The sequence below is a fragment of the Choloepus didactylus genome, chromosome X, assembly GCF_015220235.1.
Source record: "Choloepus didactylus isolate mChoDid1 chromosome X, mChoDid1.pri, whole genome shotgun sequence".
NCBI classification, from domain to species: domain Eukaryota; kingdom Metazoa; phylum Chordata; class Mammalia; order Pilosa; family Megalonychidae; genus Choloepus; species Choloepus didactylus.
The window spans coordinates 6,867,733-6,939,821 of record NC_051334.1 but is presented as its reverse complement, the minus strand read 5'-3'; the positions used below and the strand labels follow the sequence as shown (position 1 = coordinate 6,939,821).

Here is a 72,089-nt window from a genome sequence, read left to right as displayed (position 1 = left end):
GCCACCAGCCAACAGCTATGGGAAACGCTGGAGGGGACACAGAGTGTTCTCGAGCTCCGCGAGGGAGCTTGGTCAGGTGAAGCTTCTCTGGAAGGAAGACGTGGGAGCCGAAATCTGCAGGTGAGAAGGAATCACTTATGCAAAAATCTGTGAGAACGCTCTCCAGGCCGCGGACAGGCACAAGCAAAAGCCCTGAGCCAGCCCAGAGCAGGAGAGAAGGCTCTTCAAAATCTCACTCTCAGCTGCACTGAGTTCCTTCTGTTTGCCAGCTCATTTATATGGCTGCGGTGATTTAATTTAGACACACCCTGAATGGGTGGGGCCACACCTCCATGGAAATTATCCAATCAGAGTCATCACCCACAGTTGGGTGGGGCACATCTCCATGGAAACACTCAAAGAATTACAATCTAAGCAGCACTGATAATTCTGCCCACACAAGATTGCATCAAAGATAATGGCATTTCGGGGGACATAAACCATTCAAACCGGCACACCCACTTACCATGTTAGCACGTTCTACTGAGCACCCAAGGTCTGCTGAATGGACCAAACAGGTGTACCAAACATGGGGCCCCCTCCAGAACTTTCTCTCTGACCTGAATCAGTCCGTAGCGGGGAGAGACCCAGACTGGAGCTAATGACTGAAAACAGGGCTTTCTCACAGAATCAGAGAGCCTTTTCAACTCACACCAAGGCATTCTCTCTCCTACATGAATGTTATGAAGCAACATGACCTAATTGGGGTAAAGGAGGAGAAAGTCACACGTTTGCTTCCAGCCATCACTCTGGGGGCACTTGCTCCAGGAATCTGATATTCCCCTCATTCACTGGCAGCCATCGTCTTCTCTCCTGTGCCACTTCGTACCCTCCATCTGACAAGGCCTGAGGGACCCTGAAGCATGCTGCCGAAGTCTCCTTGTCACAAGAGGAATCACGTCATCAAAGTCATATGGTTCACGTACGAACCATTTTAAAACTACATAGGCACTCATGGAGCATTTCATAGCCTTGTAAGAAAGCTGTGGAATGACGATATCAACAGCCATTGCGACCTGGGAGCCGAGGGAACGGCCAAGCTTTCTAGAGGTTCTCAACCGTGTGCTAACAGCATGGGCCACCTACGAGAGGACCCTAAGGAACAGAGCTGGTTTCCTGGTGTGGCTTCCGGGAATCCACCTCCTAACTTCCCGGGCACACTTTGTCCATCACTGTGTATCTTTTTTTTTTTTTTCATTTTTCATTTTTTACTTTACTGAGATATAATTCACATACCATGAAATTTACCCTTGTAAGTGTACAGTTCAGTGGGCTTTCGTTTACTCACAAGGTCGCGCAACCATCACCATTATCTAATACCAGAATTTTCATTACCTAAAGAGAAACCCCATACTCCATAGCAGACACCCCCCATCCTCCCCCTCCCCCAGCCCTGGGCAACCACCAGCCCACTTCCCGTCTCTATGGGTTTGCCCATTCTGGCACTTCATTTAAGTGGAATCATGCAAAATGTGGCCATCTGCGCCTGGCTTCTCCCACTTAGTGTAATGTTTCCAATGGCCATCATGTGGTAGTGTGTCTCAGTACTCTTATGGCCGAACAATATGTCGTTGTGTGGAGATGCCACATTTTATTTATCCGTTCCATTGCTGATGGACATTTGGGTTGTTTCTACTTTTTGGCTATTATGGATAATGAACATTTATGTGCAAGGTTTTGTGTGGATGCATGTTTTCGGTTCTCTTAGGTATAAACCCAGGAGTAGAATTGCTGGGCCATACGGTAACTCTGTTTAAGATTTTCAGGAACTGCCGGACTCTTTTCCAAAGTTTTTGCACCATTTTACAATCCTACCAGAGGCATATGAGGGTTCCAATTTCTCCACCTCCTTGTCAATACTTGTTATTATCTGTCTTTTTTATTTTAGAGCACTGCATATCTTGAACCACTAGGTATTCTCAGTGCAAAGGAATCTTGGGAACAGGGGAAACATTAAGACCAGGCTTAATTATAGTTTTCTGGCAATTGTTTTGGCCTGATGTAATTTAAAACACAAATTTCCTAACCAGATCCTGACTCATAATATAAAAGATCCAGGAATTTGGATCCCTTGAATTCAGCACAGCTCTATGGACTCTGAAATGCTTTCTGTAAGATAGGGAAACTTCCAGTTGGCTGGGGTGAACTTCATAGTGGCTGTAAAATGGATTTGAGCCTCTAAAGGGAAAACAGGACAATGAGATACCAATTGCCTACCCTTAAGAAAATAATAGTGAGGTTGTTTCAAGATGACAGCACAATGGTGTCACAGTGCAAATACCACATAATGAAGGAGGGAATTTGCGAATGTTCCCTGAGAGATGAGACGGCTTGACTGGAAAGTTATCTATTTGTGAAGGGCATTTTGGCCAATGACTGGCCAGCTGCCCCTTCTCCCATCAGTCATTACAGATGAATAACACTTACAAAATCTTATTTGAAACCATGTCAGGAGAGATCCATGAAAGGAGCATCAAAATATTAAAAGCAAGGTATGGTCAGTGCTCTCTCTTTAAGCCCACTCTGCAAATAAACTCTCCACACACCTCCTTATATGAGACATGACTCCCAGGGGTCTAAATCTCCCTGGCAACATGAGACATGACTCCCAGGGATGAGCCTGGCCCTGGCATTGCAGGACTGAGAAAGCCTTCTTGACCAAAAGGGGGGAAAGAAATGAAACAAAATAAAGTTTCACTGCCTGACAGATCTCAAATGGAGCTGAGAAGTCATTCTGGAGGTTATTCTTACATAAGCTTTAGCCAGAAATTGTAAACTACCACAGTATGTCAAGCCCCAACCAACACTATTCCCAAAAACCCTAGGGAGTGCCCTGGGCTCTATCTAAGCCTCTATAAAAATTTTTTCTTAGTAAGTTTGTTTTTTCAGAAATTTAAGGCCTCCAGATTGATCCCACGCCAGATAAGCCCTGAAACCCAGAGGCACCAGTCTCTCCAAGAACACCAACCAGTTCCAAGCCTCTACCCCATAAAGTCAACACCCCTTTCCAGCACGAAGAAGTTAAAATGGTCATTGCCCAGATATCCATGAAGACTGAGAGAACGGTCAAATGAAAGGGAGAAGGTATAACTGAGAAATTTGAATTTAATAAATGACTGCAAATACTGACTCATTATATAGATATTTCTTTTTAGTGTCTGGTGCTTTAGAATAGCCAGAAGAAAATACCTGAAGTTGCTGAACTGTAATCCAGTAGCCTTAATCTTTGATAATGATTGTATAACTATATAGCCAAAAAAAAAAAAAGTTGCCCGTGTTTGTATGAATCTACTTCTGGATGTTTTGTTCTGTTCCACCAACCTATATATCTATCTCTGACAATACTGCACTGTCTTAGTTAACCTACCTCTATTGAAAGTCTTAAAATTGGGTAGAGTTCAATATTAGTAGGTAGGGGTGTGTGCGTGAGGGGTATGGGATGTTTGGGGTCTTCTTTTTTCTTTTTATTTCTGTTTTTGGAGTAATGCCAGGTGATCATGGTGATGAATACACAAGTATGTGATGATACTGTGAACCACTGATTGTATACTTTGGATGGATGGTGTTCTGTGTGAATCTATCTCAATAAAATTACGTTTAAAAAAAAAATTTGGCCAACAACCCGTTGTGAGCGAGTGAAACAAACACCTGCACAGCCAAAGAATAAAAACATAATCAAGAAGGACTGTGAATCTGAACATGCTAGAGAAGGGCCGAGCCTCCACTCACCTGTGACGGGCTCTCCAAGGAGAAGGGCGCCAGTGGAGGAGGGCGGCCGACTCACTGGGCCAGCGGGCGGACGCGGCCCCGGCCCCTCTCGGATGTGTTGCCGGGATCTTCTCCACTGGCTCCAGAGGCAGCCTGGGGTTCTTACCTTTCCCAGCCTTCCGTTCTGGTTCCACCACCCATTGTCATCGCCTTCCACATTCTCGGTTGCCCACGCCGACATCCATGCCTTGGTGACCGTGTGGTCCTTTTCTTCACGTATCCTCATCGTCTTGCTGTCAGCTTTTTCAGGGGGTGTAGGTGTCTGTGTTTGCTAATGGATCATCAGAATCCCCTTTCAAGGGCTCTCTGACCAGTTGAGACTCGCCTCCCAATCACTTTCTCTCCTGTCCCCCCATGTTACCGGGAGGGAATTTTGACCTTTTGCTGCCTTTGCCATATCATTGCCTGCCTGCCTGCCTGCCTGCCTGCCCGCCCGTCCATCTGTCTGTCTGTCTGTCTGCCTATCTATCTATCTATCTGTCTATTTTCTGAACATTTCAGAGCAGGTTGCACACATCATAATCCTCGAACGCATAATAATTCTCTGTACATTTCCTGTGAACAAAGATATTCACTTACGTAACCACCTTAAGTGCAGTTGTGAAGTTCCAAACATTTGACATTGATATAAAGCTTATGTTCTATGTTCCAAGTTTTTCTTATGTCCTAATGTCCTTTTGAGCCCTCTTTCCTCCATTTTCAGATTCCATCCAGGATAATGTGCTGCATCTAACTGTCACCATCTCTTTAGTTTCTCTCTCTCTTATTTTAAATTGTGGAAATATATATACACATAAATCTTCCCATCCGAACCCTCCCAAACACACCACTCAGTAGGATTAATCACATTCACAATGCTGGGGTACCCTCACTTTAACTCAAAGCCAACTGATTATATCAGGCTACTCATACAGTCTCCTTTATGGAAAACTCAAAGACCAACTAGGGTAAGGTCCTTTAGGGAAAAGCTAAAGTATAATGATAGGGTCAGGCCCCCATGATAATCTTCATTTGGGATAATACTCAACTGACAAGTTCAGGCCATCCCAGCATAATCTCCTTTAGTGATAACTCATTGTAAACTGATGACTCTGTCTCACCCAGGATGATCTTATTCATGATAACTCAAAGTCACCTGATAAATTCAGTCCCACCCAGGATAATCTCATTTAGGGTTAACTAAGAGTCAAATGATAAGTTCAGGCAAACCAGGATATTCTTTAGAGATAACTCCAAGTCAACTGATAAGGGCAGGTCCACCCAGGATGATCTTCTTTCAGGATATCTCAAAGTCACCTGACAAGGTCTGGCCCACGGAAGATAATCTGCACTGAAGTTAACTCAAAGTCAACTGATTTGTTCAGGCCCACCCAGGATAATCTCCTTTAGGGATAAGTAGAAGTGAAATAATAAATTCAGACCCAGTCAAGATAATTTCTTTTCGGGTAACTCAAAGCTAACTGATAAGATCAGGCCCACCCAGGATAAACTCCTTTAGGGGTTACTGAAAATCAACTGATAAAGTCAGGGCCACCAGGATAATCTCTTTTAGGGATAACTCAAAGTCAAATGATAAGGTAAGGCCCTACCAGGATAATCTCCTAGGAATAACTGAAAGTCCACTGATAGGGTCAGGCCCAACCATGAAAATTTCCCTTGGGAAAACTCAAAGTCAACTGATAAGATCAGGCCCACCCATTATAGTCTCCTTTAGGGAAAACTTAATGTCTACTGGTAAGTTCAGGCCAACTAGGCAAAGGTCTTTAAGAGAAAAGATAAAGTATATTGATGAGGTCGGGCCTCCCATGATAACCTGCTTTAGGGATAACAGAAAGCAACTGATAAGGTCAAGCCATACCAGCATAACCTCCTTTATGATAATGCATCATTTAACTGATGAGTCTGACCCATCCAGGATGATCTTATTAGGGATAACTCAAAGTCAACTGATAAATTCAGTTTCCCGCCCTGCCACCCAGGATGATCTTTTTTAGGGATAACTTAAAGTAAACTGAAAAGGTCTAGCCCACCCAGGATAATCTGCATTAATGTTAACTTAAAGTCAGCTGATTAGTTCAAGCACATCAGGACAATCTCCTTTAGGGATAACTAAAAGTGAAATAATAAAGTCAGGCCCAGCCAGCATCATTTCTTGACAGATAACTCAGTGTCAACTGATAAGGTCAGGACCACCCAGGATAAACTCCTTTAGGGATAACTTAAAGAGAACTGATAAGCTCAGATTGAGCCATGATCATTCCTTTGAGGGATATCTCAAAATCAGCTGATAAGGTCAGGTCCAGCGAAAACTCAGAGTCCACTAATAAGGTCAAGCTGACACAGGATAATCTTCCTTAGGGATAATTCAAAGTCATCTGATAAGGTCACCTCAATGATGATAAATACCATTAAGGTTAACTCAAAGTCAATTGAGTATGTCAAGCCCACCCAGGATAATCTTCATAAAGGAAAGCTAAAGGTCAACTGATAAGGTCAGCCCACCAAGGCTAGTTTCCTTTAAGGATAACTAAGGTCATCTGATAAGATCAGTTCCACCCAGAATAATTTCGTTCAGGAGTAACGCAAAGTCAATTGATAAAGTCAGGCCCACCCAGGATAATCTCCATTAAGGTGATCTCAAAGTCAGCTGATTAGGTCCTGCCCATCCTGGATAATCTCCTTTAGGGAAAACTCAAAGTCAACTGATAAGGTCAGGCCTACCCAGGGTAGTCTCATTTAGGGATAACTCAAAATCAAAGTAAGGTCAGGCCAAGCCAGGATAGTTTTCTTAAGGATTACTGAAATTCAACTGATAAGGCAAGGCCCACCCAGATTAATCTCCTTTAGGAATAACCCAAAGTCAACTGTTAAGTCCAAAGCCAGCAAGGATAATTTCTTTTAGGGAAGACACCATGTCAACTGATAAGGTCAGGCCCAGCAGGATAATATGCTTTAAGAGAAACTGAAAGACAACTGATAAGATCAGGCCCTACTAGGATAATCTCTTAGGGATCACTCTAGTCCACTTATAAGGTCAGGCACACCCATGATAATCTCCAATAAGGACAACTCCAAGCTGATTAGGTTGGGGCCACCCAAGATAGGCATAAGTAAAAACCAACAGATAAGTTCAGGATCACCCTGTATAAGCTCCATCAAGGTTAACTCAGTCAACTGATTACATGAGCCCACCCATGAGAACCATTTTTTAGGGAAACCTGAAAGTCACCTGATTAGGTCAGGCCCACCCAGGATAAACTCCTTTTAGGGAAAACTCAAAGTCAACCAATAAGGAGAACCCACCCAGGAAATATCCTTTAGGGACAACTCAAAGTCAAAGATAAGGTCAGCAACACCCAGGATTCCTGCTTTTTGGGTCATCTCAAAGCCAATGATTACTTCAGGCCCACCCAGGATAGTCTCTTTTAGGTGAATCACAGTCAAATGATTTGCTCAGGCCAACCCAGTATAATATTCTTCAGGGATAACTTGAAATCATCTCATAAGGTCAGGGCCACCTAAAGTAATCAATTTTAGGATCATCTCAAATCCAACTGACAAGGTCAAGCCCAACAGGATAATTTTCTTTAGGGATAATACAAATCAACTGATAATGTCAGGCTCACCCAGGAACTCTCCTAAGGTTAAACCCAAAGCTAATTGGTTAGGTCAGACCCACTCAGTATAATCTGTTTTTTGACCATGTCAAAGTCAACTGAGAAGGTCTGGTATACTCAGAATAATCTCCTTTAGGGATAACTGTAAGACTAATGAATAGCCAAGGTAATCACCTCTGGGATAACTCAAAATCAACAGATTAGAACAGGCCCACCCAAGATAATCTCTATTAGGGATAACTGAAAATTAATTTATAAGGACAGACTCACAGAGGAGAATCAGATTCAGAGATAACTCAAAGTCCAAAGATTTCATCAGGCCATGACAGTGTCATCTCCATTATGGTCAACTCAAATTCAGCTGATTAGGTCAGATCCACCCAGGATAATCCCTATTTGGGTTATATCAAACCCAACTGATAAGGTCAGGACCACTCAGTATAATCTTGTTAAGGGTTAACCCAAAGCCAACTGATAAGATCAGGCCCAGCCAGGATAATCTCCTTTAGTGAGAAATCAACTGATAATATCAGACCCACCAAGGTAAAAATCCTTTAGGGATAGCTCATTGTCAACTGCTAGGGTAATCTCCTTTAAGGTGAACTGGAAGTCAATTTATTAAATCAGGCTGACATAGGATAATCTCCTTAGGGAAACTCAAAGTCAACTGATAAGGTCAGAGCCCACCCAGGATTATCTCCATTAAGTTGAACTCAAGTCAACTGGTTACATGAGAACTACCCACGATAGTCTTCTTCAGGGCAAACTCAAATTCTGCTGGTAAGTTCAGGCCAACTAGGGCAATCTCCTTTAGAGAAAACTTAAAGTCAAGTAAAAATGTCTGGCCCACTCAGGATCATCTTCTTTAGGGATAACACAAATCAACTGATAAGGTCAGGCTCACCCAGCATTATCTCCTTTAGTGATAGCTCATCATCAACCAATAAGGTCAGGCCCACCAAGGATAATCTACTTTAGAGATTACTTAAAGGCAGCTTATTAGGACTGGCCCACTCAGGATAATCTCCCTTAGTAATAACTTAATAACATTTGATAAGCACAGGCCCACCAAGAATAACCGTTTTTTGTATAATCTCAAAGCCAACTGATTACATCAGGCCCACCCAGGATAGCCTCCTTGAGAGATAATTTAAAGTCAACTGATTTGGTTAGGCCCACCTAAGGTAATCTCTTTTAGTGATAACTCAAAATCAGCTGATTAGGTTAGGCCCACACAGGACAATCTCTTTCTGGATCATCTCAAATCCAGCTCATTGGGTCAGGTCTACCCAGGATAACTACTTTTAGGGGTAACCCAGAGTCATCTGATAAGGTCTAGCCCATCCAGGATAATCTCCTTAGAGAATAATTTAAAGTCAATTGATTATGTCAGTCCCCATCCAGGATATCTCTTTTTGATTCATCTAAAAGCAAACTCATTAGATCAGGTCCACCCAGGGTAATACCTTTAGGAACAGCTCAAAGTTAACTGATTCAGTCAGGCCCATCAGGATAATCTTCTTTAGGGATAACTCAAAGTCAACTGATTAGGTCACACCCACCCAGGATAGAATCCTTAGGGATAGTTCAAAGTCAACTCGTAAGGTCAGACACACCTATGGTAATCTCCTTTAAGGTTAACATAAAATCAACTGATTAATTCAGGCACCCAGGATAATCTCCTGAGGGTTAACACAAAAATTAATTGTGAAGGTCAGGCCCACAAAGGATAATGTTTTTGTGGAGCATTTCAAGGTCTATTGATTAGGTCAGGCCAACCCAGAATAATCTCTGTTTGGAACATCTCAAACCCAACTGATGAGGTCAGGCCCACCCAGGATAATCTCCTTTACATTTAACACACACAGTCAGTGATAAGATCAGACCCACCCAAAATAATCTCTATTAAGTTTAACTCAAAGTCAACTGTTTACACCACAACCACCCATTAGAGTCTCCTTTATGTAGAACTCAAAGTCTACTGATCTGTTCAGGCTGACTAGGATATGGTTCTTTATGGAAAAGATAAAGTCTACTGGTAAGGTCAGGCTCCCTCATGATAATCATCTTTACAGATAACTCAAATCAACTGATCAAATCAGGCCAACCCCTCATAATCTCCTTTTTGATAACTCATTGTAGACTGATAATGTCAGGCCACCGAGGATAGTCCTCTTCAGGGATAACTCAAAGTGAACCAATTAGGACAGTCCCACCCAAGATAAAACCCTTTAGGGATAGCTCAAAGTCGTCATAAGGTCAGAGCCACCCAGGGTAATCTCTGTTAAGATTAACAAAATGTGAACTGATTAAGTCAGGTCCACCAAGGATAATATCCTTCAGGGCTAACTCAAAAGACAAACTGATGAGGTCAGGCCCACCAATGATATTCTCTTTTAGTGATAACTAAAGTTGGCTTATTAGGTCAGGCCCACACAGGGTAGTCTCTTTTTGGATCATCTCAAGATCTATTGATTAGGTCAGGCCAACCCAGAATAATCTCTTTTTGGATCATCTCAAACCTGACTGATAATGTCAGGCCCACCCATGATAATCTCCATCAGGGTTAACCAGAAGTCAACTTAGATGAGGCTTACCAAGGTTAATCTTCTTAGGGATAACTCAAAGTCAACTGATTAGGTCAGATCCACCCAGGATGATCTTTAGGGATAACTCAAAGTCATCTGATCAAGTCAGGCCCACACTGGATAATCTCCTTTAGGGATAACTCAAAGTCAACTGATTAGTTCAGACCCACCCAGGATAATCTCCTTTAGGGAAAACTCAGAGTCTGCTGATAAGGTCAGGCCTACCCAGGATAGTCTCATTTAGGGATAACTCAAAATCAAAGATAAGGTCAGGCCTAGCCAGGAGAATTTTCTTAAGGAAGAAGAATTAACAGAAGGAGGAATAAGAGAATAAGAATTAGAAGAAAAAGGAGGGGTTTGGGGAAAGATGCGAAGAACAAAATCTCTTGAAAACTAAAGAAAACTAGGAATAAAGGAAATGTGATGGTACATTGACATTCCCTTTGTTCCAGTCTGATTCCCATTGGATTTACTATCCTCAAATTATTTAAAATACCTGTATCATCCACCAAAACCACAATATTATTTTATACCCAACAGAATTAAGAAACAATGAAATAATCTCCTTAATATCATCTAGTACATAGGTCATATTTAAATTTTCCCAATTGTCCCCCAAAATAGGTGACTTATAGATGGTCTGTTCAAACCAGAATAAAAAATCAAGGTCATAATAATTTCATATCTCTTACAATCTACAAAAACTCCCATGTCAATTTTGTTTTTAAGTTGCGTGATTCTCTAGAGCCTGTCATGTTTTAGATTTGTCTGATTGTTTCTCATGGTTTGTTAACTTGCCCTCTATCCTCCATATTTCTTGTCACCTAGAAGTTAGTTCTAAATGCTGTGTAGATTTAGTGTAAACATTTTTTCATGAAGCCTTTATTGGGTATTTAATTACATCAAGTGGCCCATGTGTCTGGTTGTCCATCAAGATGATTGACAGCTGGGTTGCTATGCTGGCCATCTGATCTCTCCATTGTAATGTTACATTTTCCCCCTTGTAACCAATAAATAATGTTGTGGGGTGACACTTTAGAATGATACAAATATCTACTTCCCCATAAAATTTTTAAAAATAAACTTTTTAAATTTTAGAAGAGTTTTAAATTTACAGAAAAAATGGCAAAGATAGTAGTGAGAGTTCCCATATACCCCACACCCAATTTCCCTTATTATGATGTCTTGCATTAGTATAGTACATTTATCATAATTAGTGAACCAATATTGATATATTATTATAACTAAAGCCCATACTTTATTCAGATCCCCTTAGATTTTACCTAATGTCCTTTTTCTGTTCCAGGATCCCATTCAGATACCACATTACATTTAGCTGTCATGTCTCTAAGGCTCCTCTTGGCCATGACAGTTTTTAGATTTTCCTTGTTGCTAATGACTCTGGTGGTTTGAAGCTGTATGTACCCCAGAAAAACGTGTTCTTAAATCTATTCCATTTCTGTGGGGTGTGAACCCATTGCAAGTAGGACCTTTTGATGAGGCTAGTTCAGTTGAGGTGTCACCCACCTCGTTCAGGATCTTAATCCTATTACTGGAGCCCTTCTAAGTGGAATGAATAGAGAGAGAGTGGGAGAAAGCCAAGGAAGCAAGAGGCTGAAATCAGTGACACCCCCATATGTCTTGTCATGTGGCAGGGGAGCCAAGGATTGCTAGCAGCTGGTCATTGCCTTGAAGATGCCTTGATTTGGACATTTTCTCAGCCTCAAAACTGTAAGCTAATAAATTCCCATTGCTTAGAACCAACCTAAATTCATGGTATTTGCTTTAAGCGGCCTGGGAAGCTAAAACAATCACCTTGACCATTTTGAAGAGCACTCGGCAGGTGTTGAAGGACGTCTGCTTGTCACTATTTACCCACTACCCTTTCATGATAACACTGTGCTTTGGGAAGGCAGACCACCAGGCCTTCTCATCCCATCATATCAACATGACTCACCACTGTTGATATTATGGTAGTGGTTATCAGGGTTCCACCCTACAAATGTATTCTTTTCCCCGCTCCTTTCCCAACAGTCCTCTTCGGAAGGAAGTCACCACGCACAGCCTAAACTTAAGGAGTAGGGAGTTACGGTTCACCTCTTTGAGGGCAGAGTAACTTCGTAAATTATTTGGAATATATCTGCATGGGAAGATTTGTCTATTCTCACCTTTTATGCATTTATTTAATCTTTATATTTGTATCAGTATGGACTCACAGACATCCAGTACTACTTCATTTATTTTGCTCATTACATCTTTTTTTTTTTTTTTTTTTTTTTTTTTCATTATACAGTACTTTACTATGAACCAGGTGTTATATTAAGAGTTTTATGGAGATTATCTTCTGTCCATATACATACATATCAATGCATATAATGAATATATAAATATAGATATGTTATGTTATATATATATAGGATGTTTTATACATGATGTCTTAAACATAATAAACAACTAAATATTGACATTTAAATTTTTTTTTTTTTTTAATCATCATTTTATTGAGATATATTCACATACCACGCAGTCATACAAAACAAATTGTACTTTCGATTGTTTACAGTACCATTACATAGTTGTACATTCATCACCTAAATCAATCCCTGACACCTTCATTAGCACACACACAAAAATAACAAGAATAATAATTAGAGTGAAAAAGAGCAATTGAAGTAAAAAAGAACACTGGGTACCTTTGTCTGTTTGTTTCCTTCCCCTACTTTTCTACACATCCATCCATAAACTAGACAAAGTGGTGTTTGGTCCTTATGGCTTTCCCAATCCCATTGTCACCCCTCATAAGCTACATTTTTATACAACTGTCTTCGAGATTCATGGGTTCTGGGTTGTAGTTTGATAGTTTCAGGTATCCACCACCAGCTACCCCAATTCTTTAGAACCTAAAAAGGGTTGTCTAAAGTGTGCATAAGAGTGCCCACCAGAGTGACCTCTCGGCTCCTTTTGGAATCTCTCTGCCACTGAAGCTTATTTCATTTCCTTTCACATCCCCCTTTTGGTCAAGAAGATGTTCTCCGTCCCACGGTGCCAGGTCTACATTCCTCCCTGGGAGTCATATTCCACGTTGCCAGGGAGATTCACTTCCCTGGGTGTCTGATCCCACGTAGGGGGGAGGGCAGTGATTTCACCTTTCAAGTTGGCTTAGCCAGAGAGAGAGGGCCACATCTGAGCAACAAAGAGGCATTCAGGAGGAGACTCTTAGGCACAAATACAGGGAGGCCTAGCCTCTCCTTTGCAGCAACCGTCTTCCCAAGGGTAAAACTTATGGTAGAGGGCTCAACCCATCAAACCACCAGTCCCCTATGTCTGTGGTCATGTTAGCAGCTCATTACATCTTATATAATGGACTTAACATCCATTGATCCTTGTTTGATTGGAGTTTTTTTCATTAGGAATTTACAGTAACTCTATCACTCCTTCTCCATTTATTAGTTTGTATTCTTTAGTAAGGAAGAGCTTTCCTTCATTTTGTAGGATGAGCCAGTACCTGGAAATGCATCTCCTCGTGCCAAGGCAGGATACAGTGTCAACTGTAGCCATTGAATCACTAATTTTCAGAGGAAAGAGTCATGTAGTGGCCTACAGTTATCTTATCAATAATGGATTTTTCACAGTTTGATTTATTGAGCAATTATAACATGGAAGGCACTGTACATTATTTCAAATACCCCTCTCGGGAGCCCTGTGAAGAAACTGGGTCCTTGGGAGAGGAAAGCAACTGCCTAAGATTTCCAAGCTCAGAAGTCATAGTGCCATGATGGAAATGTGATCTGTTTGATTCCAGAGCACAGATCCCAACAGCCATGCTATAATGTATCTGAACACGCTGTCCTCACCTTCCCCCTGCCACCCTTTGTCTTTCTCCCTCTCTTATCCTGAAGCTAATGAGGTAGTCTTCCAAGTTCCTGCATAGGTAGCCTCCAAGTTTCTGTAATATTATACTATTTTTCTTCATAAGGCCACCCCGGTTTTCTAAGCTCTAGACTCCATCCAGATCTGCCCCTTCTTACATCTTAAAATATCTGCAGAATGTTGAGTGTTTTATTAAAGAAAATCAATATCTGCTCTTGTCTTTTCTCCCAGCTTTTCCAATTGTAAGGAAAGACTGTCAAGCACCTATCCATCCTTCTCACGTCCCACCATCATTTCTAGCTCCAACACACATTGAAGTAATGTCCCATGAAGAACTGTTTGTGCATCTTCTTGTCTTACACACACACTAGTCTTGTGTGCCTAGCGGAGCTAGTGATGAGATCTTTACTTAGGGTGGCTGTCGCTGCAGACACGGGAGATGTGCATATTATAAAATGGCAAATTGGAGCAGACTGTAGGTCCCCACCATTGTGTGACTGTTCTGTGTTTTGTTATAAAATGGAAGTGAACATAATATTGGCTTGAAGTAGACTTCACTTGCTATCCAGTAAGTGCTCTTTGGGGTGAATTTAGGGATGACATAATAATGCCTTTGAGGAGTTCAAGATGAGAAACATACTAACACAATTTCTTTACACAAGAGAAAAAAGAACGGTGGGAATAATGAGAAAATAGCTATTCTGCTTATTTATAAGCTTGTGCAGATCCTGCAGAGTCTCGATATTAGAAATCCAAAGCAACCACAGGAAGGTTTGCCAGATGACCAGCTTGAGCTGCTGTTTCCATGAGGCAGCCATGTGTCCCTGAAATTGGATTTTCCTGGGGCTTTACCTATTTCCCGGTATATTTGGGAGCCTTTTGATAACAAGTAAATTCACTAAGGCCAGATCAAGAACGAAAGTCTCTTACATTGCTAGAAAAAAAATTTAAATGCCTTCCATTCCTTTTGAAAAACAAAAAAATCCCTTGAGGAGCAAAATGTTAATATTTGTGTTTGGATCTTTCTAGAAGTCCAGGGGAGATATTTAATAGAAGTGATTAGCAGTTAGGAAAAAGGCCAAGGACAACTGAAACTGAGCCTTTTGAATCCGATTGCTTGTAAAGGACTGTTTTATTGACTCATATTTTCTTCTTCTTTTTTTTTTTTTATAGGTTCTTTCCTCTTCATCTTTGAAATGATGAAGAAAACTGTTTGCTGTGCATGCCAGTTAGTAGGGTGGTGAGTGCTGCATTGAGGAGGCCTTACTGCCAGGTGCAAATAGAGCTTGAAATTTCCTGCCACCTCTGTGCTCAAGGTGCCAGTACCATCAGGGCAACAGGGAGCCCGTTGGAAATGCAGAACCTCTGGCCCCAAGCAGACCAATTCAATCTCTGTCTGCATTTTAATGAATCTTGGGAGAAATGCATGCACATTAGAGATTGAGAAGCAGTGACTGAGCCCAGCCTTGGCAATTAGAATCACCTGGTAAGTTTTTAAAATGCAGATGCCCGCCCTCCACTGGGAGATATTCTTATTGAAATTGTCTCAGGCAGGTCTTGGGTATCCGTGTTGGTTAAAGCTCCCCAGGGGAGTACTCTACCGTGAAGCCAGATCTGAGAGCCGCTGAGCTAGAGCTTTCTGTAGGTGCCACTTTCTCTGTGCTACACAAAGTGCTGCCCATAAACCAGCTCTGTCAGAATCACCCCCAGAGCTTGTTAGAAATCCACAGTTTGGGTCTCCACCACCCTAGACCTGCTGAATCAGTGTCTGCATTTTAACAAGATCCCGGGTGACTCCTGTCGACATTAAATTTGAGAAGCACAGCCCTAGGACTCATTTCCCTTGTGGGGATCCTTTCTTGAGTCTTTTTCACTCACAGATGTGCATTTGTTTGTGGGAATTATTCCACCTATGCAAGCTTCTACTCTGGGATCCTGAATTCAGACTTGGTATCTTGATTCAAACTTTCTATGTTCCCAGCCTCAATTCTTGCTTTCTGTGCCAGATTTCCAAATCTAAAGCTATGGATTTCTCACCTCATCTGGAAAAGTGAAGCTCATATTTCCTTAGTGGGTGACTTGATTTGGGGGTTTTTAGCCAAGAAATGAACTCCAAGGATCTCTACCCTACTCTAGTAACACAGCTGGAGAGGTGTGAGTTCCCAGACAAAATAATATTCCAGGCAACCTTTTGGAATTATGGAGGTTCTAGGAACATAAATCAGTAAAACATTCTTCAACAGTGATGTCAAGAAAATGGATTAAAGTTGCAACTGGCTTGTGGAGGAGAAAGTAAATGAGAAGGAGCCGTGTCAACTAGCCCTTCCTTTGCTGGTACCATTTGAAGTTTCTTTCCTTTCAGTTCTTTTAGACAGTTTCAGCAGATTAATGCAGCTGGGTTGTTTGCATCAGGTGTAACTGACAACTCATAAAAAATAATCTACCACTGATATACTGAGGTGTAATATATGTGCAATCCCAAAGAATACTCTGCAGAATTGTTTGAATTATCAGGAGATAAGAAAAAGTGGGTAGGGAAGAGATATATAGTCAGAAATGTTTAGGAACTCTGTGATGACAGAGAATTAAACAGTTACTTTTGTATGATTTCTCAGAGTTGTTAATGTTGTTAACACAGTGGAAGGTCCAGTGTGCAGCATTTCCTCAACTCAAATAACCACAGGAATTTTTACTTTTTGTTCCCTAGAGGATGTGCTAAGAAGCACCCTATGGCCACCATGGCAAGAGGGAAACATTTAGGCTATAATCTGCTCGTTTCTTCCTCTATTGTCACAGGTAGAATATTAGGTACCTATTAATTAGCAGATTAGCCAACACTTAGTGGCTTAAAGCAACAGCGTTTATTGTCTCACATTTGTGTGTGTTAGAAATGGGACACGTATTAGCAGGGTCTTCTGCTTCAGGCTTTCCCACAGACTGCAAATGAGGTTGATCGTGGCTGGGGTCTCCTCTGAAGGCTCGAGTGGGGACGGGTCTGCTTCATGCTCACTCAGGTTGTTGTAGAACTCACTTCCCTGAGGGATGGTGGCCTGAGTCTCTCAGCTATTCCTGGGCTGCTGGGGAGGACCCCCTCCATCTCCTGCCACATTGGCCTCTCCATAGGGCTGCTCACAACCTGTCAGCTAGCTGCAGCATGGTGAGACCATGAGAGGAGCAAGGGAGAGCGCTAGCAAAGTGGAAGTCACTGTCTTCTGCCACCTAATCTCAGAACTGATATCCCATCCCATTTTCCGTGTTCTGTTGGTTAGAGGTGAGTCTTGGGTGCTGCCTACACTCTTGGGGAGGGCACAAGCCTCTGAAAACCAGGATGGGGGATGACTGGGAGCCATTTATGCACCGAACCTGAAATATGAAAAGACAAGATATTTTATGTATAAACATGTCTCTAAATCAACTGAACAATTCTTTGCTGATTCTACTGTGTTCTTTTTTAAAGGATGCAAGAAATACACAGATATGATCAAATATGAAATCTGTTATAATGTCTTGTTTAAAAACTACCTTTATTTTAAATAGAATTTTCAGCAGTTACTTAAACCATCCAAAGATAGATGGGATTTAATCATGCAAATAAATAGGAAGCTTTGACCATTGCAATTTTGCCAATTAAGATATGAGGATTTGTAACATTAAGTTGTTTCCTTTATGTATTTATTATTGGGTTCAGCCAAACCCCTTAACCTAAAAGGTATGTCAACACTTGTTATTAACTGACCCCTCTGAGCATGCAGAGATTCTATGGGTTAGGAAAAGAAGAAGGCATCCTTTTAAGAGCCATCTTCTCAATATAAGCCTCCAAGAACAAAGAGAAAAATGCATGTCCTTAAATACTGTGGTTCTTTGCTTGAAAAAAGGCAGTCACAAGAATTTTCCCCCAGGCATCTTGAAATGAAGCAAGGGGAAAGCAAGTGTAAAAAAACATTAAATGTCAAGCCAGCCATAGCTACTTTAGAACATTAAAAAGGGGTATACCCTACATCACAGAAAACCTGTTGAGCATCTGCCCACATATATCATAGTGCCCCAGCCATGTTCTGTAGTTAAGAAGAAGAATTGGCAAAAAGATTATAGTGTCCGAATATGGTTTACTTTTGAGGCTGATACTCTCTAGCATATATGACACTATTTCAACTGTTTTCCTTCAACCTTTCAGTTTTGAGATGACCTTGATCTTGCTGAAGAAATAGTTGTCAATTGTGGAGCTATTCAGGAATAGTTCTACATAGTTTCATTGTATCCTTGTGTGTTTTCACATGCATCTATTTTGTCTGTAAGCTTACTAGGCAAATGTCTTGAGGGAAACAGAGCAGAATGGCCTCAGGGTCTCAATAGCTTGGATTTTATTCTCCCTGACCTGCAGACTGATCTCTCTCTATCCTAAATTACTGAAAATCAAACTGTTGTGGGATTAAGTGAAATGAAACAGATAACGACTTTTAGCTGGGTATCAAGCCCTAAAAAGTATAATTTTTTTCATTCTTAATGCTCCCAAATTTTCACTTATTTTCAAAGTCAGTGACTAGAGAGTGTTTAAGAATTATATTCTCCATAATCCCCCATCGTTGCTGAAATAAGTACTTCTGTGTGCTCAGAAGTAAACTATCAACACTTTGGATATCACGAGCCCCCAGCACAGAGGTTTTCAGTCCTGGCTGCCCACTGAACTCCCTGGGGAGGGCGGGCCGACCCTGAGGCCCAGTCCACGTCCTCCATTCACTGGACTTGTACTTGAGGGGTAGGTCCCAGCCACTGGTTATTCTGGAGGCTCCCAGTGAGTCCAATGGGTGGCCCCAGGTGAGTACTTGTTGCCAGGTCTTTGAGCCTTGCCTGTACTTAAAAATTCCACTACAAGGAGCAACGGGAAGACTCATCCACTGCTGGTGGCAGCCAAGAATGCTGCCACCACTCTGAAATACAGTTTGGCAGTTTTTTTAAAAGTTCGATGTATAGCTATCATATGGCCCAGCCACTCCACTACTAGGTACATACCCAAGAAAAAAGGAAAGACATGCCCACCCAAAGATTTGTACGCAAGTGCTCATGCATCTTTATCTGTAATAGCCCCAAACCAGAAACAACCCAAAAGTCCATCAGGTGAATGGAAAAACAAATTTGGGTACACATCTACAAGGGAATACTACTCAGCAATAAAGAGGAATTAATTGTTGATACACACAGTAACCTGGGTGACTGTCCAAATAATTACACTGGGTAGGAGGCACCAGACTTAAAAATAGTGCATACTGCATAATTCCATTTATTTAAACCTCTAGAAAATGTGCACTATATATAGTGATAGAAAGTAGATTACTGGTTGATTGGGGATGGGGGTGTACAAGGGGTAGGAGAGGGAGGAATTACAAAGGAGTCCAAAGAAACCTTTGGGGAAGATTGATATATTCACTGACTTGACTATAGTAATGGTTTTCATCATATTACACTTTAAATATGTTCAGTTTATATGGATTATGCCTCAATAAAGCTGTTTAAGAAAACACTGTCATACAATAATTTAAAATAGACTCTGTACATGTGAAGAATTGAGATAGATTCCAGTAAAAAGGACACTTATCAGCAAAAACAGAAATATTAATCCTCAGAGTGGAAAGGCCCCTTGGCTCTTAAATCAACAATGAAAATCTAGGATTAAACATAAGCCACTGCTTTGCATTTTTACAGTCATTTTAATTCTATTAAATAAAACAAGAGCTTAATTATCAATAAGCCCATTTTTATGAGATTTAAGAGATGGCCTATAAATGTTAAATAAATCTTTTTCATTTGAGATTGTCAATATTGAACAAGTTAATATAAAAATAAAAATGAAATATTTCACAGGAAAAACCTCACTAACCACAGTAGGAAACTAAGCCTGTTATACCTTGAACTTTGCAATATGTTATGGTCAAATGGTCAGTAATCATAATAATTATATATTCCTGTTACATTTGGGGAGGAAGTTATACTGCCAAGAAAAAACCTAAAATATACCTGTATACATATTAATTTTGAATGAAACTGTGGATAAAATGAAAACCATGTAGGCTTCATTACAATATACTGTTTCAAAGAATATAAAATAGCTAGAATATTCCCACAAAGTATAGCTTATGAATGAGGTTTAATTCTGTTTTGAAGAGGCAAAACATTTGCATAAATATCCATGCTATTTTATTTGCACATTTCCTGTTCTCAATTCTAACACAAGACAAGAAATCCTGAAAATGTTCAGAGGGAGGCGGGCTGAAAATGAAGACACAGCACTTTCACACCTGCAGCTTCCCCCAAAATCTGGCAATACCATAAAATTTCAATTGACTATAGAACTCTAGCATTTTCCCCACAGTCCTGCAAGAAATCACTGTTCTGTTGCTTTCCTCTTCCTTGCACAGCGCGCTCAGGTCCTCAGGTGAAAACGCAGATATTCAGTTAGCGTCCACCCTACCTGAAACCATTATTTACTCCATAATTTAGAGTTGCCTAGTGGAAAACATCTGACCCACTGCACCCACATCTCATGCTGACAAATTGGAACTAAGGCGGGAAAGAAAGCAGCTACCTCCAAGGTGACCCTGGAATTACCCTACAAAGCACAAAGCCAAAAATATGGCTTGATGGAAGTTGTTCAAAAATGATGAAGCCTTCCTAAGTTTAGCTAGCACGTGGCCTCCTTGGGATTCTTGAGCCATGTCCTGCCATCTCATCTTGTTTCTGAGTGCACGGGGCTTCAGAATGGGTGTGTGTGTTCTGCTACGTGCATTTTTGATGGCAGACCTGCTCCTTCAACCTGATGCCTTGGCTTAAGCCAGGTGAGATGTTAGCCAGGATTAAATAGTGACTGTTCCAGTTTGCTAATGCTGCCGTTTTGCAAAACACCAGAAATGGATTGGCTTTTACAAAGGGGGTTTATTTGGTTACACAGTTACAGTCTTTTTTTTTTTTTTTTTCATTTTTATTGAGATTGTTCAGATACCATACAATTATCCAAAGATCCAAAGTGTACAATCACTTGCCCCTGGGTACCCTCATACAGCTGTGCATCCATCACACTTAATTTTTGTTCAATTTTTAGAAACTTTTCATTACTCCAGACAAGAAATAAAGTGAAAGATGAAAAAAAAAAAAAAAAGAAAAGAAAAGGAAACTCTAATCCTCCCCTATCCCTAACCAGCCCCCCTCAATTGTTGACTCCTAGTATTGATATAGTACATTTGTTACTGTTTATGAAAAAATGTTGAAATACTACTAACTGTAGTATATAGTTTGTAATAGGTATATAGTTCTTCCCTATATACCCCTCTATTATTAACTTCTAATTGTATTGTCATACATTTGTTCTGGTTCATGGAAGTGATTTCTAGTATTTGTACAGTTGATCATGGACATTGCCCACCATAGGATTCAGTTTTATACATTCCCATCTTTTGACCTCCAACTTTCCTTCTGGTAACATATATGACTCTGAGCTTCCCCTTTCCACCTCATTCACACACCATTCGGCGCTGTTAGTTATTCTCACATCTTGCTACCAACACCCCTGTTCATTTCCAAACATTTAAGTTCATCCTAATTGAACATTCCGCTCATACTAAGCAACCACTCTCCATTCTTAAGCCTCGTCCTATACCTTGGTACCTTATATTTCATGTCTATGAGTTTACATATTATAGTTAGTTCCTATCAGTGAGACCCTGCAGTAATTGTCCTTATGTGTCTGGCTTATTTCACTCAGTATATTGCCCTTGAGGTTTTGTCATCAACCCATTTTTTTTTTAAATATGGTTTTGTTCACTCACCATACATTCCATCCCAAGTAAATAATCAATGGTTATCTGCATGGTCATACATTTATGTGTTCACCACCTTCACCACTATCTATATAAGAGCATCTACATTTCTTCCACAAGGCAGGAGGGAGAGTCAAAGAAGGTAGAGAGGCAAAAGAAAGAGGAAAAAAAATGACAGCTAGGAAGCAGCAAAAGGAAAAATAACCTTAAATCAAAGTAGAATAAAGAATCAGACAATACCACCAATGTCAAGTGTCTAACATGCCTCCCCTATCCCCCCCTCTTATCTGCATTCACCTTGGTATATCACCTTTGTTACATTAAAGGAAGCATAATACAATGATTCTATTAGTTACAGTCTCTAGTTTATGCTGATTGCATCCCTCCCCCAGTACCTCCCCATTTTTAACACCTTGCAAGGTTGACATTTGCTTGTTCTCCCTCGTAAAAGAACATATTTGTACATTTTATCACAATTGTTGAATACTCTAGATTTCACCAAGTTACACAGTCCCAGTTGTTATCTTTCCTCCTTTCTTGTGGTGTCTCACATGCTCCCCACCTTCCTCTCTCAACCGTATTCATAGTTACCTTTGTTCAGTGTACTTACATTGTTGTGCTACCATCTCCCAAAATTGTGTTCCAAACCATGCACTCCTGTCTTCTATCACCCTGTAGTGCTCCCTTTAGTATTTCCTGTAGGGCAGGTGTCTTGTTCACAAAGTCTCTCATTGTCTGTTTGTCAGAAAATATTTTGAGCTCTCCCTCATATTTGAAGGACAGCTTTGCTGGATATAGGATTCTTGGTTGGCGGTTTTTCTCTTTCAGTATCTTAAATATATCACACCACTTCCTTCTTGCCTCCATGGTTTCTGCTGAGAGATCCGCACATAGTCTTATGAAGCTTCCTTTGTATGTAATGGATCGCTTTTCTCTTGCTGCTTTCAGGATTCTCTCTTTGTCTTTGACATTTGATAATCTGATTATTAAGTGTCTTGGCGTAGGTCTATTCATATCTCTTCTGTTTGGAGTACGCTGTGCTTCTTGGATCTGTAATTTTATGTCTTTCGTAAGAGATGGGAAATTTTCATTAATTATTTCCTCTATTATTGCTTCTGCCCCCTTTCCCTTCTCTTCTCCTTCTGGGACACCAATGATACGTACATTATTGTACTTTGTTTCATCCTTGAGTTTCTGGAGACGTTGCTCATATTTTTTCATTCTTTTCTCCATCTGCTCCTTTGCATGTAGGCTTTCAGGTGTTTTGTTCTCCAGTTCCTGAGTGTTTTCCTCTGCCTCTTGAGATCTGCTGTTGTATGTTTCCATTGTGTCTTTCATCTCTTGTGTTGTGCCTTTCATTTCCATAGATTCTACTAGTTGTTTTTTTGAACTTTTGATTTCTGCCGTATACATGCCCAGTGCTTCCTTTACAGCCTCTATCTCTTTTGCAATATCTTCTCTAAACTTTTTGAATTGATTTAGCATTAGTTGTTTAAATTCCTGTATCTCAGTTGAAGTGTACATTTGTTCCTTTGACTGGGCCATAACTTTGTTTTTCTTAGTGTAGGTTGTAATTTTCTGTTGTCTAGGCATGGTTTCCTTGGTTATCCAAATCAGGTTTTCCCAGACCAGAACAGGCTCAGGTCCCAGAGGGAAGAAATATTCAGTATCTGGTTTCCCTGCGGGTGTGTCTTAGAAAATTGCTCCACCCTTTGATGCCTCGGGTCACTGTGCTTTTCTGCTCAGCAGGTGACGCCTGTTAGCCTATAATTCTTGACTGGTGTGAGGAGGTGTGGCCGTGTTCCCCCAGGCTCTGGGGTCTGGTTCTGAATGGAAAGGGCCCCACCCCTTTCCTCCTAGAGAAGACAGACCCCTCAGGTGGAGGTCATTAGCATTTCAATGGTCTCACTCTCTGCTTGTGCTGTCTCCACCCTTCCCGGAGTCACAGCCCTGGAAACTGAAAATGACTGGGGCTTTCTCCACTGAGCCAAAAAAGAAACAGATAGTCCCCTTCAGACCCAGTCTAAGGTGACCCTCCGGCTCTCCCAGGTCAGTCATCACCCAAAGCCTCTGTCTGTTTTTTGGGGCTGCGTACCTGTAGTGAGCAGTTCACACTCACTACTTAAAACCCCAGTTGGAGCTCAGCTGAGCTACATTCGCTTGCTGGGAGAGAGCTTCTCTGTGGCACCACGAGGCTTTGCAGCTCGGGCTATGGGGGAGGGGTCCCATGACTTGGTTCCGCAGGTTTTACTTACAGATTTTATGCTGTGTTCTCGGGCATTCCTCCCAATTCAGGTTGGTGTATGATGAGTGGATGGTCTCGTTTGTCCCCTGCAGTTATTCTGGATTATTTATTAGTTGTTTCTGGTTTTTTGTAGTTGTTCCAGGGGGACTACTTAGCTTCCACTCTTCTCTATGCCACCATCTTGCCCCTCCTCCCACAGTTACAGTCTTAATGCCATACAGTGTCCAAGGTAAGGCATCAACAATAAGGTACCTTTCCTGGAGGATGGCCGATGGTGTCTGGAAAACCTCTGTTAGCTGGGAAGGCACATGGCTGGCATCTGCTTGCTCCCAGGTTGCATTTCAAAATGGCATTCTCCAAAATGTCAGTATCAGCTTTCAATGGCCATCTTCAAAATGTCTCTCTAAGCTGCAGCACTGAGGTTCTTTTGTTTGTGAGCTCTTTTATAGGACTCCAGTGATTAAATGAAGACCCATCCTGAATGGGAAGAGTTCATATCTCCATGGAAATTATCCAGTCAAACATTTCACTCACAGTTGATTGAGTCACATCACCATGGAAACAATCAAAGTATTCCAACCTAAGCAACATTAATATGTCTGCCCCCACAAGATTGCATTAAAGAACATGGCATTTTGGGGGACATAATACATCCACACTGGCACGTTGGTTTAATAAAAAGCTACATCCCCTACCAGTGAGGGCAGCTCTGTCTTCTGTTTGGGGTAAAAGGGGCATTTGGTGTGGGTCCTATTTAATGACTGTCCTCTGTTCATAATCGCAAAGTAATTTAAATGGTTTTTGCTCTTTTTCTCTACTTCAGAATCAGAGAATAAAGAGATGACTTGTAATATCATAAAAGGATCATGTCATCCCCTTTAACAACATGCATTACCAATGAAGCATTGATTTTTTCCCTTGGATTTCTTATTAATATTCTGAGAGAATACATGAGAATCTCTTAAAAGTGATAATGAGATGGAGGGAGGTGATGGGAGCTAGGGTATTGAGGGACAGGGCCTATTTTATTTTTCATCTCCTTGAACACATGACCTGCTTAAAAATTAAAGATAAAATAAAGTGTATTTTCTTATGTTTTATCTTATACAAATATTTTTTCTGTTCCCTGGATGCTTACTGTTCCCTTTGAGTTTGCAATGATTCTACTTCTCAAACACATGACAATAATGATAATCAGCCAAGTCCTCAGATTTTACCTTGAACACACCTTTGCAGAAGCAGGAGGGACAGGTAGATGCGTGCCCATCTAGCTTCTTTAGCACCTGTAATGACTGATATGCTTTACTGAATAATTAGCTCATCGGTGGTGATTTCTGCCAATCTCTAGCTGAGCCAAAAGAAGCATTTGTTCATACTGTCATAGCTACATGCATCTATTATAGCTCTACTAAGCAATTTGCTAGAACACAGTATTCCAAAAAGCCCTCCAGTCATACACTGTTTCCTAAATAAATATGTAGTAAAATGTGCGTTTCCAATAAAAAGAAAACAAACAAACAAAAAAAATGTAGACTCAATAAAATTTTACTTGCTTCTCAATTTCTGATGGATTAGAAAGGGAACAGAATGGGTTTAATTTACACATGAATTGACATGCCCTTTTATTTTCCTGGCGATTGATTTCATCTTAAGAGTGGAATGCTTTGGATGGAGAAGATAATGGATTATTCCATTTAATGGAAATAGGCAGGATCAGGCAAGCAAAGCCATCTTGTTTGTTTCCACTGCCCTTGCCTTTCCCCAACAATCGACTGTAACCAATTCCCACTGACCGTTTAACTGACTTCTTCATTGGGATGCAAAGGCCAATGTGCCTTTGTTCTGGTGAACTTTCTTCTTCTTGCTCTGGATTTCGCAGGAGAGTCAAGTCCACCTACATCAGCTGTAAAGGTCTAATTTAGGCTGGAATGAAGACGAAATTATCCCACTGAATTGCTCCCAAATCCACTTAGAAATCCTTCATGGCTTTGGGGACTGGCTTGGAGATCAAGAAACCTAGCTCCTCTGGGAAGTCTGAATTTGTCACTCACATCATCTAGCCTCTCTGCTTGTGTAGCCCACCTACGTCTCCCAAGACTGGACCTCATGGGATGTGGGGAGACTATTTATACCAGGCTCAGCTGTGGAGATTCTCAGAGAGGCACGCCTTCCACCGTCTCCCAGTACGAGTGTCATAGAAAACAATCCACTTGTTAAATATTGATTTGGAAACATGAGTCATCATTTGCTGGCTGCTAAACTAATAAAACTGTTGTTCCTTTAATTTAATATCAATAAAGCTATTGCTGTCCTCTCCAGGAATGGAGAAGAGAATTGAGTCACCACCTTAAATATTCACTAACTTGATGATTTAAAACTGAATATAAATTTTTCATATAGTGTATTTGCAAATAATGGGGTTGGGGATGCAAGATGCTAAAATCAATTTCCAGTATTGCTTTACATTGTACTTTCATTAAATGTATAAAATGTGACTTTTGTAGTAACTCGTACTAGTATTAACATTGTATAATACTCCTCATTTTATATAATGCTAGTGTGAGAGGTTGGAGATGGATCAGAAGTGAGAACAAAGATGGTATGAAGTAATTTTCTTAGTAATTGTCTTCAAAGAATCCCTCGATGGTTGAGCAGGGATAATGGAATATTTCCCAGTAGACAAATGAATATTTTTTTGGTTAGATGCAAAATATCCCTTCACAGCTTGTTTTAAGCAAAAACTTAATTATAATTTGCTAACGCAGACATGTTCATAAGAAACCTGGGGGTCTTACCTAGTTTGCAACAGAGCTCCAGTAGAACTTGAGGCTGAATTCACATTTAATCAATCATCAATTTTTCAGTGTATTCTACACCTTACCTTTTAGAACAGTATGAAATTCAGTTTGAATAATTGAATGGATGACATTAATAAAAATAAATGAAGCAAGAACAACATTGTTGAACAAGAGTAGTTCATGTTTGTTCATTTTTCTTGGAAATTCTCAATGCAATAATAGACGGAGGCCTCTCATTTAGAGAATATATGCGTGGAATTGTTTTGTTTTGTTTTTATTTCTGTTCAATTGTTTCCCCTAAATCCTTCTTGATTTTACATAATACATAGCCACTTGGGGTATAAATGGCATAGTATGGATGGAGCATTTGGACTGCAAGGAAGGGTTTATTAATTTTGCACCAATATTTTGGGATCCAAAACGTTTTTCTTTTAATCTGAATTATTTGGTTTAACCATATGCATGATATTACTGTCAAATTTATTTTGTGTTGCCTCAGTCCCTCTCCCTTTGGCTGAGCCACTTGCCTGGACGCTGACCTTTGGCCTCATTAATAAGCCTCTTCCAGCCCTGGGCATAAACTTCCCCAGAGCCTTGCACCTGTGGCCTCCTCCGCCCCAAACCCAGAGCTGCTCCCAAAGGATAAGCTCACTACCCTACTGCCCAAGGACCCCGTCCCTTCCCTCTCCGCGTGCCTTTGCTCTAAGCCAGCCGATCCTTGACTCCCGTGGGAAACCGAGTGACCTCCTGCCCCGCGCGGTGGAGGCGCCGGCCCGGGACCCTCTGGCTCTGCCCGTGCGCCCCCGACCCGCTGGCTGCGCCCTGAGCCGCTGGCGCCTCCCGCCGGCCCCCAGTGCCCACCCCCTCCCTCTGGGACCTAGGGGTAGCAAACTGCCTTTTCTCATGGCTTCTGGCCTCAGTTTGCCATTGTGTCGCTCCTGAACTCCGCCCACACCCAAATTTAATATCCGGCTTCGTGAGTTTGGAACAACGCGCCAGGGTTGACGATGTTAACACACAGGTTTTGTTATGCTGCTACTGGTTTGCTGAATGCACCAGTTACAAACATGAGGAAACTAAATTCATGCAGGGGGAAAGATCTGTGCAAGCTGTGCAGAGAAAATGATATAAAATATGGGAAACTATTATATATGGTATGAGGTACTTCCCCTTTTTTTTTATGATAGAAAGCAATAGACAAATCTGAATGTTTACCATAGAACATTTTCTCAATTAAATATCTACTTATATTCTCTATGAAAAAAATAATAAATTTGTGACATTTTAAGTAATCAAAGTGACAGGAAAGAGAATTATGTGGCAATATTTAAAACATTTGTAACTTATCAAATGGAAAAGAATACAAAATGTTGTATCCTCTGATTAAAAATCTAAAACTCTATTCCAATGAGTGGGTATATATATCAAAATAATAGTAATGATCGTGAATCTTCCCATATAATGTCCAAATTAGCCGCATATGCTTTTCATATTGTAATAATATTAATGTTATCCATAAAAGTGCATTGGGTTAACACCCAGCATTACGTGATCCATTTGCTTAGAAAATTATCTCACTGCTTTCTCTGCATCTCACTTACCTGGACATAGAAGGCTGGTCTAACTCTGTCTGTGCTTATCAACTTCTTTTTGCTGAACAGTGTGTTTTTTATAACTTCCAATTCATCAAGATACAATCAAACAATATATTAAAATGGAACTCATAAAAAATGGACTGAAAAAAGACATTCAAAATACAAGCCCTGATTTTTAAATCTAGTTTCAATTGACATAAAACTACATTTCAGTAATTGAATTCAGATAAATATAACATAGGAAAAAGGATATAAACCGTTTGCATTGTTCTTTGAAAGTCTGCATAGATGGTTGCCAGTGAATGGCCTGTCTTGTCATTTGGCAATCACAAAGTCAAAGTTATGATGGAAATAGTTTTTATCCATATGAAATTGCCTATATGTACCCTGTGGGTATAAATCACCACAAGAAAATATTCAAAATTCTAATATTCCAAATATGCCTGCTTCTTGCTGTTCAAGTCTCTAATCTAGATTGAATAGAGGACAGTGCTACTCAAAGGGGATACTGTTTATCTCAATTGTTTTATTTTAATCATAGGAGATAGACTAGTATTATGGAAATATGTTGCTTGGAATAGAATATGGAATGTTAAAGCAATTTCAGCTGCCTTAGGATATTTATTTTTTAATTTCATCAAAAATGAGGCAAGAGATGCTGTCTTTTCAAAATCCATCTTCAATCTTTAACCAGTAGCCAGTTGCAATGATTTTCCTGTAAAGCTTTAGTTAAATTTAATTATCTTTCCATGAAGGAGTTGATTCTCAATCCATGAACTTCCTATGCCATGCTCTTCTTTTAGTGTCAAATAAAATGGGAAACCCTCTATGAAATTTGTAAGGTTCTTGGTGATAACTGTTATCAGATGTTGAATATTAAGAACATTATCTACTTCTTTGATAATTATCAAATTATAGAATACATCTTAGCATTCTGTAGAAACTCTGTACTTCCAGGGTTCTAATTTCATTTTTACACATCAATCCTATCTAATACAGAAAAACACTCTGAATTCCTTTATGTAAGAGTATTAAGATCATTAAAAATACCAAAGATAGCATACACGTAATTAACTCTCAGTTGCCCGTTTCAAGATAGGAAACTTAGCAGGATGTCTCAGCCTATAAAATTGTATAAAATTTCCTAATGCTTAATCTCAATGTCTATGACAATTCAATATCTGGCACCAGTGAGTCAACAACTTTTTGAGAATCTTCTAGAAATTTTGCAGGTTCCCTATCTTGCAGAAACGCTAAGAGTTTACTCCATAATTTGAACAGTCTCAATAAAAATTTCCCCTAAATTACCATCCTATTTCAGCATTCAATAATAGTTGTTTATGATCATCTTCTCTATTATCACAAGATAAGGAGAATTATCTCAAATTTACACAGTAGCTTTTTTGTATTCACAGTTTTTAATGTGTCAGTAAACACTGTTTAGTAGAACTGATGTTTTGTTTGTTTGTTTGTTTCCATAGCAAGTCTCTCTGGGTAAAGGAAGTGGAGATTTGATTTATACTCTGCATACTTCTTAATCAGATCAACTGTTCCAGAAAGTTGTCCTGGCTTTGCAGCTGCACCATGACAGCCTTTTGCTAGACAAAGCATCAACGCTACATGCCATTGGTAAGCAATGACATCACAATCTTGGTGAGCACAGGGATGTCAGACATTGCAATAAAATGTTCTAATGCTAAATCTCACTGTCTTAAACAGTTTGAGAACTGGCATCAACAGTTTGAGATGCACTACACTCAAAATATCTAGATTTACAGATATCTGCTCTTGACTCTGTTTCCCTAGAGAACCCTAACTAATACACTAACGTTCCCCCAAACTATCCCATCTTTCTTTCTCCCATCCCACTTGAATGCTACTCTCTTTCTCATGGCTCACACATCTATTGAGACCGAAGAGGTGGACACGTTTTGGATGAACTTATAGTTGAATATTTTTGGCTAAGTTTTACTCTTTTCTGGTCCCTGTACTTTGAGCAGGGCTCGAGATCTGCTTCAGTGGTTTACTAATCTGCTACTGCACTTGGATTGCAAATTGTCAGAGGCAAGATAGGAAAACATGGGCTAAAATAGGCCAACAAATAGCTCTCTAAATGTTCATCCTAAAGGGTGGGCATTAATACACCAACAGCAGTAGGGTACATCTTGGGTTTCAGGGTATCCTGCCCCACCATTACTAGCAGCAGGTTGAATGGGAAGACACAAACTAGGATCATAGAGCTTTCATGTGACACAGTACTTAGAGAGATCACCGATATCTCAGCAGACTGAATCAGGACTTACACAGCTTCCTACCAACAAGAATCAAGAGAGACAAGGTCATATGTTCCTCTAGGAAAGCATCAAGGACATGTTCAAAGCCAGTACAAGATGGCCTGAAACCTAGGAAGGAAATGTTCAATCTCAGGGACCTCAGGGACAAAACACAGTGGCAGAGTGGAGATGCTATGTAGAGATTGTCCTGGAGCTGCAGATTGGAGAGGGAAGCAACTGCAGGAGGAATAAAGCTTGAATGTTATAGAAGCAGTGCCAAGTCAAGTTCGCCTCAGAAAAGAAGGGTTATGACTTTGTTTAGAGGCAAAGGCACCTGGAGGCTAGGAGCTTGCAAACAGTGCCAGCCATTTTAGCTCAACGTCAGATGAAGTTAGGATCAGAAACCAGCACTTTGTTAGTCTGCAGACATTTTTATTTCTAGCTCTTTGTGGAGAATTTCACAGTTCCCCTTTGTTTTCAAAAGGTCTGCTTGTACATTTCCAGTCTTGTCTCACATCAACTTGTTGGAATCCAAGAGATATTGACAGACTGGAACTAGGAATCCCATCTTACAGGATGAAGCTTAGAGGGTGTGAAGGCCCCATCCTGTCCTCAGGTGGCCCAAAATGAACTTTAAAACAAAATGGACTGTGGATCTGTAGCAGGGCATGAAGGGCAAACAGTACTGCAATTATCTTAGATAATAAGTAGATTATGAAGTGACTCAAAAAATAGATGATTGGAGCTCAGGCTTCATTCCCAGAGGATAGTGTCTAGAAGGAAGGAGACATGACCCTAATATATCGGAGTGGCTAAATTGGTAATATGGAAGGATCTGAGACTCTTGAGCTTGGAGGAAAAATGGCCTAGAGAGAGATGTGAGTCCACGTACAAACACTCATCAGAGGGGAGAGAATTTGACAACCTGGTGAGGTGGGAAAGAAATCCCCTGTAAGCTTTGCAGTAACAGAGGATTGGGTTTCCTTCCAGCTCTGCTCTTTAGATGCTCTCTGGATCTTTTTCTCATCTGTAAGACTAGAAATGATAATAATGCTCAGTTCCCACAGTCATTGTGAGCACCTATTCAAAATTCATGGCAGTGTCAGACGCACACTCAAAAATGCCAGAACAGCTTTCCATGGTGCCCCATGAAGAAAAACTAAAACTTGTTGAGGGAGTAACAGAAAGCCAGATTTCATACCAATGCAGGCAAGCTTTGGTTAAGAGTCAGTGATATCTGCAGGGGTTGCACTGCCATGGGTGGTAGTGAGTCCTCCTTCCCAGGAAGCATTCAAGCAAAGGGGGAAGAAAATCTGCTTGGAATGAAGTCAAAGGCAAGATCATCAACAGAGAGACTGGACTGGATGATCCTTAAAAGCAATTGCAAATATGGAATTTTAGGACTTTTGTGTTTCACTCTCCTTGAGCCCACAGACTTTTGTATAGATAAACATGTTGATAGAAAACATAAGAATCTACAGAGAGTGGGGGGAAATGGCAAAACTAAAGGGTCTTTTAGATGTGAATTGGCATGGAGTGTTGAAGCCTGCTCACAGTGAAGTTACTCAGCCCCTTGCTTGGCAGGTAAAGGGTGGCTAGGAGGTGGAGAAGGTCTGAGAAGACACCTAGGACATTGCTCTCATCTTGTAGCTGAAGGCTCTGAGGCTCCGTGAGTTTAAGTCACAGAGTTTACTAGTCATCAGGAGACAAGCTCAGGTTTTCTGGCTGCAAATCATCTTGCCAATCAGGCACCCACACCTAGGAAGTCTTGACTTGCTCAGGATCTCAGTGCTGGTTTGTGAAAGAGAAGAGAATTGAAGACAGGTCTCTTGTCTTGTAGAAAAGTATAACTTCTGCCATATCATCATGTCAGGATGCCTATGAAAGACCCAGACAAAGAAAGAGCAGTCTCTTGAAGGGGAAGGTGGTGGGTTGGGGCACACAAGACCACTTCCATGTCCAGTGATTCTGTAGGACTCAGAGGTTGTTACGCTCACACTTGTGGTTTATTATAGTGAAAGGACACAAAGCAAAGTTAGCAAAGAGAAAGGGCACATGGGGCAAAGTTTGGAGGAAACCAGGCACAAGCTTCCAAGAGTTCTCTCCAGGTGGACATTCACAGGACACACTGAAATGCTGCAGCAATGAATTGTAACAACGTGCACAAAGTGGTGTCTACAAGGAAAGCATACTTGAGCCTCAAAATTGTAGGGTTTTATTGAGAATCAGGTACCTGGGGCCTGTGTGGCTGAGCACAGATTCTAAAGCTGCAGACTCCTAGAAGAAAAGCAGATGCTTGCTTACCAGAAATCACATGGCTTGCACAGCTATCTAGACAAGCCTGAACATCCAGCATGCAAAACACTCTTTCTGTTGGAACCTGCCAAGAACTCAATTCCTAGGAGCCAGCCAGGGGTTAGTCAAGAAAACTGAGAATGTGCAAGGTTTGAGGAAACCAGGCCTCCTGAGTTAACTCTTTCCAGCACAGAGGCCAGGCTGCTGAGTCTACTGTGAGATTGTTGTATAAAAACTGGATCCTTGCCCGTGGGCTTCCTTTTGTCTGGCTCATTGTGGGAAAAACAGGAGCATTAGAGTGAGGTTAATTTGAGGTTAAAAACATTTCTCTGTCCTTTATAAGCTGTATCAATTCCAGCAAATCACTAAACCTATTTGAGCAAATTGTTCCACCCAGGATATTTTGGTGAATTTAGAAAAGAAATAACTACCGAGGTTTACAAAGTGTTCCTGGTAAACCATGTGACATGGAGTAGATGCTGTGTAAATATTTGTTTCTTTCTCCATTGGGTTGGGGAGGGTGGGATTTGGGGTGAATAGTTATATTTATGCCATGTTCCACCCCTCTCCCAGCACTTTTCAAAATTTAATGTGCACACAGATCAACTGGGGACCTCATTAAAATGTAGATTATTATTCAGTAGGTTTGCGGACGGGCTCAGTAGTCGATATTTTTAACAAGCTCCTGGGTGATGTTGAGGCTACTGGTTCACAGGCCACATGTTGGCTAAAGATTTACTGTGCTGTGCTCCATCTGTCAGAGGGTGGTAGAGAAAAAAACAGGTCATATGTTGATTACACACTCTTTGTATTTCCACAGCCAAACACCCTTCTACCCACCTCACTCCAATCTGTTAGAACCTAAAATGATGTGGAGCGGTAGTGTTCAAACATTACTGTTCAAAGAATCACCTGGCTTTCCAGTTAAAAATGCATATTTGGGGGTCCCATCCTGCTACGGTTCAGTTTTGAAATGGGGGCTCAGGAATTTACCTTTTTTTTTGAAAGGGAGAACTAAACTGATCTGATGTGAGTTGTGGAGACTCCAGGATTTCCACCTGAAGGAGTTTAGAAGCATCAACCTGATAGAAGTAAAGGTAGGGGGGCTACTTAGAAGTGATGTTTGCATAGCAAGCACCTAGTTTTTTGGTGGCTAAAAACTGTGTATTTGGTGGTGTCTTTGGTGGGGGGCGGTGTGTGTTCTAAAACCCATCTGAGCTACTCCTTGGTGTAGCCGCGGGGGCATGAACCCCAACTGAGGAAGAAGCAAGTGCTTTTGTGCAAGTCACTTACCATTGTTAAGCCTGGTGTGTCTCATTGGCTGCAAGGGAAATAATAAGGCTTACCTTAAAAAGGATTTTATAATCAAAGAGCTTAGAGGAGACACTGCAGAAATTCTATTTGTCTTGTTTATTGGTTCTCATACTTGAATTGAATAGGAACTTTTCAATACTCAGTCTCTTCACGTTATCTCCTTTAAAAATGGCCCATGGAAGGTTCAATGGTGAAAGTGAGGAGAGAATCAAAGGCTCTGGCCTCAAAGATACATCTTGCCTGTAGTGCCCCCTTGAGGAGCCTGTGGAGAATGCAGGGGTATTCGCCTACCCCACCTCCATGGTTGCTAACATGACCACAGACATAGGGGACTGGTGGTTTGATGGGTTGAGCCCTCTACCATAAGTTTTACCCTTGGGAAGACGGTTGCTGCAAAGGAGAGGCTAGGCCTCCCTGTATTTGTGCCTAAGAGTCTCCTCCTGAATGCCTCTTTGTTGCTCAGATGTGGCCCTCTCTCTCTGGCTAAGCCAACTTGAAAGGTGAAATCACTGCCCTCCCCCCTACGTGGGATCAGACACCCAGGGAAGTGAATCTCCCTGGCAACGTGGAATATGACTCCCAGGGAGGAATGTAGACCTGGCACCGTGGGACGGAGAACATCTTCTTGCCCAAAAGGGGGATGTGAAAGGAAATGAAATAAGCTTCAGTGGCAGAGAGATTCCAAAAGGAGCCGAGAGGTCACTCTGGTGGGCACTCTTATGCACACTTTAGACAACCCTTTTTAGGTTCTAAAGAATTGGGGTAGCTGGTGGTGGATACCTGAAACTATCAAACTACAACCCAGAACCCATGAATCTCGAAGACAGTTGTATAAAAATGTAGCTTATGAGGGGTGACAATGGGATTGGGAAAGCCATAAGGACCAAACACCACTTTGTCTAGTTTATGGATGGATGTGTAGAAAAGTAGGGGAAGGAAACAAACAGACAAAGGTACCCAGTGTTCTTTTTTACTTCAATTGCTCTTTTTCACTCTAATTATTATTCTTGTTATTTTTGTGTGTGTGCTAATGAAGGTGTCAGGGATTGATTTAGGTGATGAATGTACAACTATGTAATGGTACTGTAAACAATCGAAAGTACAATTTGTTTTGTATGACTGCATGGTATGTGAATATATCTCAATAAAATGATGAATAAAAAAAAAAAAAAAAAAAAAAAAGATACATCTTGCCTCCTTTTGGCATTTCTGGCATCTCACCCAGCATCTTTCCATCAAAACGAAAGAAAAGCTGACTTCTCCAGTGCCGTGCAAACCCAGGCAGGAAAATTCCTGTTTTGATTTCTAGTTGCAAGGCCCCCTGTACCTGGCCTGTGAAAAGGAGCACGTTAGCACTTGTTTCTGAAATAGAAGGGACCTTGAAGGTCTTTATCCCAGCCCTTCCTTTTCTGGGATAGATGAGGAGACCAAGAGAAGGAGAGGTTGGATGGTGGCCTCCTGCCTCTAAACTCCCACTCACTTGTGCTGGCCGCTGCACCATCCATTCTGCCTCCCTGCAGAAAGGAACAAACTAGCTTCTTCCAAAGTGGTGCACCTGCTGGAAACCAATGTGAAAGTCAATAATATGCATTTGTATTGAATTAAGCAACAGTCAAGCTGATAAAAGGGTCAATGCTAGTTTTTTTCCCTTGACATATTTATTAATAATTTAGGGTATTGGGGAAAAAAGGATGTCTTCTGGAGTTGATAATAGTTACAAAATGCCATAGATCAGGAGGAAAAGAGAAATAAAACCAGTAGGCCATAATATTAGGTTTTGAGATTAAAATAATATTAGATACATCTCAGAATGTGCAAATAATGCAAATTGTGGGTGTAAAGAAATATGCTGTTTTTGTGTGTGATGTAGGTTTACTTTTTATTGTCTAGAAAACAAAAATCCTGCCAGATCCCCTCTGTCCAAATGAATATTACCTTCCAAAGTAGTCAACTTGTAGACCACACACTAATTCCAAAGATGTCGATACTGCTCAAAACCTTTTTAAAATACCTTCTTCAGGGCCTAAGGCATTTTCTTTAAATATTCTTACCCAAAGCAGACTTTTCCATGGTGTGTAGGTTTGATGTGTGGAATGATGAAAAAAAAATCTTATTTAGAGAAAAAGGTGTATTTATATAGGGAGTTGGAAGGTTGAGAAAAATCATTTGTTGTAAAAAGGGAAATGGAGTAGATAACCCAAACTCTGACTAACATCTTCTGAATAAAGGAATGTGTTCTGAAGGTGGACTAATATGGTATGAGGAAGTATTCATGCTAGGTTTTGTCATTATTGGTGCTACATCCTGTCCCGGTGACTTCCCTTAGTTTGAATGCTAAGACACTCTAACGGTGAGCATGCCCTGGGCTGAACTACTCAAACATTTATCCACCACTGAGCAGATGGATCAGAATCTTATATCTCAGTTAAAGATGTGCAGGCAGGAGCCGAGTCCTTCCAATGTCCCTGTGCTGGTCAAACATGGAAAGAGATGGGAGATGTGTGGGACCAACCAGAAGGTGGGCAGGGGGTGCCCATTAACCCATCTCACCCGGTACTCTCATTTTCATTGGATGCAAAGAGGAGAAAAAGGGAAGAGGAAAGTCAAATCAGAGAGTCAGGTAGAGTCCTGGTGAGTTTTCTTTGACTCCATGTGGCCAGAACCCCAACCCTGGTTTTCTATGCTCCACCCAAAGCGGGAGACTATGGGGTTGGGGAAAGGAGACAGAGCAGCAGGTACACTATGAGGGTTAGCCCAGAGGAGAGCATTTTTGAAGCATCTGCTCTTTTCTGATTTGAGAAATTTAACTCTTTGCAGCCCCTGCTGTAAAGCAAGTTCTGCCTCATCCCCACCCCCACCCCAGGACTGAGGGCTGCATCATTTGCATATCATCTCCCATGGAGGCAGGGGCAACCAGCCATCAAGACCCTTTGGGTCATGGCCAGGTTTAAAGAGGACCTGCTTTGGTGGTCTTCATGCAAAATAAGGAGAAAAGGAGAAACCTGAACCACTGCTGAGAGTGCTAAGTATTTTGTTGTCTTTGCATTCATTCATCAGTGACTTCTTCCTAAGGGGGGCATTCATTAAGAAAGGCAGTTGACAAAAGAATCTTGAGTCACTGGAATAAAGTACAAGATAGAAAGAAATTTGAAAGGAAATACTAATATTAAAATACCATTCTTAAAATTTGTAGATGTATTCCAAGTACTTTAAAAGACAGAGGAGCTATAAAACAGATTTGCTTGTTGTTGGTGCAGGCTTTTGGATGGGCTGCCTCCATTTCTATTCTATAAGGCATCTCACTCTCCAGGAAGCTAGACTTGGTTTCTTCACCACATGGTGGTCTCAGAGCTTCAAAGATTATCCCTGATTCACGGCTGTGGAATAAGATACCCTGTCTTTGCGGGAGGAGTGGCAAAATTGGAGGGGACGTGATTCTGCGGAGGCCATTGGGAGGCCATTGGGAAAGCAATCTGGACCATTTCTTTCTGACACGACACTGAGGAGAACATAGCTGCCATCTTTATTCCCAAAATCCATGTCCTAAATCCCTCCAGTGGCTCCATTCATTACACAGTGTATGTCCACTGGAAAAATAAATTTGAGACAAGGGAAAACATAAAGCAAGGACTTCAGAAAACCCTCAGTCTTGACTATATTTTTTACAAAAAGTTATGGGATTTGGTATCCTGCAGCTAAACTTATTTATTTGTTCATTTAAAAAAAAGTAGTTATACTTCAAATAATGGCACAGATGCAAAGGCAGAAAGGGCCTGTAGTGAAAAGTAAGCTTCCTCTCTGCATCATTCCCCTACCACCCAGCACCATTCCCCAGAAACCCCCATGCTGGTCAAACATGGAAAAGATGGGAGAAGTGTGGGACCAACCAGAAGGTGGGCAGGGGGTGCCTGTTGAGATTAAAATAATATGAGATACATCTCAGAATGCACAAATAATGCAAATTGTGGGTGTAAAGAAATATGCTTTACCTAAGTCTGCTCTAAGGATGAAATGTCTGCATTTATATAATTTTATTCTACTCCAACCATCCATTCAAAGGAGAAAGAGATACATGGATTCAGGGAGGGGTGTGGTATTTATTTGCATATGGCACCCTTTGAAGTCTGCAATTGACTGTGCTACTTTCTGCAGATTAGAAATTTAAGTGAAGGAGGGGGAAGAAAACTCGGAAATGTGTACAGATTAGAGTCCAGGAGGCGCCACTACCATCCATCATCCTGGAGGGTGATGAATTATCAGTCTGGTCTCCCAAAGCACTTGAAAGAGGAGTTTTTAAAGAACATGTGAAATATTAATAATGTCCATGGATTATTTAGCTAAAGCAAGATACCAATGTATCATGTCACCAATGGTACTACGTAGACACTTATCTGTAACAAAGCAAAGTAACTGCTGTGACAATAGAAGAGTCAGGAAGAGGAAATGAGCTTTGTTGGGAGGCAGGAAATGTTACTGAGAAATGTATGGCACTGGTGGTTCATTTCAGTAGCGTATTTCTGGCAGAAGTCCGTATTAGGCAAGAAGGAGCAAGTAAAAGACAAGTCTGTTAATACATGTGGCTGTGGAGGAAAGATGTGGCCAGAGGACATCATGTAATCAGAGGAAGGAGGGACTTGTTTTTCCTAATGGGAAAGACTTGAACCTCAGCCTTACCAACCCTACAAGCCATCTTACTGTGGGAATACGGCAAATGTTCTGGGGAGTTACACACACTCCACTCCAACCTCCTTAGACCCCCAACTCCTGCCATTCTAGGGACACCTCAGCCCCCCAACATCTGGGTCAGGCATGACTGAGGAGGAGCTAACAATAATAGCTAGTATTGAATGAATACTTGCTCCGTTCCACACCCTGTTCTTTCTACTTTACACATATAAGGCCAATTGATCTTCCTGTCAAGCCAGTTGCTTACCATTTTACGGAAGAAGAAACTGAGGGTCTAGAAAGGTTAGCTCATTTTCCACAAGTCACACAGCTAGTAAGTTGCAAGGCTGAGAGCAGAGTATGAACAGCCTAATTCCAGACGCTGCCTTGCTGTAATACCACCCCTGCCTGAGTGTCCTACACAAGAACTAGAGGAACGTAAATGAAAATGTTTAGGGATATTTGATCATAGAGACTGACGGTGTTGCTATCTGTAAAGTCCACAAAGGCAAGGCTGGGTGGAAGTGTTGGCCTGTATCTCTCTGGTTCCCTCACATGGACATATTTCATTGTCAGCCCAGCTTTCTTCTCTTCAGATACAGCACTCGAAGAGTCCAACAGTCAGCCAAGAGATGGGACCCCAGAGACTGCAAGCACTAATCCAGTGTTGACCACATATGACTGTTAATGGTGATCAAGAAGGCTGAACACAGAGAAATCTGTTCTTTTCAATGCAAGAGGCACATCTGAGGCTGATGGAGGAGGTGGTTGGTTGGGTCATTTTGAAGAGATGGACCAAATTCATTAAGAGTTCACAGGGTAAAACTCCCATTTCCAACACTGCTTCCTTTCACTTTGACTCTCTCTTGATTTCCTACATCTAGGGCTTCTGTCTGGTTAGGCTCAAAAGTTTTCGCCTTTTATTTCCAATCATTCTCTTTGTTCATTGTTCTCCCCCAGTTCACCATCACCTATTTCTTTATGTCTTCTGGTCTGCTTGCTCTCTTCTCTATTTCATGGCATTTGTATGTTCTCTTAATTATTTCACCACCTCAACCATATTTCTATTTCCTGAAATTTTAACTTTTGATTAAAGCAATAAATGACCAGAAATATAACATTCCTGCATAGAGTCACTGTTTATTGGTCACTTCAATAGATACCTATGATCCTGGAAGTGGACTCATGCTTTGGCTACAATGTTTCATGTGAAGATCATGCCCAGTAAAATTAAATAATTATGCAATTAATACCTGAATGTGATATACATGTTTATATATCTACCACCAATCTCTCAACCATCCAGCCACACATGCATACACATATGTATGATTTGCCTTATTCAATTTTCATTTGCACATTCAGATTCAGAGAGTTCATGTTTACAAATCCAACATAGCTCTGTCATTCCATCGAAGGTCATTCATTCAATAAAAATTAATAGAGGTTTGGAGCCAGAAAAATGTTTTTAAACTGTTAGAAATTTCAGGGTGCAGTCACAGAGGGCACGGAGACCAATCAGCTTTCAGGCAGGAAAGTTTTATCTGAGCAGCAGCAGGGTGGAGGTTGGAAAGAAAAGCGCCATCAGCATGGCAGGGTCTGAAATAAAGCTTCAGCCTGCCCGAGTCAAAGGGAGAGCTGGATTTATGCTTTGCTTTCAGGGGTGTTTAGTCGGTCAAGATGAACAGGGGTTTTGCTGATGGTTTAAGGGATGATTGGACCTGGGGGTCTGTCGGGGTGGGAATTGTGAAGGAATGGCATTGAGCCAATGGAGAAGTGAGTAGTGGGCTTTATGCCCTCCTAAGGATTGGATGTATATAGCTGGGGAAAGGGGGGTTTTGGGCAGGATGCAGTGGCCACAGCCTGTTATTCTGTCCACCAGGAAGTTTTGCACAAAAGGCTTGTCTAATATGCCATTTGTGACAGCCTGCATTTGGAGTGTAATTTTCCAACATAATCAAACATAGTTCCTGAAATTTACACTTTGAAAGCAATGTTTATTTATAATAGCAAAATGATAAACTGTTTTGATCTCTGCAGACATCTTACATTATTTTTCTGCAATATTCCTAAGCTAAGAAAATCTTCTTTGCCTTTTCCTGACCAATTCATCTGTGCATTTTAAGTATCAAATAGAAAACTTAGGTTCCCAAGAGAGACAAGTAGAAAGATAAATGATTTCTTAAAATAATAAATTAGAAAATATACAATAAAATAAAAGCAGAAATCTGTTTCCAAGAGTTTCCCTTTTCTTTTAAAACTTTTTTTAAAAATTGTTTTTTCTTCATTCCCTGTGTTGCCTGAATTTTCTCTGATGTCTTTGCAATGGCATTGCTCTGCAGATGCCTGAATTATGTCATACCTACAGAGCAGATGAGTATGTATCCATAGCAACAGACAGCACAGGTAATGGTTCTGATTTTGTATAGATTCATGAGCCCTTAAAATTTTAACCATTTTAAGGAAAAAGAAAGAAACAGCTCTAATCTTAAGAGTTAAGAATACTGAAAATTTTTATCTGGAACAATTATATGTACGCAATGATAGCTTTGAAATAAATGTAAGAATAAATACATTACAATGAAATTCAATGCAGTTTCTATTTGGAAATGTTAGGAGTGCAAATTCTATATTGAAAGAGAAAATCCATAAACCTCACTACTTCAGATTAGTGGAAAGAGTGGTCTGATTTATATTACATTTTGAAATAATAATTTATTTCTTTAAAAATTTGCACAATACATGAAGAAAAGCTTTGTTTGCAGAGGTAAAAATTCTGTGAGGTGATGTCCAAATCATCACAAATTATCAATTAGTCAGATCAGCATTAATGAGATTTTTTGGCAGAGAGGAATATCTTCACCTAGAGTAAAAGCAGACTTCCCTCTGCCTATGTAATGTTTCCTGATGCTCAGGAAAACTTCTGGTATGATAGATGAAAATTAGGAGGCTCTGATGTAAACTTTTTGGGACATATATTATCTTGCACAATTTCCGAAGTAATATAGAAAACAAAAAATTTGAGTACACTCCATTCTTGCTGTGACCATCTTGCTTTCCTCCTTAGAAATTGTCAACCGATCTCCAAACTAAATGATTTTCATTTTGAAATTCTGCACCAGTTTGATCCTAAACGATTTTCACGATCACCCCCTTTTTCGGTCATCCATTACTCTTAATAGTCAACATTCCATTCTTGCTGCTTCCTCGTTATTCTATATATTTGAGGGACACTCCCCAGATCTTGTACCCCTTAAGTCTTTTCAAAGGGAGTCTTCATCAAGGAAACTCCATCAAACCTCTTTGCGTGTAGTCATCTGGCTTCTTTCCTTTTTGCTTCTCTATTTGTCATTTACAACTTGAGACCTGCTGAAGACAAAGCCCCACGTTCCTTGCAGCTCCTTTGTGGGAAGGTCTAAGGTTGCCGTGTGTTCGTTCCCTATGTGGGGATTCCGTACATGTTGTTCACATAAAGTCTGGCCTCTTGGAGATGACAATGTGTAATGCATTCACATGTTGAGTTTGTTCTATGGACCAGCCATTTCACTAGTAGGATAGATGAAAATTACGAGGTTCTTTGACAATGCGTTTCATATAATTGTCATAAAAGCCCACTTCAAGGGCAGTATTTTTATCATTCCCCATTTTAAAGGTCATGGAGCTGAGGCTCATTGATGTTAGGGGACTGGACAAGGTCCCACAGTGGGAAAATTAGAACTTTATTCTAGCTGATGTCTAACAGTCCTTTCTGCCCTGAAGTTCAATATCTAAATTTTGTCATCAAAATAAAGTAAAACAAATCCCAGTGAAAGAATCAGCTAATGTGGGTAAAGAAAACACTGTCCTTGTGTTCTTAGCTGTCCTTACAGATTAGGCACTCCAGTGAATTTCTGTAAAGGATGGGAGGAATGTTTGAGAAATAACACAGGATTCTTTCCCTGATTTCCAAGCTTCCATGGGGTCAACGTTCCGCCATTAGAGAGTTATTCCATGGCATTAAAACAGACTTTTTTCAAAATGCATGAACCCAAAGCCTTATTTTGACAGGATTCTAATTCTGATGCTTTGCAAATAAATTGTTAATGCTCATATACATTTGGGAGACCTGGATTAAATAACTTGACAAGGGTTTTATTTTTTCTGTATTTGTTTTGTTTGTTTGTTTTAATCATGAGTTCCCCCAGAATTTGGCACACTCACTTTCATCTCTGAGAGCATAACATAAAATGCATCATTTCACACATTTATTGGGCTCCAGAATCTTGCTTTTCTTGAACACCAGATCCTATTAGTAAATCTCAGTGGTGTTTGTCTAGGAAGTACTGGATTAAGGTCTAATGTTTCCAGAATGTTGTGATTAAAATGCAAATCCCCCTAAATGGCTAACAGAATAAGCCAGTGGCCATGTCTTAGCCTGGGTGTCTTAACTTTGGCTGCACACTGGAATCACCAGGGAAACAGTAAAAAATATCATTGCTCGATTTTTATTTAATTGGTCTGGAGGAGACAGTGGGGTGTTTTAAAAGCTGCCCAGATTATTCCAACATTCAGTAGAAGTTGAGAAGCACTGGTCTGGGCCTTAGTACAAAATGGGATTATTGGATTGACTTCCGATAATGCACAGCAGTTGTGGATGGATTCTGAAAAGTGAGACTTGGTAGAAATAAATAGTGTTAACATCACTAGAGGATTTGTCCAGATCCTGGGGAAGTACACAGGAAGGAAAACTTGAGATGCCGAGTGGACTTTGGGGAGTACCTGAGGCTTTTAAGATTGGAGTGAGAAGTGTTATACGATAAGCTTAAAAAAAGATAAGGGCATAAACGTTCTTTCTCCATGTATACTTTTCCTTCCTGCTGGCCCTGGCTACTTGGGGACATGAAGTGAGGTGGATTTTTGCCTTCATTTGTAAACACTCAAGGACAGAACAATGGATTCTGTTTTTGCGTAGTTTATATTGTGCCTATCACATGTCACTATGGATAGACATTCAGCAAAGTAAACATGGACTCCTGATTTTTAAATTCTCAATTAAAACTTGACATAAAGCACATTCATCAAGAATCAGCCATGTGCTAGTCGTGGTAATTGTTGAAACCAATCCCGAATTATAGATTTTTACTCCTAGTGAAGTGGGGTCCCTTTCCCTTAATCCTAAAACATCTGAAAAGCAACAGCGTTGTGTAAACGGCATTAGGCCATGGGGAGGGGGGAGTGAGGCTGGGCCTGTACCAGTTAAAGGAAGCAAAACTTTACTGTTTAGGGGAGGCAAAGCTGCGGTTGCACGCATCAGCCAAGCGTAACTCTTCTAACAATAACTGCTCCAGGTCCAAGTGAAACTTTTTGTAACCCTTTTATAATCAATAGCTGCTCCAGCTCCAAGTGAAACTCTTTGTGAAATTGTTTTTGTGAAATTGTTTTGTATGATCAATAACTGCTCCAGTTCCAAGTGAAACTCTTTGTGTAATTGTTTTTTGTGATTAAGAGCTAAACTGCCAACTCTGCTTCTGTTAGAATAGCTTGCTTGCTTGCGTTTCTAGGATATGGTTTCTGTCTATATAAGGCACCAGCGCACACAGGTGGGGGCTGCTTGCTGAACTCCCTGCGTGGAGTGAGAGACAGCAGCCGCCTGCTAGCTGGCTAATAAAAGGCTCTTTAAATTCTGTTTGGCTGTCTCGTACTTTAACTCGCGGGCACCGTAACACTAGAAAATTGCATATCTCTAGCAGTGTGTGCAAACTACAATAATTTGCTTTCTGTGTGTGCACTGTCACACTCATTAAAATTCATTCACTTTCTCTTTAATTTGTAAACTGAAGCCGACAGTCAATATGTCTCCCTGCAACTTGTTTATTCACTTGCTTTTGTAGATAGTAAGCTGTGCCACCTTGCTATGGAAAATGGATATTTTGTTTCCAATCTTAAATAATTAAGCTAGTGTGATTTTCCACCATCTTCTGGTTATCGGTACATGCACTGATGACAGTCATCCATCTCGTGTTCTGTTGTATCATCTCTGTGCCAGTTTGAATGTATTATGTCCCCCAAACGCCATTATCTTTGATGTAATCTTGTGTAGGCAGACATTATCAGTGTTGATTAAATTGTAATTCTTTGAGTGATTCTTTGGAATGTGCCCCACCCAGCTGTGGGTGATGACTCTGATTGGATAATTTCCATGGAGGTGTTGCTCCGCCCATTCGGGGTGGGTCTGAGTTGATCAGTGGAGCCATACACATGAGGTGACATAACAGAAGGAACTCAGTGCAGCTGTGAGTGATGTTTTGAAGAGGAGCTACAGCTAAGAGGGACACTTTGAAGAAAGCACAGGAGCTGCAGATGAGAGACAGTTTGAAGATGGCCATTGAAAGCAGACTCTTGCTCCAGAGAAGCTGAGAGAGGACAAATATCCCAAGTGCAACTAAGAGTGACATTTTTGAGGAACTGCAGCCTAGAGAGGAACATCCTGGGAGGAAGCCATTTTGAAACCAGAACTTTGGAGCAGATGCCAGCCATCTGCCTTCCCAGCTAACAGAGGTTTTCCAGACACCATTGGCCATCCTCCAGTGAAGGTACCCGATTGCTGATGTGTTACCTTGGACACTTTATGGCCTTAAAACTGTAACTGTGTGACCAAGTAAACCTCCTTTTATAAAAGCCAATCCATTTCTGGTGTTTTGCATTCAAGCAGCATTAGCAAACTAGGACAATCTCCATCCCCAGTTTCCCCATAAGAGAAAATCACAGGCACAAGTACATTTCAAAAAGGTTACAGTGAGGGTCATCTTAAAATCATGTTTGCTTACCAAGGTTTCTTTTGGCTTTTATGCTTCAAATCTAAAAGACATAATTTTTCTTTTGATTTTCATCCTGAAAGCATTTTCTTTTTTACCTGTACAATGCCCAAGAATATGGGGAACTCTAAGGCAGCCAGACAACTTGAGACGTCTATCTGCATCTCCTCAGCCAATCCCAGAGAAGGGCCTCATGGCCATGTCCCCTCCTTTCTGGCTTCTGTGACCTGTAGGACCTCTTTATAAGGCCTCCAATAAACCAGACGAAGGCCCCCATCTTTCAGTTGGGTCACGCCTTAGCTAAAAACGTCTCCAAGAGGTCCCATTCGCCATGAGGTCACATCCTCAAGAAGGCTGGCTAAGGTTAAGTACTTGTTATCTTCTGGGGCCCATTACTCAACCCACCACATTACTTACTCCCTTTTTTTTTTTGACAATTCTAGTAGAAACAATGACTCCCTTCTTTGGATAGAGATTTCTATTTTAAAACCCATAATGTTCACCAAGACCCGTCTCTACCCCTTTGCTCCCCCTAAGGCAAAAACCCAGATTTCATTCATCTTTGCATTCCCAGACGCATAGATCTGAATAGCGAGTATGCTGATGTTGTACATTTGGGTGTCAATTGACATTTTTAAGATACACAGTCTTTATTTAAACATTTGCAGTTTAATGAAACTGTTAAATTCATGAACTCCATTTCATCTATCTGTTGAAACATAATACTCAAAGCGAAAAAAAAGTCTCTTCAAAATATATGCTTATCTAAACATCATGTTTGGGGCCACGATGAAGTGTAAGTAGACTGAAAAAAGATAGCAACTGTGCAAAAATGAGGCTTGGCATTCTTTTCAGCAACTTTAATAGTTACATTTTTCTTAATCCATTCTCTATTTTTTGTTTATGGAGTCATATTTGGCTATTATTAATGTGCTTTTATGTTTATGTAGCGAACCTAAAATTGGGAAAGAAAAGCATGATATTAACAATGTCTATTTCTACAGAAAAAAAGGGAAACTTTTGCTTGTAGAAATTTGATTTGCAGAGCATAAGTTATGCCACTATGAAGAGAGATTTCTCTTGAAACCAAGAGCCCTATCATTTCCTTTGTCATTTGACATCTGCAGGGTAAGAGTAAATATTTCTTAATTTAGATGAAGTTACAGCTATTTCTCATGTGAATCCTTTAAATGAATCTCCTGGAGAAGGTGTTGTTTCCTCCTACACATGTCTACCTTAACTATAGTATCTGCACAGATGAAGCAAATGCAAAAATAGCTTAAGATTTAAATAGGTGATATTGTCTCACATGTAAAAGATGTCTCATTTGTGATATAAAAGCTGTTTCTATCCTTCAGGATTTTCAGTGGCTTTAATTTTTCATACAGTTCCTATTTTTAGAATGTAATTAATGGAAAGGTTTAGCTCAAAAGGTTTTCATTTTCCTGCCAGGCTTGAATTCCTTGCTAATAATGAACTAAATCTATAATTTTAGCTATCCAGTCATCTATTTTCTACTTAATTCATTTATTTGTCTACAGTCTTCCTTGCTCCAGAAGTCTCAAAGGTGGTAACACTTATTAGGAAATTTTATCCTTATCGTACATTATTTGCAATTTTAAAGCTATTGGAACTCTGGCATATGGAGGTTCAATGGTGAAGGGGTGCTTCCACATTGGAAATCTGATTCTTATAATGTATTCAACAAAATGCCCAGTATCCAAAATATCTCAATTAAATATTTCATATTATTATGCACACATACATGCACATACACAGGAGCCTAAATTGGTTCACTCAGATAGACTTACTTGGCCAACTTAGTAAAGATGTCATAACATCTCTGGTCGACTTTGATTTTAGGTGAAATTTTTAATACCACCTTTAGAGGTATCGTCTTTGCCCCTAAAATATAAAGCAATGAATTGCTTAGTGATAAAACATAAAAAATAGAAATGTGATAAACTCTCAAACAAGAAAAATATTCCCTTTGGAAAAGGATCAGAACAAGAGCTCAAAGCAGTGAGCGGGTAGGGCCTGCAGGGCTCCAGTGGGAGGGCTGCCCCACTTAGAAAAGGAAGAGCTCTTCTGAGCACAGCTCAGAGATGAAGTTTATAGGAACTCGAGGTCCTGGGGGAAGGAAGGGGGAAAACAAAAGTTTGCACCAGGAACAGAGTGAAGCTGTCTGCAGATTCAATGAGTGGACTGGTGAGATCTCCTACCATTCTGGACAGCAGCTCTAAGCTGTGAGTATACCATCTTAGAGGGGCACCTTACAACCTCGGAGCTGAGAAGGGTATGAGGACAGAGAAGCCAAGAAATGGAGATGTGTGTGTGTGTGTGTGTGTGTGTGTGTGTGTGTGTGTGTGTGTATGCAAGAAAGAGATGGACAGAGAGACGTCTCATCACCTGCAAATCCAAATTTAAAACCTATGAAAAAATCTAAAACTACAAAGAACAGCTTCCAAGACATTCATTGGACTATAAATTCAATTTTTGAAAAAAAAATACATTCATTAAGATCATTTAGAACAGAGAAGGCAACCTTGAGAGTAGTTGTCACCATCTAACCCTAACCCTACAGAGACTCTAAAGTCTCATAAAACTGCAAGGGTTATGAGAAAAAAAACACAATCACCATGAAAGGGCAAAAAGTTATGAAATGGAAGCTGGCAGAAACCAAATAAGAACAAGTGAGTATGAAAATTGAAAGTTTAGAACTCTAGGGAAGAAAAACATGGGAATACAATATAATAGTATAAAGGCTAGACTCTACAAAATCAATGAGAAAATGAAAGAATATAGTGCTGAGGAAGCAGAGAGAAACAAAGAAAGAAAACATCAAGAGCAGTGAAGTGGAAAGTGTATCGACATGGGTTATGGAAAAGGAGATGGGAGAGAAGAGAATGGCAACAATATTTGAAGAGAAAATGGCTAAGACTATTCCTAAATTAAAGAAAGATAGCAGCCCTCTCAGTGAAAGGATATTCCAAATGCCAAACAGTAGTTCAGCAAATCCACACATTGAGGTAAAACTACAGAATATTATGAAGTGAAAGTGAAGTTCTTCCCCGAGTGAAAAGACAGATTATAAATGAAAGATAAAATCTAAAATTTTAAAAATCTGACCTGGCTGTAGATTTCAAATCAACATCAAAAGAGGCGAAAGGTGCTGGGGAAGGAGCTTAGAATTGCTGAGGAAAATAAATGTCAATCTAAAATTCAATACTCTGAAAACTATTGTTCAATTAAACAAACACATTTGCAGACATAGGGAGACTAGGAGTTTACCACCCGTATATCTTCAATGAATAAATTAACAAGGGAAGTACTTCAACAAGAATAAAGGAATAAAAGAGAAACAATTTGGAAGAAAAATTGGGACTCTTGGATACTGTTAAACATTGGTAAATTTAATCAACTGTTGTCTAAAAGCAAATAATGATTGCATGTATTTTTTGGATTGTTGTTTATTAAAGAAGTTGTAGATTTACAGAAGAATCATACAGAAAATACAGGGTTCCCATATACCCCCTTCATGCACAGAGTTTTCCTGATTATTAACACTTTGTATTCATGTAGAACCTTTGTTAGAATTGATGAAACAATATTATTATAATTATACAATTAACTGTATATCCACAGTTGATATCAAGATTCACTGTTTGTAAATTGTACAGTCCTATGGTTTTCCTAGACTTTTTATTCTAGTAACATATGTAGAACTAAAATCCATGCCCCTTTTTTAATTAAAGAAGTTGTGGGTTTACAAAAAATCATGCATAAAATTCAGAGTTCCCATATATCACCCTATTGTTAACACCTTATGTTGGCATGGTACATGAAAGAACATTTTTATAATTGTACTATTTTATAGTCCATCATTTATAATAGGGCTCACTGTGTTGGACAGTCCTATGTTTTTTGTCTTTGTTAATTTTTATTCTAGTAACATACATAAAACCTAAAATTTCCCCCTTTTGACCACATTCAAATAATATAACTCAGTGGAGCCATTACATTCATCACATTGTGTTGCCATCACCAACATCCCTTCCCAAAGATTTTTTATACGGTAAAACCAATTAAAATGGGCAGAGGGGTGGTTTTCAAAGAATAGTAAAAACATGCTGAACTTTGACCTGGGAGCCCTTGCACCTGCTTCCTCCCTGACTTATAACTGGCTCAAGATTGCATGTCATTGGACTTTGTTTCTGGAAGGGATCTCAAAGAGCATCTAATCAAAACCTTTCATTTCAAAACATAGAAAAGTCCAAGCCCAGAACATGTGTATCATCTGCCCAGGTCACACATATGACTGGAACGCCACTTTCTGATTCCTTGTCCAGTTTTCCTGCTAGAGAAATAATCTCCTCTTATGCATTATTTCCACTTGCTGCCCTGTTGGCACGTCATCCTCTCCTTTACTGTTTTATGATATTTTCTCTGTACCAATTTACTTTGCTTCATCGATGACTGCTTTAGACAACTAGATAAAATGATAAAAAAAGGAAGGCGGGGCAAGATGGCGGAGTGGTGAGGAGCAGAATCTCGTCTCTCCCCTAGAGCAGCTGGCAATTACCCAAGAACTATATGAAACAGTGTTTTCGGGGTCTCCAGTAACCAGTCACACATTGGACACAAGTTTGGAATTGGAGGAAAAGCTGAGATCGCAGCGAACATTGTAAGTTCCCCGGACCGGGGGTCTGGTACCCCTCCCCACCCAGACCTCACAGACTGTCTTGCTGCCGGCTCCTGGAAAGGGGGGAAAAAAAACACCAAAAAACAGCAATCTGCTGAGGGCAAGAAGGGAGGCTCAACCCAGCCTCAACTGCAGAATTAATTAACAAATTAATTAACTAACTTTGGGAGCTGGGGTGCTAAAGAAGGGCTGGGCTCCGAGAAGTGGGGGCACGTAAAAGCGGGCACCCATTCCCAGACTCCAAAAAAGCCATTTTTTTTTCCCCTACATTTTCTCCCTTCTGGCTTCTCACTGATCCCTTATCTTTTTGCATTTCAATAGCCCCCGGCAGGGGTGGAACTGAAGCGGTTGGAGAGTAATTATCAGATAATAGCCCAAAGCATATCTTTAAATGCTCTGACACTGACAAAACTTCCAGGCTGGAGAAAGACTTTTAAAAGAGACTCTTTTTTTTTTTTTTTTTTTTTTTTCTTTCCTTTTTTCTTTTTCTTGATTTCTTTTCTACTTTTTTTTTTTAAATCTAAAAGTAATATATGTGGTTATTTTCTATCGGAAAGCCCAGGTTGAGGGACTAGGCTGGGTTGGGGGGGAGACAGAGTGCCCACAGTGTCTTTGAGTTCCGTATTCACTACTGAAGGCCTCCACCCCGTCTTTAATTGGCAACTCAGGCTGACCAAGGAATCTACCTGGAGAGGCCCCAAAGAGGAGAGGGGAGAAGGGAATAGTGTCCCTGAGAGACAACTGGAATTCTTAGGATTGGGAGAGTGGAGGGAGGTCCAGCTCAACTGGCAGTCCTCCTTCTGGGAATTCAGACCCCAGGGGCTGGAATTCAGATTCCGGCTTCAGTCAGCCACGCCCCTGACAGGATCAGAGTCACCAGGAGAACTAAAGTCTCCACACCTCCTTACACTGGTGGGGGAGCTGCGGGCTGGCCAGCGCCACCTGCTGGACAGGAGAGGAAAAGCACCAAGTCTAAAGGCCTCATAGGAGGGTCTCATTCTCAGGAAAACTCCATACCCTCCCAATGAGACCTGGGCCTCACTAGACTGGGAAAATCTGACTAGGGTCGACCATATCTGAGGAGACCCACTCACAAAAAGGTTACATAGAGGCAGAGCAAGAAGCAGAAAAAACAAGAGGGGAAAAATTCTGATCAACTAAATAGAACCTAAGTTAGAGGTCTAGAATAAGTTGAACTGAATAACAGAGGCCAGAGAACAAAGCCAACCAACAAGAAAACCACTAGGTAAAAGACAGAAAACAAGCTCCAAAATAAACTAATCAAGAAAATCAGATGCCTAGACAACTTAAGATAACAAGCCATACCAGGAAACACGAAAACATGGACCAGCCAAAGGAACAAACTAATAGCTCAGCTGAGACACAGGAGTGGAGGCAACTAATGCTAAATAAATTTGATGAAATGAAGGAAGATATAGCAAAAGAGCTGAAGGATATAAAGAAGACACTGGCTGACCATAAAGAAGAATTCATAAACTTAAAAAAACAAATGGCAGAACTCATGGGAATGAAGGCCACAATGGAGGAGATGAAAAACACAATGGAGGGACACAACAGTAGATTTGAACAGGCAGAAGAAAGGATCAGTGAACTGGAAGACAGGTCATTCGAATTCATACACACAAAAGAACAGATGGTGAAAAAAATGGAAAAATATGAGCAGGGTCTTAGGGAGCTGAGTGACAACATGAAACGCACAAATATACGTGTTATGGGTATCCCAGAAGGAGAAGAGAGGGGAAAAGGGGCAGAAAGAGTAATAGAAGACATATTCACTGAAAATTTCCCAACTCTTATAAAAGACAGAAAATTAGAGATTCAAGAAGTACAACGTACCCCAAATAGAATAGATCCCAATAGACCTACTCCAAGACACTTACTGGTCAGATTGTCCAATGTCAAAGACAAAGAGAGGATTCTGAAAGCAGCAAGAGAAAAGCAATCCATCACGTACAAGGGAAAGTCAATAAGACTATGTACAGATTTCTCTGCAGAAACCATGGAGGCAAGAAGACAGTGGCATGATATATTTAAGATACTGAAAGAGAAAAACTGCCAACCAAGAATTCTATATCCAGCAAAACTTTCCTTCAAAAATGAGGGAGAGAGTAAAACATTTTCAGACAAACAGACACTGAGAGAGTTTGTGAATAAGAGACTGGCACTACAAGAAATACTAAAGGGAGTGCTGCAGGCTGATAGGAAAAGACAGGAGAGAGAGAGTTGGAGAAGAGTACAGAAATGAAGATTATCAGGAAAGGTAAAAGGAGAGGAAAAAATAAGATATGACATATAAATTCCAAAAAACAAAATGGTAGTAGAAAGTACTGCCCTTACAGTAATAACACTAAATGTAAATGGATTAAACTCCCCAATAAAAAGACACAGACTGGCAGAATGGATTAAAAAACAGGACCCATCTATATGCTGTCTACAGGAAACTCACTTTAGACACAAGGACAAACATAGACTGAAAGTGAAAGGCTGGAAAAAGATATTTCATGCAAACAACAACCAGAAAAAAGCGGGAGTAGCTATATTAATATCAGACAAGTTAGACTTCAAAAGCAAAACAATTAAAAGAGACGAAGAAGGACACTATATATTAATAAAAGGGTCAATTCATCAAGAAAACATAACAGTCATAAATATTTATGCACCAAGCCAGAATGCCCCAAAATTCATGAGGCAAACACTGCGATCACTGAAAGGAGAAATAGATACCTCTACAATAATAGTTGGAGACTTCAATACACCACTCTCATCAATGGATAGAACATCTAGACAGAGGATCACTAAAGAAACAGAGATGTTGAATTGTATGATAAATGAACTAGACTTGACAGACATTTATAGAACACTACATCCAACAACAGCAGGATACACTTTTTTCTCAAGTGCTCATGGAACATTCTCTAGGATAGACCACATGTTGGGTCACAAAGCGAGTCTCAACAAATTTAAAAATATTGATATTATACAAAACACTTTCTCAGACCACAATGGAATGAAGTTGGAAATAAATAAAAGGCAGAAGGCCAGAAAATTCACAAACATATGGAGGCTAAACAACACCCTCTTAGAAAACCAGTGGGTAAAGGAAGGAATTATAAGAGAAATTAGTAAATACCTCGAGGCAAATGACAATGAAAACACAACTTATCAAAACTTATGGGATGCAGCAAAGGTGGTGCTGAGAGGGAAATTTATTGCCCTAAATGCCTATATTAAAAGAGAAGAGAGAGCAAAAATTGAAGAGTTAACTGCTCACCTGGAGGAATTAGAGAAAGAACAGCAAACTAACCCCAAAGCAAGCAGAAGGGAAGAAATAACAAAGATTAGAGCAGAAATAAATGCAATTGAGAACAGGAAAACAATAGAGAGAATCAACGAAACCAGAAGTTGGTTCTTTGAGAAAATCAATAAAATCGATGGACCACTGGCTAGGCTAACAAAAAAAAGAGAGAGCAGATGCAAATAAATGCAATCAGAAATGGGAAAGGAAATATAACTACTGACCCTGCAGAAATTAAGGAGATAATGAGAAGATACTATGAGCAACTATATGCTAATAGACTAGACAACTTAGATGAAATGGACAACTTCCTAGAAAAGCATAAACAACCAACATTAACTCAAGAAGAAATAGATGACCTCAACAAACCAATCACAAGTAAAGAGATTGAGTCAGTCATCAAAAAGCTCCCAAAAAGGAAAAGCCCAGGACCAGATGGTTTCACATGTGAATTCTACCAAGCATTCAAGAACGAATTAGTACCAATCCTGCTCAACCTCTTCAAAAAAATTGAAGAAGAGGGAAAGCTACCTAACTCTTTCCATGAAGCCATCATCACCCTAATACCAAAACCAGGCAAAGATACTACAAAAAAAGAAAATTATAGACCAATTTCTTTAATGAATATAGACGCAAAAATCCTCAACAAAATACTCGCAAATCGAATCCAGCAGCACATTAAAAGAATTATACACCACGACCAGGTGGGATTTATTCCAGGTATGCAAGGCTGGTTCAACACAAGAAAATCAATTAATGTAATACACCACATCAATAAATCAAAGCAGAAGAACCACATGATCATCTCGATTGATGCAGAAAAGGCATTTGACAAAATTCAACATCCTTTCCTGATGAAAACACTTCAAAGGATTGGAATAGAAGGGAACTTTTTCAATATGATAAAGGCAATATATGAAAAACCTACAGCTAACATCACACTCAATGGGGAGAGACTGAAAGCTTTTCCTCTAAGATCAGGAACAAGACAGGGATGCCCACTATCACCATTGTTATTCAACATTGTGCTGGAAGTTCTAGCTAGAGCAATTAGGCAAGAAAAAGAAATAAAAGGCATCCAAATTGGAGAGGAAGAAGTAAAACTTTCACTATTTGCAGATGACATGATTCTATATGTAGGAAATCCAGAAAAATCTACAGCAAAACTACTAGAACTAGTCAATGAATACAGCAAAGTAGCAGGCTACAAGATCAACACGCAAAAATCAGTAGTGTTCCTATACACAAGTAATGTGCAACAAGAGGAAGAAATCAAGAAAAAAATCCCATTTACAATAGCAACCAAAAGAATCAAGTATTTAGGAATAAACTTAACCAAAGACACAAAAGACCTTTACATTGAAAACTATAAGAAACTGCTAAAAGAAATTGAACGAGACCTGAAAAAATGGAAGAACATACCATGTTCATGGATTGGAAGACTAAATATAGTTAAGATGGCAATTTTACCTAAACTGATTTACAGATTCAATGCAATACCAATTCAAATCCCAACAACTTACTTTACAGAAATAGAAAAACCAATAACTAAATTTATTTGGAAGGGTAAGGTGCCCCGAATAGCCAAAAATGTCTTGAGAAAGAGGAAAGAAGTGGGAGGTCTCACACTACCTGCCTTTGAAGCATATTACAAAGCTACAGTGCTCAAAACAGCATGGTACTGGCATAAGGACAGATATACTGATCAATGGAATCGAATTGAGTGTTCAGAAGTAGACCCTCACATCTATGGACAACTGATCTTTGATAAGGCAGTGAAGCTGAAGCAACTGGGAAAGAGCAGCCTGTTCAGTAAATGGTGATTGGAGAACTGGATACTCATTTCCAAAAGAATGAAAGAGGATGTCCATCTCACACCTTATACCAAAATTAACTCAAAGTGGATCAAAGACCTAAACATTAGCACCAAGACCATAAAACTCAGAAGAAAATGTAGGGCAATATCTTAAAGATCTTGTGAAAGGAGGTGGTTTCTTAGACCTCACACCCAAGGCACGAGCAACCAAAGAACAAATAGACAAATGGGATCTCCTCAAAATTAAACACTTTTGTACATCAAAGGACTTTGTCAGAAAAGTAAAAAGGCAACCTACACAATGGGAGATGATATTTGGAAACCACATATCAGATAACGGTTTAATATCCCGAATATATAAAGGAATCCTGCATCTCAATAACAGAAAGGCAAACAATCCAATTAAAAAATGGGCAAAGGACATGAACAGACATTTTTTTGAAGAGGAAATACAAATGGCTCAAAAACATATGAAAAAATGCTCAACTTCACTGGCTATTAAGGAAATGCAAATCAAAACCACAATGAGATATCATCTCACACCTACCAGAATGGCCATTATCCAAAAAACAGAAAATGACAAGTGCTGGAGAGGATGTGGAGAAAGAGGCACACTTATTCATTGTTGGTGGGAATGTAGAATGGTGCAACCACTCTGGAAGACAGTATGGAGGTTCCTCAGGAAGCTAAATATAGATTTGCCATATGACCCAGCTATTCCATTGCTAGGTATATACTCAGAGGAACTGAAACTTAAGACACAAACAGACATTTGTAAACCGATGTTTATTGCAGCATTATTCACAATTGCCAAGAGATGGAAACAGCCCAAATGCCCATCAAAGGACGAGTGGATAAACAAACTGTGGTATATACACATGATGGAATATTATGCAGCTGTAAGACAGAACAAAGACATGGATCATGTAATAATGTGGATGAACCTTGAGGACATTATGTTGAGTGAAGTTAGCCAGAAACAAAAGGACAGATTCTGTATGGTCTCACTAATATGAACAGACATTAATGAACAAACTTTGGGAGTTAAAAGCTGACAACACAGGTGACCAGGAGATAGAAAGAGGGCAGAGATCAGCCATTTGATGCTGAAGGACTACAGAATGTTTAGGATTGATTGCATAGATCCAGAAATAGATAGCATAATACTGTGTGATGGTAGCACAGTATTGTAAGTACACTGAACAAAGATGTCTGTGAGTAAAGCTGAAAGAGGTGGGATAGGAGAATGTATGACACCAGAGGTAAAGATAGATGATAAAGATTGGGACTGTATAACCTGGCAAAAACTGGAGTGGCCAATGACTGTTACTAAATATACAAATATAAAAATGTTTTTGCATGTGGGAAAGCGAATGAATATCAACCATGTAGAAATTTGAAAAAGGGATGGTATTCAGGAAAAAACATAATCAAAGCAAACTGGAGTCTATGGTCAACAGTAACATTGTAATATACCTCCATTAAATGTAACAAAGGCAATATGCCAATGCTAAATGCATATGAGAGGGGGATATAGGGGAGTCATATGGGATTCTTGGTAGTGGTGTTATTTGCTGTCCTTAGTAGTATATTGTGTTGTAGGACATGTTATTTTTCTTTTTATCATTTTTTCTTATTGCTAAAAAAAAAAAACAATAAAAAAACAATTTTTCTTGTAGTAATCAGTATGTTCAAGTGCTGATTGTGGTGATAAATGTACAACTTTATGATGATACCATGAACAACTGATTGTACACTGTGGATAAATGTATGGTATGTGAATATAACTCTATAAAATTGTAGGAAAATATATATATAGGAGTAAAAGTGTTGGAGAAAACATGGTGAGAGGGATGATGCCTCACCAATATGGACTAACTACAATGTGTAAACTCAGAATTGAATCTTAGAACATAGCCTAACGTGGACACAATAATTGTAATAGTCCCTAGATTGTAAGCTCTTACAGCAGTTAACTCTCCCTGAATTGTAAGGCCTATCTCTAAACTTTGAGATGCTGATCCCCTAGGGTATAACCTGATTGGTCTCTGGAACAATGCGTATCTCTGAGACACCTGAAACTCAGAGCTAGAGCTCGGCAGATATGAATGTCAGTATTAGTGCGTACAGCCACTGTCAAAAAAAAAAAAAAAAAAAAAGCTGAAAAAGAGCCCAGACTTCAATTAGTGATATGAATGAAGTGGGTCTGGTTAAGACCAGGGCAAGCCAGGCCAAAGGATAAAGGTTGAAACTGATTGTGTTTTAAAACTTCAACTTTCATATGAGACCAAGGGAAGAGATATCTATTTGGTACAGGATCTAAATTTTCTAAATGGTACAACTCTACAGTCGATTTGTTCAAACACCACAATTGCATGGAACTTTGAATAGGAAGTGAGATACGGTAGGTTAGTATAGGCTGGAGTGAAATAGTGACACATCCCAGAGTAATTTGGGCAGATAATAAAAAATATATTTACAGCCTCCCCCTCCCCAGCCCCGAGGATCTGGGGGAAGGTGCGGATGTGTTGGACATCCTCACCTGGACTGGTGTTGATGTTGTCACAAACATTGGGACTGGTGGTTTGATGCGCTGAGCCCTCGAGCACGGGACTTGCCCTTATGAAGCTCATTACCACAAAGGAGAGTCTAAAGTTGTATGTAATGGTGCCTAAGAGTCTCCCCCTGAGTACCTCTTTGTTGCTCAGATGTGGCCCCCTCTCTCTCTCTAACTGAGCCATCTCGACAGGTGAACTCGCTACCCTCCCCCCTACGTGGGACCCGACTCCCAAGGGTGTAAATCTCCCCGGCAACGCAGAGTATGACTCCTGGGGATGAATGTGGACCCAGCATCGTGGGACTGAGAGTATCTTCTTGACCAAAAGGGGGATGCAAAATGAGACGAAATAGTTTCAGTGGCTGAGAGATTCCAAATGGAGTCGAGAGGTCACTCTGGTGGACATTCTTATGCAGTATATAGATAACACCTCTTAGGCTTTAATGTATTGGAATAGCTAGAAGTAAATACCTGAAACTACCAAACTCCAACCCAGCAGTCTGGACTCCTGAAGACAATTATATAATAATGTAGATTACAAGGGGTGACAGTGTGATTGTGAAGACCTTGTGGATCACACCCCCTTTATCTAGTGTATGGATGAGTGGAGGAATGGGGATAAAAACTAAAAGACAAATGGGGTGGGATGGGGGGATGATTTGGGTGTTCTTTTTTCACTTTTATTTTTTATTCTTGTTCTGGTTCTTTCTGATGTAAGGAAAATGTTCAGAGATAGATTGTGGTGATGAACGCATAACTATGTTATCATACTGTGGACAGTGGATTGTATATCATGGATGATTGTATGGTGTGTGAATGTATTTCAATAAAACTGAATTTAATAAAAAAAAGATAGAAAAAAATCTAAACAGTATCAAACACTCAAAAGTATTTTCCCCTTCAAAAGTTGTTGGATACATAATCAGAAGTCAAGTGTGCTTTCTGACAGTAATAAAATCCCCCTTTACTGGGAAAAAAAATCTCCTGGGTCTTTTTTCCAGCTCTCACTACTGTTTTCAGACAAGCAGTCTCTAGCTTGAAGCAATCCTTGATGATGAAAGCAGGCCAGACAGGGAAGGACAGTGGAAAGCCCTCATTTTTAAAGGGGATTTAAAAGGCCTTCACTGATATAGACATTTTGTTTTATAATCCATTCTGCTGTGTCTCGGAGTGATTTCTTTGTTTGACCTCTCTTTTCAGGGATGTGAGTGGTTATCTGCTTCCCAGCTGCCTGCAGAGGATCTGTTTATGGAGGTCCACACTCTGATAAGGGGCAAGGCGGGTCATTTCATATTTCGTGTGGTGTCTTTTACTCCTGGTGTCTCATTTTTAATTTTTTCCTTGTACAGTTGCTCTTGAACTGTGTAATAGAGCCTTATGTTAAAAATACAATGAAAAGCTCTACTGCTGAAGCAGAATATTTACAAATGGACTATTTTAATTTTTAGGAGTATATGTCATATCACACTTTCAGTTAATAAACAAAACTATTGGTCCATAGAAAGTTGTAGAGGACGCCTGGAAAAGGGTGAGGTGGGTTCATTTCTCCCGACCTGGGATCCCAAACCAGTGAGGACCATTGCATCATTTTGTTGCCACGTCCTCTTACAAGCCCACAGACATGGTCACTGAATGTTTGTGGTAACCAGAGGGTGACAAAGATGAAATGATTTTTGGGAAATCCATGCCTATCCTGCAATCTGAGAGCTTTTGCCAGCAGGTTGCCTGGCTGAATAACACAGGAATTTGTAATTCATGACACTCAAGATGGAAAACAGGTCTTATTTCACAGGTATCTTGCCTTTCAGAGATGCAAATTCGTCTACATTCATTTTATCATGTGGATAGAGTCACTGGGGGAAAATGACTTAGGGGAGAGAACATGGGAATGGTTTGATGCCAATGAAGTTGCGAGATGCTGCAAATGGGAAAGAGTTCTATGTAGGGAGGGCAACGTCAGGGCAGGTAGTATCTCTGCCCGGCAGATACGGTCATTCACTGACAACTGCCACATAGTGACTTTCAGCACAGACTTAAACAACAGACAGTTAGCTGCTCCCAGTTCTTGAGGCTGGGTGTCTGACGTCTAGCATCCGGCTCCCTCCCTCTCAAGCCTGTTGGAGGGATGCTTTCTTGCCTCTTGTTTGCATCCATTGATTTTGCTGGCCCTCCTTAGTCTTCCTTGTCTTGCAGCTGCACCATCTGCTCCCTGCCTCTGACTTCCTCTGGCTGTCTTTCTGTCTGTCCCTATGTCCAAGTTCCCGTCTTCTTACTGGACACCAGTCCTATTGAATTAGTGCCACCCTAATCCAGTGTGGTCTCATCTTAAGTAATCAGCTTTTCAAAGACCCTCTTTCCAAGTAAGGTTACATTCTTGGGACCAGGAGTCAGGGCTTGAACATATCTTTGTGTTTGAGGAGCAGTAGGTTTCCAAATCAAACAGGTCACATTTTATTCTTGGCCCCATCTCTTGGCAATAGCTCAATTTTCTCATTTGTTAAATGGATCTGTCGATGCCTACATCACAAGATAACTAGGAAGTTTCACTGGAGGATATAAATGTAAAGCAGCTGGGCAGAGTGACTGCATTTAAAAGATCCGAGATAATCGGAAGTGCACTTCCTTTTTGCACCTCCCACCAGGGCACAGCCAGCACCCATCCTTCCCAACTCTGGTAATGTAGACAAGTGAAATCCCCAGATCCGCAGTCTGGAATCAGAATTGCATTTGCAGGCATGCGACAGTGGCATTTGGCTCAGTATTTTACGGCACAGAGGAACTTGGAAATATAACTTTGCTTTCAACCAAGGGGAGATTTATCTTCTTTTGACTGTACTCCAAAGCCTCTGGCCAATGCCAGCACCAAATCCTCAAATTCATGAATTATCCACATAAATATACACTTACCAGTCTCTCACCTACTTCACCATAAAAGCTTTCCTTAAAAGGGAAGTCCCCCAGCAAGGGAATTGTACCTCTGGAGAGGGTGGGGGGAGCATGTGGCATGAAACGGTATAGATATTAGAAAAGATGACAGCTTCCTGCCTGAGAATCCTCACCGTGCCTTGCATTTGAACCAGCTGCTCTTGGTTCAAAATCTTATTAAAACGGCGAGCAGAATGGAATGTGGGTTTGAGCATTTCAACCACCTTTACCATGGGGGAGCTTGAAAAGAAGGTGCCAGTTTTCACTGTCTAGTTTTCTAGCCATTGGGCATGAGGTGAGTTAATTCTTACTCATCTAGTGACCAGGTGACGGTGTGATGGCTTTGTTAGCATCGCGAGTCCCCTATGTCACTGTGTGACAATTATAAGCATGCTAATTTTCTTAAGGCAGGATGAAAGTGTGTTTCCTGTTAGAGGTGGGAAGCTGACGGCCTCGCCTATCATTCTCACTAAACCTTATGGTTTCTAAGTTTAAACCACCTCCTGATATGGCCAAGGTCTGTTTTATCAAACCAGAAATAATTCACTGTCCTTTCTCCTCTTCAATGATTAAGGCAAAGCAAAATCCAAGTTCTTCTGGGAGTTTTTGGGCCAAGCATGAAAGAATGGTGTGGAGGAAAAACTGTACTTGCTGGAAGGAATCCTAACCAGGCTCCTGAAAGTGCTTCTCCAAGTCCGGCTATTATTATTGCTCTTCGACTTGCTTGATTTGCAAACTTGCACATATGTCTTTTAACTCCCCTAAGTTGATATTTCCTAATCTACTCAATAGGAGTGACTTTAGTTACCATTCATAGTCTTTTCTGACTGCCGGGCATTATTTTAAGGGTTTGCCTGCTTTAAGTGTTTCCATGTGTGTTGCAACTCTGTGACGCAGGCATTCATATTATCCCCCCTTAAGAGGTGAGACAGCGGAGGTGCGGGGAGATGAAGGAACTCCTCAGGTGTGCCCCTGGGATGGGCAGAGCTGAACCTGGGTGCCCAAGCCTGAGCTCTAAACCACTGCACCTTGCTCCTTCCCAATACCTGCATAAAAGCGTCACGTGTCCTAAGCAAAACTAAGTGTGAGGGAACCAGCAGAGAGACAGGTAAATGGAAGGCAATCACAAAACGGAAGTTCTTGCTTGTTTTCTTGGAATAGCAGCATTCCTCAGACCCAGCTTTCTTGCCATTAATCATGGTTCTTCGATACACCCCTTTTGCTCTTTGACTTTTGTGTTCCTTAAACACCATTTGGATAATCGCATCACCATTCCCTGGAGGGAGGTGCACAATCATTTCTTTCACCCGGGAGCCTCCACCAACCGCCATCATTCCTCAGACAAGCTCCACTCCGTATCAGCCCCTGTTGTCAACCTCGTGAGCTCCTTGGAAAGGGGAGCTCAACCCTCTCCATGCCTGTGTACTCCTGATGTGTGTGTTCAATCATATATAAGTGCAGTTGGAGTAGGAACCCTTCATGTGAATGACTTGACTGGGTCTTTTCCATTTGGACAATAGTCAAGTTCCTAATAGGAAGGAAAGTGCAGAGACAGATCACGGGAGTGAAATGAAATAAAAGTCCAGAAATGGGGTGAGGCTTACTCTTAAAGAAAAATGTTGCTCTCCTCCTGCTTTGCTTAGAAGTAGTCCTAAGTCTAATCGAACTCTTGGGACTTCTCTCTCCCTCACAGCATGGTTAATCCTGTGTGATACAAACCTATTTCTAGGCAGGGATGAATATAGTCCCTCAAAGTTTTTTTCTAATTTGTAATGGTTATCTATAGAGGAAAAGATGGGTTACAGCAAGGAATTGCTTTTCAGAGAAGTGCAGGCAACCCAGAAATCTCTCAATTTATCTGTCCCTTAACTTTGCAAAAGGGAAACATTTAAATGGTCAGAGAAGTTCTTCCTAAAAAAAAATCATTGTGCAGAATGCTCTAGATCTTTCTGAAACAGTCAGCCTTCCAAGGAGTCAGGATTATTTTGAAAATTAGAATATTTGGATTTATTTTATTCTTCTGGCATTGCAAATGGAAAAGGCATCCATGGACATAAGAACAGGATACAGTGAGATGAACATTACTATGACTTAAAAAGAAAAAACTACTAAAAAGAAACCCAAAATTCAAAGACCAAATTTAAATTTGCATTGGAAGCATTAAAGAATGGAACTGCCACTAAGAAATAATCAATTTTCTGGCATATAAAGAACATGGGACACTTTCCCAGAATGCAGAAAAATGGGACAAATAGATTTAAAAGAAAAGGGAGATTAAAATTATAAATGACAGAGAAAACAATCAACTTATAATTAGTGTTTTTGAAGATGATTTGAAAGCAAATGGAGCAGAAATAATAGTCAAGGTTGCAACAAAAGAAAACTTTCCTAAAGTGAGAAAACAACACAATTGCACATTGAATGGATTCACTTGGGTTTTAGGTACAGTTAATAGAAACAGAACCAAACCTAGATGTGCTATGCCATCATATTATAATTTAAATAAGGGAATAACATCTGATGCCCCCTGGCAAACAACACAGGAAACATACTGGGGTGGTTTCAAGCTTCTCTCTCTACTGAAGGATAAAGATCATCAAGTAACATCAGCCTGCCTAGAAAACCCTATATCCAGTATGTCAGTACTTTGAAAGAGAAGTCATATTTGTATCCATTTCCCTAATAATATTTCAGCTTTGATCACAAATCCATGCTGATGTTTCATCTCATAAAGTTTGCATGATGTATGAATTATATTTGAGAATGTGCTCTGGAAGGGGAAATCACACACTCTCCAAGTTCAAACACTTGAGCAGTTTGTATTTTCAGTAGATGCATATTGTACCAAGTGTAAGAGCTCATTTGTGCTCATTAAGTCTGGGAGAAGGTGGTTAAACCCATCATCAGAAATGAGATCTTACTATTAAGTGATCACGTGCACATGGAATCCAGTCACGGGGGAATTTTTTCTTCATTTTCTCCATCGTTCCAAACAGATCCCTCCCACCAACCACAGAAGGCATCCAGGCAGTCCTCTCTTCAGGGTCTCCCTTTCTCCTCTCGGCTCCCAACATTCTCTCTGCCTTCTCCTCCTCTGTCTTGGAAGAACCGTTTAAGACTCTTTAAGCCAGAGATGGCAAACCCAAATGCCTGCAGGGCACGGTTTGCTACTGCAAATGCTTCATTCAGCTGGGGCTGAGCAGCAGAGAACCAGGACATCTACAACTAGAGCATTTGCCCACTGCAAGGAGGAGGAGGAGGGAAAAGAAGAGAAAGCAGTGGGAGGAGGAGGAGGGAGGAGGGAGGAAGAGGAGGGTGGACAACGGAGGGAGAAGAAGTAAAGAGCAAGCTCAGGTTCCATCTAGCCAAACAAAACATTTCTACAGGCTAAAGTAGCCCTTTGGATACTCGTTTGTCCTTCTCGGCCTTCAGTCCATTGAGGACAAATGGGTGGGCTCAGGATGTGTGTGCGTCTGGAGGAAGTTTTAGGCATGTTAGAGTCTTCCAAGTAAAAGATCTAGAGCACAAATATTGCTCTGTTAATGGCTTTTCAGAGTTTTTATATAATGGATTCTTATTTTCGTCTTTTGTTAAAGACCAACCCCCAAAGAAAGGGTGATGGGTGGAAGTGGAGGGTGGAGAAGGGGACAAGAATAAAAGTCCCTGGAATGGATTATTTGCTTACAAAAGGAAACAGCATGGTGAGGCCTCCACTAAGGCTGACGTAAAATGCACGCCATGTTTCATTCACAAGTAACCGAAGCCAAAAACTCTGCTCAAAAGAGTTATGCCAAAAGGGGCAGCTGTTGGCTCACACAACTTAATAGTCGGCCAGTAACTGGATGAAGTTCCGTCTTCTCGGGAGCACGCGGTGTTGGAACTGCATTCTCTTCCAAGCATTTTAGACAGTCAGTAATGTGTGGTAGCAACTTCGCCTGTTCACCCTATTGTAAAATTATAAAACAATTCATTCTGATGGACGAATCTGTAGACGTTATTCTTGGGCTCTCACAGGCCACCTGGCTCAAAGAAATTCTTTCCCAAAATTCTATTAAAGTCATTTCTACACGATGGTAGTGGCCTAAAAGAAAATAGCATCAGAGCTCTTTCAGAGAATGTATTCAAAGAAAAAAGAAGATGCAAGTTGAAGCTACAGGTTGATTTTCAAAATAAATTGTTAGCCAAATGCTGCTTTTAATTAGCAAAGTTTTAAAAGACCACCGATTGAAAACATTTACAGTATCAAAAGTAGAATTAGGAAAAAAAAAACATGATACTGAATTCAAGGCTTAAAGAAGATACCAAATAATTTTTAGGAAAATCACTTGCATGGCTTAGTTTTTATTTCTGTAAGCCATAATTTGGTACAACAAGGAAAAATTGAGAGAAACACTTTAGAAATGAAACTTGTATATGTAAAAAAGTCACAACCAGATAATGGAAAATTTTTCCATCTAAAAATTGTTACTCTGCATTAAAGGGGTCCTGCCAAAAAAAGGAATAAACTTTTTCATGAATTTATGGGCACTGTTTGCCAACCTGAGCCAATTTTTCTCTTTGAAACTGCTTCATTAATTTAATGTACAAGAAATAAATATTTGATGTGCAATTAGTTGGAGATTGTTATGGCCATAATGGAACCTTTCCAAATAAATAGCTGCTCCAGCACTTTAAATGCATGAAAAGCAAGGCACAAAATGGAAAATATTATGAAACACCAGTTTTACAGAGAACAAAAACTTAAAAATTAGTGAGTGAGATGACATCTCATTTAATAGTTTGGTGATGATTTTTCTAAACCTAGGGGCAAAAAAATTTGCCATACATTTTGCGAAATATCCATCTACCTAAAATGTCATGGAGATGTCTGCCTGCAAATGTTACAGATTCTGGCTTAGGAAGAAAAAAGTAGTATGGATATAAACAGACATTGACCAGTTCTTTAAAAATTTTCACTTTATGTATGAATGTATGTCATTGTATATTTGTTGAATTTTGATTACTCCATATTAGCATATATACACCTGCTATAAATGTTTATTTATATATCTGCATATGAATTGTGATGATTCCCTGTCTAGAGGAAATGGTGTGCTTCTTGAAAATTCCATGTTGACTGGGCTAATTTAATTTTGAATAAGCCTGTGCGTTCCATAGCACGTGGTCACTCCCTGTCAAGGAACTCATGCCATTGCAGTATTTACACTCGCTGTAAATTTTACAAGGTTTTGTCTTCATTAGATAAGAGTGGGGGTCTTGCTACACTGGACTGTAAACTGCATGAGGGTAGAGATTGTGACAAGCATACTGTATCTCCCAGCCTGGCAGAGGTCCTGACACACAGCTGCTCAGTAAGTGTTTATTGAAAGGATGCATGAAGCTATTTGCAATACAGTTGGGGAAAGGTGAATCTCAAAGTTTGAGCATTATGAGCTCCCAAGAAACTGTTCATTAAAAATAAATAGATGTCTTCTGTTGAGATGAGAGCAAGAAGCAACAGTCTTTTTGCCTTTCTTCTCTTTCCTTTCCTTACCACTAGATTAGGGGCAAAGGGAGCCCCTAGAACTAATAAAATCTGGCTTGCAGTTACAGATTTGAATGTCAAAATAATCATAAGCAATTGCTCCCAATAACCAACATTCTAGTTTATTCTTCTAGACAATTGCTTTGGAGCAAATTTGGAGCAAAAACCACATTCATCCATGGTGGAGCTAATTCCATGTTTTACTTCTGCTCACTGCTGCCTTGATGAAATATACACACACACACACACAGATACCACAAGTACTATGGAAAAATTAATTGAGGAGTAAGAGCATTAGCTTAACACCATTTTGTCCTAGCCCAGGGCACAGAAGAATGTAATTGATTGGCATGAACTGCCTTGTTGTGCACTGAGGCAGACTGTATTTGACAATGGCGCACTAACGGGTAGCATCTGTGCCCACCCCACCCCCACCCCTCAGCCCTTGAGTTGGGGGGTGGGGTGGGGGGGTTGAGATGAGACTTTGGAGGAAGTGTGTCTCACAAGACCGGGACCTAAAGGTAACACGGCTTCTTCTTAGGGCTCGTGGCACCCTCACTTTGAACCCAGGCCCCCATGCCTGGAGGAAGCCAAGCAGCCCCTTGGGAAGGTTGTACATCCATGGCCCGGTTAAGGTGACCCAGATATGTGAGTGAGCCAGACTCCAGATGAGTGCAGCTCCCAGCTATCCTTGGAGCAAGCCACCTGCCACCATGGGGAATGGAGACAAGATGTCTCCGCCAAGACCTGCCCAAATTGCAGATTTATGAAAAAGGAAATGACTGCTGCCGATTTCAGCCACTAAACATGGGAGTGATTTGTTATCAGGCAAAACATAATGGAAACACTCATGTGCTGGAGACTGGAGCCACTTGTTCAATAAATGTATTTTTAGCTTGTAATGTACAGAAGCTATTCAAATGTGTGGCATTATCGCTACTCATGTCCTGCTAACTCCTCATTACACAGTAGGGAAAGGAGATTTAATAAAAACATCTTCAGGTGAAAAACAGAACCTAAGCTACTGCTGCTGACCAGGACCTTACAGGGAAAAAGGGACAAGTTACATAAATTATACCATAAATAGTGTGCAGGGGTGCTTTGCAAGTTATTCTTTCATCACATGCTCATTGAGTATTATGCTGTGCCAGGAATGTTGCCCTGCCCACTGGAAATACAACAGGGATGCAAATAGACAAGGACCCACCTTGAGATCAGGGATTTTATATCACTGTGGGTGTAGATAACCAATAGATAAGCAAACAGATAAAAACCATTTCAGATAAAGGAAAGTGCAGAACTCAGCAAGGTGGTGGGACTGAGAGGAAACTCAGAATAGTTAAGGCCCTCTCTTTTGAACAAATGGCACTAAAGCTGTGGCCTGATGATGAAGAGGTCACTGGCCATGCCAATATATGAGGGCAGAGCTAGGGAATAGCAGGTCCAAATGTACAGAGCAAGGCAGAAGTAGTGACAGGGACACCTCTTGGGGGCAGGGGTAAGTCACAAATGGGTTCTTACAGGTCATGGAAAGGTACTTGGATTTTATTCTTCTGAATGCAGTGGGAAGCTACTGGATGGAGTTAGGCAGACAAGGTTAATAATTTTTAATGTATGTAATTTGAAAATCACTCTGACTGCTGCCTGGTCCATGGGCTGGAGTGGAAGCCGAAAAATCGGTTAGGGGGCCATTTCAGAAGTCCAGGTGGGAGAGACTGTGGTTTGCACCAGAGGTTGTGGAGGTGTGAGAAGTGGTGGGGGTTGGTCAAGTCCCAAAGTTTGAGGGTGAGCTGGATGTAGGGGAAGGAAATCAAGCAATTCCAGTATGTCTGTGTGATGGTTAGGTTCATGTGTCAACTTGGCTAGGCGATGGTGTCCAGGTGTCTGGTCAAGCAAGCACTGGCCTAACCATTGTTTGTGGCTGGTTAGTAAACCAACAGGCTGGTTTATTAAATCGTCAGTTGGCTGCAGCTGTGACTGATGACTCAACAAAGGGCGTGTCTTCCACAATGAGAGAATGCAATTGGCTGGATTTAATCCAATCAATCAGTTGAAGACTTTTAAGCGAGACAGATAGAGGACCTTCACTTCTTCTTCAGCTGCCCAGTGAAGCATTTCCTGAGGAGTTCCTCGAAGTTGCCAGTTTGTTTCCTGAGGAGTTCATCGAACATATTTGTCGAAGTTGCCAGTTCATTTCCTGAGGAGTTCTTCGAACATCTTCATTGGAGTTGCTAGTTTGCTGCCTGCCCTATGGAATTTGGACGTGCATACCCACAGTTGCATGAGACACTTTTATAAATCTTATATTCATAGATATCTCTCATTGATTCTGTTTCCCTAGAGAACCCTAACTAATAGACTCTTGTGGAGTCTGGAGGTAGGCAAGGACTTTCCGATGGAGGAGAAGGAAATCAGGTGAGGGTTTATGAAGAAGGCATCATCTGAACCACACCTGGAAAGGATGGGCTGGTGCATTTGAAATATATGATTAAACTGAGGATTCAACAGTTAGAAGGAACCAATCATGAAAAAAAAATGGGTGGTGGTGGGGAGCTCACGTTTCTGGTAGAAGAACCAGGAAAGGCCAAGGTGCTGAGATAAAGAGTTTGCGCAAGTCCAGGAAGATCCAGTGTATTGGGTGCACGATGGATAAGAGGAGAGAGAGCAGGGCCAGCTCTCAGAGTTGGAGAGGGCCAACTGACATAGGGAAGCACAATGGGAAGAAGCCATGGTTTATTCCTTGTAGGATGGAGAGCCATTGGAAGGGCATGAGCAGTCGAGTAATATGATGTTATTTATGGTTTTTCCTGTTGGGGAGAAGGACTGGAGTGGGTGGGGGAGAGTATTGTGAGAGAAGCAGCAGAAAGGGTTTATGGGGCCAGTCTTCATCAACCAGACACATGTCCCACAAGAAGCCATCAGATCTGAAATGCATTTATGAGCTCTCAATGGCAACTTGTTGGATGGGATGCAGGATGTGAGTAAATTATTTAAGGAACTCGTCTTCCAAAGGAGTATCAACTAAAATGAAAATGACTGATCGCTTTGTAAAACCCAGTCCTAAATGATTGCAGATCTCAGAGTTAACCGTTCGAAGTTGAATGTCCACCCCTCCTCAACCAATAGTTGTTCATGAAAAGTTCATAAATCTAAACCATCACTATTGATTAGCATAAAGCATGGGGTCTTGCTTAAAGGGGAGCATATCCTGGGACTGATTCATATCTTGTTTTGCTGAAATTGCTTCACTGTTTTTAAAAATTATATCACATTTTTTAGAGGAGATGATATTGAGAGATCACATACAATAAACTTATTGACCTGCAAAATACGATTTTTTTTCTCTGTCTGGACACAATCAGTTGACTCTGACCTTGTCACCCGATGGACTATTTTTAACATTTGCTGGCCTCTGGTATTCTTCCAGTTGCAAAAATAATTACCTTTCCATCTTTCCTACTCTGTCGTAGAAGAGGGGGCTTACCATTATTGTAAATTGTAAATTGTAGCTTTTTCCCAAAGTTATTATATAGCAGTTTATCATCTGGCTTCCTGGAGGGCTCAAGTCCCGATTTTTATTTCCAATTTGTGATTCTCAGCTCCACATTTATAATATTATATTTTGTGGCATTCAGCTAACTGCAAAAATGATTTCCTGTTGCCTCATTTGGGGGCATAGATTGTAGCAATTTAGTGCTTTTTTTTTATCGGTTCTTCCCAGAAGACAGTTTTGCTGATGTTATAGAGTCCGATCCATTACCGTGAGTAGGATGTGCTTTGCATAAGGATGTTTCTATCATTGTTCTTGAAGTTAATGCAGCGCAGGCTCCAGGGACCCTGCCGAAATGGAGCATGAGGTTTGAACCATTCTGACAGTCTCAAGGTATCGAAAAAGAACAGGGACACGTTGCTGTGCTGCCAACAATACTGGAAGCTACTTTTTCAGGTGATGGTGGTGAGAAAGTCTTAATTATGCTCTGCATTCAGAGACAGGGCAAGTTTGGGGTGATATTGTTAATCCACCAGCACTGATAGAAAATATCAAATTGAATGAGGAAGGAGAGCCTCAGAAGAAGGAAAGAAAACCCTTCCACAGTCAAATGCAGTGGGCAAGAACGAGTCACCCGTCTGATTCTTTGTATGGAGGCTGTCGGCCGGGGAGAGGAAAATGGAAAGAGCAACTCTGAGCCTGCTTTGGCATTCTGCTTTCTCCTGGCACACTGCTTCCCAACCACCAGAGAGGAGTCTGAAAACAGTGCCAGGATCAAAGTGTACTGTTGTTGCAAAGGAAACTTGTTCTCGGTTGGAGAGAAATATCTGGAGACTCACTCTAGAAAAGGTTTTGGAAGGAGACCTGCGTCCAGTCCTCTGGAATCCACAAAGTTTCTCAGTGTATTACAGTTACATACTCCCCAGAACTTCAGGAATTTGCTAATTGACTGGCAACTTGATGTTTCATCCCTGTCTTCTCTACAGAGTATGTTAGAGAGATGCCTATTGCATAGTGGTTTTTGTAATTTTTCAAATGAATTGTCATACATATCATCTACTTCAATCACACACTAAAACATTCTTGAATTTTAGTTTGGAGAATGCTGGGGATGTGGGAAAGAAGATATTTGTTCCCACAGATAAGTGTGTATGCTTTCTCTTACCAGCAAAAAACAAACAAAAAACAAAAAAAACAAAAAAAAAAACAAAAAAACACAAAAAACCCAAAGCCAATGAAGCTCTCTTCGGTTTGGCTGTCAACAAGTGTCGACCTGAATTCACCGCCCATGCTTCTCAGACCATCAATTCGAGTACGAAGAAGCACAAATTCTTCAGGGCTTTCCAATGGACCCTCCCCTGATGTATTGTATCCTTTGTGCTTTCTTTTCTTTTCTTTTTTGGCTTGTCTTCATCGGGGGAGTTGCCTCACAACCTTCTGGTTGTCAGATGACACAAAATCGAATGAATTGACCTTTTGGTTGAAGCTGCTTAGATTTCTTCTGCTCAGAGTCTCGACTCTGTGGGCTCCACAAGTCATTTTCTCAGTTTTCATAAGAACCCAGGATCCAAGACATAAGACATCCTAACTGCCAAAAAATTGTTGGGCATTTCTTTTCCAGATGATACAGCAAAAGGGAGCCATCTAAACAGTACATCACTGTATGGATCGATGACACATTATATCTAGGAATAAAAATGACAAGAAAGTAAAACATAGATAAATGAAAAACCCATATTCTGAACCATTTGGGAGGGTGGGTAATGGTAGGGAAAGGACAAGCTTACTGATCAATTGGAAGGAACAAATATGTTACCATACAGTCCCTTGATGCCTCAGAAATAAATTCTTAACAAAGATTTGACAAGTCACAGAATCTGAACTTCTTGTCTCCCCAACTTCTAAACAAGCTTTGTATTTTCTTATCCAACAAATCTTTCCCTTGACCAGTGACATCTCTGCTGGGTTGAGATAATGAGAACGCCTCAATTTTTTTCAGGGTAAAGACTGACTTTAAAATGTCCACGGAGGTCTGTTGAAAACAAATACTTGGACTGAAATTAAGACTGAACAACCTATCTCATTTGGAC

General features: G+C 40.5%; 1 long non-coding RNA gene across 3 annotated transcripts; it reads left to right on the top strand.

Moving 5' to 3' along the window:
- The first annotated feature begins 15,059 nt into the window (after window positions 1-15,059).
- Window positions 15,060-39,522, top strand: LOC119522994. Of its 3 annotated transcripts, none has more exons than XR_005214577.1 (4): window positions 15,060-15,368; window positions 29,810-29,957; window positions 33,905-33,993; window positions 39,452-39,522. It is a non-coding gene; the product is annotated as an uncharacterized LOC119522994 (long non-coding RNA). The 3 variants fall into 3 exon arrangements; XR_005214576.1 differs by having other exon boundaries at window positions 39,472-39,515; XR_005214578.1 differs by having other exon boundaries at window positions 39,457-39,482.
- Window positions 39,523-72,089: the final 32,567 nt, after the last annotated feature.